Below are 72089 nucleotides of genomic sequence, written 5' to 3' on the forward strand. Positions count from 1 at the left end.
CGGCCCGTGGGGAGTTTTTTTTCGGGAAAAAAACGTCTCATTCTGGATCGGGGGGTCAGGTCCCCGTCGGACCGGTTTTAAATTGCCATCCCTTCTTAGTCTAATTTCTAAACAAGTGTTGTCAATTTGACTAAATTGCCACAATAAAAATAAATAAATAATAAAATTGATACAATTAAAATTATAATGATCAAATTGACATAATAAATAAACTATAATAACTACAAACGAAGGCTTTAACATTTTTTTATATTAGATAGATTATAACATAAAATTAAGACTTTTAATTCATAAGATTTACATTTTATTGTTATGTCACAATTTTTAGTATTTGGAGTAGATTTGGATTGATTTTCCAACTTAAACTTGAATCATTTTTATAATTGAGTTAACTTGAGTCCAAATCAATGTTGCAAGTTTTAGTAGTTGGAGTAGATTTGGATTGATTTTCCAACTTAAACTTGAATCATTTTTATAATTGAGTTAACTTGAGTCCAACTCAAGCTTGATTTTTAAAGATCAGTTTGAGCTGGACAATTTTCTAATAAGTCAAGCTTGAACTAAAATCCAGCTAAATTTGGCTCGTTTAAAGCCTTAATATGGACTGTAAGTCTCTAATCCACAAACTCAATTCGTTCCAAACTCTAGTTTGGTCCTGTTTGTGAATTGCAATTTGTGGCTCAATAATATTCAATATATATCCCCACAAAGAGACAATCAAACTAGTCTAGATATCTAATTATCAAAAAAAATAGACAGACAAATCAAAATAACTCATCATGAATAGATAAAGTTATAATCAACTATAGAGATAAGTCGACAAATATCAAGATAGGTATAACTAAAAAATATACATTTAGATTGTGTTGGTGATAATTACAAATATAATTAAAAATAAAATATCAGAAAATATAAATAATAAAAATTATAATAACTATTGAAAGGGCTGAGGCGCGGAAAATTCGCTCTCTTTAAGGAAATTCAAGGCCTCTGCGGTTAGGCAAAGTCTCACACCGGTGCGGCAGAAAAAACCTAGACTTGTCCCCCAGGATACAACAGTCTAACTAAGTCGTATGGTTCATCAATACTGCACAATTGGTTAAACTGAAAGTTTCATCACATACACCCTTTAGGCCAAGTTTGGCATGTCTTAAAAAAGATAAAAAATCAAAAAGTTACTCAAAAAATTAAAAAGTTATCACTATTCACAAAAACAAAATATTAAAAAAATAATTTTACACACAAAATTACAACTCATAAATCTAACCGGTTTAGATCCTGCGTTTTTTAAGAAAAGTTGCACAATTATGGTGCAATTTTAACACACTTTTGTTCGCCCCGTGGGGGCCATCACGGGTCCCGTTTTGATAATCTAAACTGTCAATGTGTAGAACTCGTCGGATACTACCTGTTTGTAAAAAATAACATTGATCGGATATTGATAACTACATGATCAAATCAATTTTGTATAAAAAAAATGGATGGTGTTACTATTAACGGTTGAAAAAAACAAATCTGATCACATAGCTATCGATATCTGATCAACGTAATTTTTTATAGGCATATATTACTCGACAATTTTTACACATTGAACGGTCCCGGTTATCAAAACGGGACTCGTGATGGCCTCCACGAGCCGAACAACACCGTCTAGTGCAATGCCTAAAAAGTAGATAATTACTTCTTAGCATCTATTTAACCTGCGCAGATAGCACAGCCGTACAACTCACACTCCTAATCTTCTCCTACACACTAATTTATACAATTTTTTAATATATATTTTTTCATAAAAAGTCAAAAAATTAACCAAAACAACCATATTTTTTTCTACAACTTCTTAGTTTAAAAAGTCAAAAAGTACACTTATTTAGGACACCCCAAACAACCTCTTTATTTCTTTGCCTGATAATCTCACACAAATTTAATAAAAAAACAAAATTTCTTTTATTTTTCAAGATAAGAGGTTAGCTCAATTTATAGCAGATGAAAGTTTGGTGGATAAGTTTCTTAGAGGATTCTTGGAAGTTTCTTGGAGGATAAGTATAAGAGAGGAAACTTGGTGAGAAAGTTCCTTGGAGGAAACTTGGAGACAAAGAAAAAGACTTCACTTAGGCAAAGACTTTGAGAGGAAAAAAAAAAAAAAGAAAACTTGGAGGAAAAAAAAAAATCAAACTTATAACACATAATATTAAAATATCTTCTAACAAATCTCTTATTATATAAAATTACAAAAGACCCACATAAATAAATAAACAGTCCATATATGACAAGAGGTTTGTGATGCCGGTTAGTTTAGCCTCCGTTTGGGAAGTGGGTTGACTTTTTGGCTTTTTGGCTTTTTTGGCTATTTTAGCCTGGGCTAAAAAGTTTGGTTTGGGAAGGACTTTTTGGCTTTTTGGCTTTTTTGATTTTTTTTGTGAGAGAAGAGTGTAATGATTATGGGTTGGATGTGATGTTTTGTTTGTTGTGGCTAAAATAGCCTGTTTTGTCTTTTGTGGCTATTTTAGCCCCAACCCAACTTGCCAAACACCACCTTAGTGTGTTGAGAGGATTCTTTATGTGGTGGAAAGCACTACTTGCAAAACTCAATTTGTTGTGTTGCTTATTGGGATTGTTGGTGAGAAGGTGGTTGTGGTCAAGCATGAGATTGAGAAGTAGTTGTGATTTCAAATATTTGGCGCCATTTTTTATTTTGTGATGAGTCATGCACAGCTGTCAGAGGTAGGTTCAAATGTATATGCACATGACATGGAAGACCAGTCCTCCTTTGTGCAGGGAGGTACCTACACTTACACAATAGGGGCCATGCCTTTATAAGAAGCCCTTAATACATTGTAGTGTTTTGGAAAAATTTTTAATTAAAAAAGTTACTTTTTTTTATTAAAAAATCAAAAAATTAACTTTTTAGCTTATTTCCAAAGTGCCCCAATATTACACTAAGGCTTGGTTTGGGAAGCGGATTGGCTTTTTGATTTTTTGGCTTTTTTGGTTATTTTAGCCTGGGCTAAAAAAGTTGATTTGGGAAGGACTTTTTGGCTTTTTGACTTTTTTGACTTTTTTTGTGAGAAAAGAGTGTAATGATTATGGGTTGGATGTGATGTTTTGTTTGTTGTGACTAAAATAACCTATTTTATTTTTTATGACTAAAATAACAAAAAAAATCTCAAATCTTGCTTCCCAAACGGTGTCTAATTAACATAGTTTCTCGTATGTATCACGTATGGCCCCTTTCTCAAGCCACAGATTATATAAACTGCTCACCAAAAATAAGGTCATTTCACTTCATTTGACCCCTATCCTCATTCTGTATACTTATATTTATATTAATATTATGTTATATTATTGTAGAAACAACCATTTCACTGCAATAAAGGGGGAAAAAATAAAAAACAACTCACCTATATGAATATTGCTAACATGGTCTCGTTTGGCAAGTGATTTTTTTAGTCAAAAAGTCATTAAAAAAATCAAAAAGTCAACAACCTATACCAAAATGTCAAAGATTATATTTTCTCTTTATTTTTTGCACATCTTTTTGTAAAAAGTCAAAAAATCATCTCAAACATACTAATTTTTTTTAGTTCATATTTTAGCCAAATAGCAAAAAAATTACTAAATTAATCTGTTGCCAAACGAGTTCAAAACAAAATAGAGAATAATTTTCCCACAAAGTATTTGTTTGTGTACATTGCAAAAGAAATTACTTAAAATTTTAATGTAGAGTCAATTACAAAAAAAAAAAACTTGATTTTTAAAAGAATATTAACTCCTGTTTTGATAAATGATTGAGTTGAAATGTAGCAAGAAAGAAACAATTATTTGTAATTTTTTGTTAAGGCCCAATACTAGTTTTATTTTTTTGTGTATTAAAAAAATATACTAATTTATATTTTGGATACACTAGATAGGAGAGATGAATCCAACTCCGACTTCTTGAGATTTACGACTCTATTAATTGGCTAACCATTATCCATGATAGTTTGTACCCAATAGCCAAAACTTTTTAATCTATATTTTGGACCCCTGAACATTAAATTTTGGTTCTGTCCCTGCCTTTGTGGCTATATTCACTGGTTTTGAATTTGTAGAGGGATTGATGGATACTTGTATTGATGTATTTTATCTTTGGAGAGGCTTCTTTCCCATTGGTTTTGTCACATGGAGGGGTGTGAGGCTCTCGTCTCATTACACAGTCATTTTAATAATCTAAATTGTTTATATTGTAAGATTCGTTAAAAAAATATATTTTTATAAAAAATCAAATTGATTGAATAATTAATGGTTGTCTTCGAAATAAAAATGATCTGTTTTTAAAATTACAATTGCTGCCATCCAAGATGCATTCTGTCGTTTCATTGCGCCCTCATTAATAGGAGAGATGAGAAAGCAGATAAACTTGTAAGATTTTATTTGTCTGTATTTTTGTTGTCGAAACTGATGTTAGTAAAGGGAGAAAAAAAAAAAATAGTTTCACTTGATTACACAAGGGCTTAACGCTTCTTTCGACTCTCTTCTTGAAGAGTTGATAATGAAGATTGTGTCACTTCACAGTAGATAAGTACTTTCGTTCCATTTGGTTACTCTATCAACTAGTTTGAAATGATATCTTTCTTCGATAAGTTTTTTGTGACGTTTCATTTGATATTGTTTTATGGTGCATAAATTTAACATCGTTTTATGGTGTGTGTTGAGCTATGAAGTTCGTTTATTTATTTTTAATATTTTTGTATTTTAGTAACTAGGAAATGTGTATAAATTGTGAAATTTTACAAATTTATTCATAAATTGAAATTTGATCAAAATTGAGAGATTTATTTTTTGGTTAATTGTTAAATTTATCAATTGAAAAATACAAAATTTTATAGTTATGAAAATTGAAAAAATTATAATTTTTTTACTAATTGAAAATTTTCTCAGTTGAAAATTACGATTTTTTTTTTAGTTTTTGTGTTTTACAAAGTATGAACTTTCACAGTTCACAATTGTCTACAAGAATTGTAGAAAAAATTATGTAACTAATAAATTTATCACTTAACAATGGCAAAATTCATCCACAATTTTTTATTCAAAATTTTGTATTGAATATAGATTGCATTTGATAGATTTTATCAAAAATGTTCCAAAAAAAATTGTTTGGTTTGAGTTTTTAGAAATTATTTTTGTTTGGATTTTCGTTTGTTTGTACTGATTTTTTTTTTCATATTTTAGTCATTTTATCTACATTTTAGATACACCAAGATTAGATGCATCTAAAAAGTAAAAAATACTTAAATAAAATATAAAATAAAAAAAAAAAATCACTAAAAACAAACGAAAACTCCCCAAAAAAAAAATGCACTCATTTTTTTTTTTGAATCTTCATTTGTTTTTAGTGTTTTTTTAAAAAACTATTTTAGTCAATTTATTTTACTTTTTAGATGCATATTAATTTGGTGCATCTAATAAGCACAAAAAATGATTAAAATATAAAAAAATACTAAAAATAAATAAAAACTTATTTTAGAATAATTTTTAAAAAATTAAACCAAACATATATTATTTTGTAAAAATAAAGTGGGTCTAATATTTAGGAGATTTTTTTTTAAGGTCCCTGATATTAAGACTTTATAGCATAAAAGACATCTAACATTTTCATAATGTCTAAGGTCCCTCAAGTCAAACTAGGGAAAATTCAATCCAGTGAAATTCTTTGGTCCAAACCCAGAGAAAATTCAATTTAATCTAGAGAAATTCTTTGGTCCAAACCAGAGAAAATTCAATCCAGTGAAATTCTTTGGTCCAAAACCAGAGAAAATTCAATTTAATCGAGAGAAATTCTCTGCTCCAAACCAGAGAAAATTCAATTCAGAGAAATTCACTCTAGTCGAATTTTCTCTGGACTTCATAGAGAATTCTGGTTTATAGAGAATTTCTCTAGTGACTTCATAGAGAAATTCTCTCCAAATCAGAGAAATTCCCAAATTTCTCTGTCTAAATCACATACTCACCCCAGTGATTTTCTTTAGCCATCATCTAAGTTTCTTCAAAAAAATTCTTTGATTTGCATGTCTATAATTTCATTAAAAAGTAGTGCACAAAATGTATTTGATACATTGAACCAAAACTTTTGATACAGTGGCACTAATAACACTATTTGAAGCACAAAAATTAAAAATTTGGCTATAGAGAATTCAGTGGTGAGTGACAGTATTCAAAACAAATATGATTACTATGCTACGGTGGAACTATACATATATCTGTTCTTGAAAAATTGATGGAAACTGATAATTTCTTTCACAACATCCTCTTCAACAAACCACTTAGTGTTATCACTACTTGTGACGATAACAAAAAAGACGATGAACATGTAGATCTATGGATCTAAGGTTGATCTACAAATCTCCTGCGATGGCTCGACAGCGATGAAGCATGGCGATAGATCCAAAAGGAGAGAGGAAGACGAAAGGGACGACGGTGATGGTAGAAGAGAGAGGGGCTAAACAACGCGGCAGAGAAGATTGAAGAGGCGGTAGTGGTTGGCGGTACCAAGAGAAAGGAAATAAGAGTGGTTGCAGAGAGAGAAGCGAGTAGAAGGTCTAGATATAAAAGAGATGAGGGAAAGAGTTTTAGAGAGAGACGATGTGTAGAGGTCGAGAACGAGAAGAAATAAGAGAGAAGAGAGAGAGCGGGAGTGAGGGGCTTTACACATTATAAAATAACATTGTGGATCTCTTTCATTACTGAAAATAGAATAGGAACCTTAGACTAATTGTAACAACTCTCGTCACTGTTTACCAAATAACCACTAATTACCGTTAAACTGAAATTGATTATGACTGATAAGTAAACTGAATAAAATACTGAACTGACTGACTGAAATGGCTGAGTATATCTGTTTAATTGTAATTCTATCTGTTTGGTTATTTGATTATCTGTTCGTGTCTTTGTGTTTAAACTGCTAATTGAAGGCCTTATTGGCGGCCGAACTGGAAACCGATTAGTGTTTTATGATCATCGTAATTTATGTGATTTTATGGTGTAATTATCTGAAAACTGATTAGGTACGATTAAATTAGATTAAAATGAGCTAAATTGCATAGTTGGCCTTATTTACCATTTTGCCACGTGAAGTGGCCCATACCATGATCAACATTTGAGCCTTGGTAAACACCTAGGCACACTTTTGCTCAGCTCATTCCTTGCCTTTGCCGACTAGAGAGAGGGAGATAAGGGAGAGAATTGGATTTCATCTCATTTTGCTTGGAAATTATGAGGATTAAAGTATATTAAGGAGTTCTTTGCAAAATTGAGCTTGTACATCTTGAACTACTAGACCTAAGGTAGATTCATTGCCTCTTGTGTATGTTTTGAATTGATTCTTGCATGGTTTTGAGCAAATTGAAGTCTAGAGCCAAGTTATGGCTCTTAATTGATGAATTTTAACTTAATTCATGCATGCATGCCTATACTATTGAATTTTGAGTTGATTCCATGGAGAATTGTCTCATGTATGCTCATGGTTATGTTAAGTCCATGTTTTCATCTTGTTTTTGGAACAATTGGCTCCTTAGAGCATCAAATTGAGCTTTGAAATGATTTCAATTCATGCATGTTTGCATGTTCTTCGTATTCATGGAAATTGGTTTGAATTGGATTTATTTGAAACACCCTTGGGCTTTGATTTTGCAAATTGAGCTTTGAATCATGTTAAAGTATGAGTTTTGATGTGTTTTCTAGAAAATTGGCCCAAGAGGATCGAAATTTATGGCTTAAAACTTGGTTTTGAGCTTGAGGTTCAAATATGGAATTTCCAGAATTTGGACTCACGCTCGAGCGGGGTGACTGGCGCTTGAGCGTGGAAATCGTGCTCCAGCATTTTGTTCTGTTTTGAAGTCCGCTCAAGCGGAATAATTGACGTTCGAGCGGGACATTGTGTCTCATGCTCGAGCGGGTGCCGAGCGCCCAATCGAGCGTGATTTTCGCCTATCCAGCACTTTTGACTGTTTTGCAGAACGCTCGAGCGGGTAAGTCTACGCTCGAGCGGAAACCTTTGTCTACATGTCAGCTCGAGCGGGGTAACCTACACTTGAGCGCGACTCCTGTTTTCTGAAAAGTCTGAAAATGCTTTTTCAAGTGCATCTTTGCATCCTTATCTCATTCTAAGCATTCTTAGGCCTAGTTTAAGACATCTTATTGAGGATATAGATGTAGAACCACACCAAGGTAAATTAGGGATTAAGTTATTATTTTCCCAACTGTGTAGCTTAGTGTGTGTTCAATCTGTAACTGTGTAGGGTTGGCGACTGGGGACGCGCTCTAGCTTTACTGTAGCCCAGAACTCTGTGAGTAACAACTATGTAAAGATATGTATGTCCTCTATTCTGAACTGTATTGTGGCATCCTTAGCAACTACTGTTACTGACTGTTACTGTTACAGAGATCTCTGTCGGTTCCCTTGTTAGAACCACTACTGTTACTGATTGACGGCCATCATTTACTGCTCGGTCTTTTAAGACCTACTGTTTACTGTACTGTTATGCTAATGGATGTATCACATATGACTGTATCGACTGAACGACTAAAATACTGATTTAATGAACTGTTTTCATTACTGTAAGGACATTCATTCTTAACCCCTTTACGCACTGTGTTATTCACTGGGCTTTGGCTCACTGCTTATATATATATATATATATATATGTAGGTATACAGGCACCAGACCGCAGCTAGAAGCGTCGGGGTAAACTCCAGTTTTGTCAAGCCAACCTATGTGCCTCAATGCGAGGTTCCGAGCCTGCCAAGTTATGGCTTAGGGGTGTTTTAGCTCCCCCTTCCGTCTCTGTAACCGTTTTGTTTACTGTACTATACTGTACTGTATTGTTTAATAGGGATTAGGTCTCTGACTGAATGATTGTATATATGTACATACTGTTTGGTCTGACTGTATATATATATATATATATATTTGAATGAAAAGTCTTTTACATACAGACTGTCACAGCTCATTGGACATTGTCTATTTACTGTTTTGGCTTCCGCCAGCCCTTGTACTCTGTATTACTGTATTACTGTTAAGCAGGCCTTTGATAATCTCGAATCACTGACCGGTTACGGTACTAAACCCATAAGGACAGGTTTGAATCGTGACACAAATTTTCCCTAATATGTACCTCTTAAAAAAGAGTCAACTCAAAATACAAAGGAAAGATTTGCTTTTTATTCATTGTTTTGATCTTTAATGACTTTTGTCTTCAAAATTATTACATTTTATCCTCTTTTTTTTTTTTTTAAACATTTTAAATCCAATTTTGTTTTTTTCCGTTGGCTAAAAAAATTATTAGTGACATTTGTTTCTAAAACTATTCACTCTATTGGGTTTCAGTTTTTTTAATTTATTTTCCAGAAAAATTTGCTTTGTCATTTTTTGTATTTTTTTTATTTATTGTTTTAATATTTTAAGCAATTTTAAAAAATTTTAGACACACTTAATATAAATGCACTTAAAAAATATAATATTTGTAATTTTTTTTAAAAATTAATTAAATACCAAAAATACAAAACAAAAAGAGAAAATTATAACATATTTTTCATATTTTGATGTATTTATTAATTTTTTTCATAAATATTTTACTATCTAGATATATCTAAATATCTAAAAAAGTAAAAAATTACTTAAAATTTTAAAAATATTTATTAAAAACAAAAAAATATAAAAAACAAAAACTTAATTTTCAAAAAACAGAAACCATTGCATTTTTTTGGTTTTAGAGTATTTTAGTTTAGAAATATATAAAATACAATTTTTTTTAAAAATCTGAAAAAAAAAAATGTAGGAGATAAAATAGTTGTTGACCGACCAACATCAGCCAATTGAAAACCTAACCAAAAAAAAAAAAAAAAGGTCAAAAATAAAAGGGAAAGAAATTTGTGAGGATAATTTGTGGGAGGCGTGGCAAATTGTAAAGACAATGGAGAAGGGAGAAGCAGCCTCGGAGAGAGAGAGAGAGAGAGAGCTTTGAACTTTTAGTAGTCGAGCAAGTGCGTATGCTCAGTGAGTCACTGATTCAAGAACACCCAAGAAAAGAAAAGAAACAATGAATCAGTCAATGAGTATGATAAGAACGCAAACCCCTTCTCCATTGTCACAGCCTCCTCCTCCTCCTTCTTTGTAAGTTGTTTATTTATTTATATTTTGTTGGAAACCCATTTATGGAAAGAACCAATCTATTACTATTATTAGCTATGACTTTAATCATCACTTTGTGCAGCGCTTGTGGGCATTCTGAGCTCAATTTTTTGATTATGCTATGTGTAGTTAGTGACTGAATACCCATTTTATTTTCTGATTCTTTTGGTAATCCTTGAAAATGTTTAATCAATATATATATATATATATATGTGTGTGTGTGTGTGTGTGTGTGTGTGTGTGTGTGTGTGTGTTTGTGTATATACATTTCCTAGCATATGCACTGGATCAAATCAGTTATCTAGAGATTGGCTGTGTTTGGTCCAGCTTAATGGAGCTGCTCATAGCTGTGTTTGGTGCAACTCTGCTTAGAGCTTATAATTCGAAAATAGTTTAAATAAGTTGAGAAAAAATTGATTATTGGGAAGCTTGAGAGATATGCTTTTAGCTTCTGCTATTTGATTATCAAATTTCGACTAACAAGAAACTTTACCAAACAGGCATGTATTGCTTATCCAGTATATGGAAGAAAATTGCACACATTACCATAATCCCTTTGTTGCCCATGTCCAATTTTTTTTTTTTTAAAAAAGGAAAGAAAAAAATAGTGAGGGGTCTTTTGTTGATTAACACTCTATTTTGTTGATTATAAAAGCCAAAAAAATAAATGTTATGCTATTGGTTAGCTCAATCAGTGATTGTCAGTCCTATCTATCATGTCCAAATGCCTTGGAAGTGTAATAATTGTTATAATGTTTGTTGCTGTTTCTGTGGGTTTTCCACCTCATCATAACAATGAATTTGTTCCTCTTTTCAAGTTTACCCATCGTGATTTGTTTTCATTAAGCTTCTTTCCTCACTATCTCTTGTCTATAATGGTTGCATTAATATAATGATGTCATCCTTTTTACGTTTTTGAAAACTATTATCAGCTTGTTATGTTCTATTTATTTAGCGTGCATTGTGCTGCAGTACAATGAGTCCATTAACATTGTCTCATAAAAAGTTGTACTAGTAAAATTTATATAGTCTTTGACTTCAGTGTTTCTATTAGATGACTGATTTACTGATTATCAGATATATTTCTATGTATATGATGTAGTTTACTATGACATGGAGCAGTTATACTCAAATGGATTTTCATGTGCTTTATTTTTTGTTTCCTAGGGTATTGCCACAGGCAATGTGTACCTCACAGAGGATATATTGTTGCTTTGGCCAAATGGAAGCCCGTGTTAATTCTAATATGTCAAAACCTTCCCTAGTTGCAAAATTTTCCTCAGGGTGGACTGAAACACAATCTTTATTTTTAAAGCAAACAGTCAACAATTATTCGTTGCCTTTGGGAGCATTATTGACTTCTAAAACTCAAGATGTATCTACTATGGCTTTTAATGGTGATGAGAAGATAGGAGTCTTGTTGCTAAACCTTGGAGGTCCAGAGACGCTGGATGATGTGCAGCCTTTTTTGTTTAACCTTTTTGCTGACCCGGTAAAGTGCTCTTTCGTGCTTTATGCATCTTGTGATCTTTGTCTGAGCCATTATCAGAGAATGTATTATTGCATTTTAATGCACCTCTTTTGTCTGGTTCCACCAATTTCATTTTAAAATATTTAAATAGTAGTGCCTTTTATTTTTACCAAATAAAATAAAATGTGTGTGTGTGTGTGTGTGTTTTTCTTCTTTCTTTTTCTTTGCTTATATCTGTTATGTCTAGTTGCATAGCAAGTTTTCATGTGTTAAAATTTATAAATGTTTTACGCATGGATGGTGGTGTGTGTGATTATGTTAATGTCTAATTGACTTTATACATTTGAACAGGATATTATTCGATTGCCAAGATTGTTTCGTTTCCTTCAAAAGCCATTAGCTCAACTTATATCTGTTCTAAGGGCACCCAAGAGTAAGGAAGGTTACGCTTCAATAGGTGGTGGCTCTCCCCTTCGACAGATAACCGATGCACAGGCATGATCATTAATAGGAATATACGTTCTTTTTCATAGGTTATCTCCAATCATATTTTCACTCAGAAGAATAACCCACTTGCAAAAATATCAGAATCTCCTCTCTGTGGATCTGATTAAAATCCTCAAGCAATGCCATCATCCTCTTTGGTTGATGGTTGGAGAAACTTCCTATGTTATGTAGCACTAGCATACATTGGGGGGTTTCTTAAAAATTGCTTACTTTGTGGGACTTTCTATTTAACACTTTTGCTTCATTGGCTTTTGTTTTCTTTGTTCAGGCAGAAGAGTTGAGGAAGGCCCTTTGCGAGAAGAATGTCCCAGCAAAGGTGTATGTTGGCATGCGTTATTGGCATCCTTTTACTGAAGAAGCTATTGAGCAGGTACCTGGATTGGATAGCTATAGTCCTAGTTTCTAGTGCTGCCTCAAATTATCTAATTATTAAGACACTACTTTTAATGGAGTTTCTTTTCTTTTCATGTTGTGTACTTAGTTTTACATAACATTCTTGTTTAGGGATAGCATTGCTGAAATATTGTGGGATACTGTGATATCGTTCTAAAATTTAATTTAAAACTAGATTTTATAGTTTCATTTTTTTTCTTTTTTACTTCACCCTTCTTTCTTTGTAATTTATATGTTACAAGTAAATATTATTCACTACTACTTTTAGTTATAACAAAAGAGATTCCTTTTTTATCTCGAAAAAAGAAATAATTTAGTTCAACGAATGGAAGATCAACTTCTATCTAACTCTACTAAAATTTAACACAAACCATATGGTTTTTCAAAGCTGGTCTAACTAGGCTGACAAGTAGTACTTGTAGATGATGATGTCGATATAGGGGTAAGGTATTTGTACTTATTCCCAAAAGTATTGGAGATATGACTTCCGTTTATTATATGGAAAAATTCATGCACACGACAAATTGTTGGAAGCACATATTGGAATGTCAACATGGGTGGCATAACATTCATACAAATCATAGAATCCTAAGTTCTGTATGCTTTATGTTGGAAGCACATATTGGAATGTCAACATGGGTAACATCACATTCATACAAATCACAGAATCCTAAGTTTTGTATGCTTTATTATGCTAACTTCATACATCATTAAGATAATGATATTAAATTTGGTTTGGTTTGATCCTAGTTCCAAATACTTCCTTTTGGTAAGTGAATTCAAATAAATATTGGAAGGGTAATTGTCATTCCCATTCACCATCATTTCCCTAATAATTCTTTTGACCTACTTAAGTTTTATTATTTATAATAAAACGTGTTGCTAGTTATTGTTTTATTGATCAAGTATCAATGATTCTACTTTCTCTACAGATGTATGGAAATACATTTTGTTTCAATAATACATAGCATAGAATACTTATTCTTTGGTGGAACTCCCCAACTTAACAATTGATACCAAATTTGTTGGCTTGCTAACAATTGCATTTTCTTTTGATTTATGCTTCTATAGATAAAAAGAGATGGAATTTCAAAGCTTGTAGTGCTTCCTTTATATCCACAATTTTCAATTTCTACTAGTGGTTCAAGCCTTCGATTGTTGGAGAGTATATTCCGGTAATTAATATGGATATATGCTTCTTTCTTATATTGACCTAAAATATTACTTGCTAATGATGGTGAAATTATTCATTGTTAGGGAGGATGAATATCTAGTAAACATGCAGCACACAGTAATTCCTTCTTGGTACCAGCGTGAAGGATATATAAAGGCCATGGCAGATTTGATTGAAAAGGAATTAAGAAATTTTGGCAACCCTGATAAGGTATGACATTTCTTGCAGCTGAATCATCTCGTTTAGTTCAATTATTTTGTGAATGTCTTGTACTTCAAATATTGTCTACACATCACAAGCTTATATGGTTGAGTGTTATACTACATGGTTATATCATTTCAAGCATGTGGCTCCTTTATGGACAGTCATGGATGCATTTTAACGTGCTTAAAACACTATATTCAACTTTTCATTGATTTTATAAAATGAAAAAAAAAAAGAAGTTGAAAAACTTATAGCTATTTATTTGAAAATTATAAATAATCAATCATTTTTTATTTATTTAAACCAAAGAAGTGGGCTGGTAGTGATTTTTCATTCTCTCCATGGAAGGTTGGAGGTGAGTAGGCTGGTTGTGGAAGCCTTTTGGGAAGTATGGTAGACATGTGGCCACCAACAATAGGTTGGTGAGAGGATATTAGGAGGAGAGACTGAGAGAGGAATGGAGACTGCCTATTACTTTTGAAGCATGATAATTTTGCTTCAACGTGGCATATACTTTGTGACAAGGTTTGAATTTTAATATTTCTATAGAATTCAGCAAGTGTCTCCTTTTCCATAGTGTTTTCATGTCATATAAGGTCAAGGTCTGGCCAAGGTGTTAGATCTCATATATTCTATGCACAAGTAAATTAAGGTCCTTATGTTTATGATGAATCTGCATTCATATAAACTTTCTGATATAATTGAGGATGGGGAATGAGTTGTTGAGTGTTGTGCCTTTGGGCACTTTCGATGACAATGGTTTTATGAATCATTTCTATTTCTCGTACCCCCTTAGAAGCTTTTATTTGTCTTGAAGTTGATAGCTTCAACATTTATCTTGTGGCATCATTCAATTTGGTGGTTAGTTGCCAACAATCTTATTTCAAAATACGAATTACAGGTGATGATATTTTTCAGTGCTCATGGGGTGCCACTTGCTTATGTGGAAGAGGCTGGTGATCCATACAAGGCTGAGATGGAGGAATGCGTGGATTTGATTATGGAAGAACTAGAAAAGAGAGGGATAACTAATGCATATACGCTTGCTTATCAGGTGCTTATTTTTGAAAGTTGTTTCAGCCTTGGGCAACTCTGTTTAACTTCAGAATTATCCATTGATAACATATAACTCAAAAGTTGACCATCAAAGGCATTTGAACTAGGTGGTTGTGCAAAAAAGTGGAATCCAATATCTGTTGACGGATTGTTTGGTCTAAAATTTTAAGATGTGAATTCAGTTAAAAAAGAAAGTACTGTTTAACTAATAATTGCTATTCCTTATGTTAGTGGTAGTTTTTTAAACTAAAGCGTAATAGGGTCAACAGTGAGTTCATGATTCAATGTTTTGTTCCATGGTGAGAGCAGGTTGTCATGAAACATTTTAGAATGCACCTTGGACGGAAGCTACTAGATTGACTGAACTCAATTTGCTAAGTGAAGTGATTTATTCATAAGAGTGAGCCAAACTTTGCAATGGGTTGATTAATCTCCTGAGCTACTCCTTCAGTCAAAACTTGTAATTTGGTTGTAACCCGTGGAGTAGCTTTGCTGGCTTCATATTATACATGAACCATGGCCATTCAAGGTCCTCATTTGGTTAATATTCCAAGATTCAATTATACTTGAACCTTAGCTTTGGTTCTTAGAAAGGTGAACCCTTTATATAAAACTCAGTGGTCTAAAATTGGCCACCGGTTCTAGCACCAGCACTTTTAGATGATTAGTATTGATGTATCCCGTGGAGAATCTTATCAGCTAAATTCTGAGTGATCTGCCTCATTATGTTTTATCATGTGCGATCTTCAAATTTTCTAATCTGATACTTATTGGAGCTTGTTTTAATTCTAAATTGCTATTGTTGTTCATTCACATTTGTGTTTTGTGTGAAGTACAAAAGTCATGTTCTCGATATCCCTGTTGAAGCAGATTATTTACAGAAATTTCTATTATTTTTAAAAGTAGATAAAAATGGAGACACTACCTGAATAGCGTGGTTCTTAGCATCTATATAACCCTTAAAGCACAGGGTTGTAACACTGATATCTGTATGTTGTGAGAACAGCCTGAGAAAATGCTTATGGATTAAGATCATCATCTGCAAGGCTACAGTGTGGATACTAAGAGAAGCAGCTAGAAGCCTGGAATAGATGGTCTTTGTTAAAATTGATGTATTATTGATTGATGTATGTTATGTTGAGCTCTCTCCTTTATAGAGGAGAGGGAGAACAATTACAACCGAAAGTAGAGGCACAAATATTAAAGGTACATTATTAAAGCATACTAATTATTATACTAACCTAATTATTAAAGCAGCACTTTACATATTATATTCTAACAGCCCCCCTCAAACTCAAGGAGGATAGGAACCAACCAACTTGAGTTTGGAGAAAGTAACAAAATAGGAAAGTAAACTGATAAATAAAATTGGATAGGAGACACTGTATGGTCGTGTCAGACCGTTGTAGAAGACTGTATGGTTATGGCAGACCGATGTAGAAGACAGTTTATGGGGTCATGTCGGACCGTTGTAGCAGATAATGTTGTGACAGTTGTTGTGACAGTTTACGGAGTCTTGCTGGACCCTTGTAGAAACTAACCGGAATCAATGTCGGAACAGTTTACAGAGTCTTGTCGGACCCATGAAGGAGCTAACCGGAATTAATGTCGGGACAGTTTACAGAGTCTTGTCGGACCCATGTAGAAACTAACCGGAATCAATGTCGGGACAGTTTACAGAGTCTTGTTGGACCCTTGGAAAAGCTAACCGGAATCAATGTCGGGACAGTTTACAGAGTCTTGTCGGACCCTTAAAAAGTCGCACCCTCAAAAGGTGTGCCCAATCTTTCAAAAGTCGTGCCATCAAAAGGCGTGCCCAATCCATAAAAAGGTGTGCCATCAAAAGGCGAGCCCAAGTCATAAAAAGATGTGCCGGACATGATGGCGAGGCGCGTCACCACATTGGCTTGCGCGCCCGTTTTGTCGTCTGGCGTCAAGTGGCGCGCGATGCGCGTGTCTGCCTTGGCTATTTAACTAAGGTTGAGGCGGAGGCTAAGGCAGAGGCTGAGACAAAAAACCTGCGAAAATCCTTTGAAAAAACTCTTCCGTTTCTGAGAAATTGTCGCTAAGAGCTGCAAATCTTGAAACACTCTGTAACCACTCTGTAACCACTCTGTAACCACTCTGTAACCAACCCTTCTCTGAAACACTCAGCAACCCATAACATGGCCTCGTCTTCCCGTTCAGCTATCCAGAATATGGCCTCTTCGTCCCGTGGTCTGCTCACTCTCTTTCCCGACCTCAACGAGTCAACAAGAGAGATAACTGGTGCGGTGGCCAGTGAACCTCAACCAAGCGCCTCTGGTTTTGCTCCGTTGAACTTTCCGATGCGGTCGGTGGAGCAAAAAATGGCGGTGCAAACTGATATTGAGGCCAATCAGTATACTTTGAAGTCATGTGTGGAGACCATGACGGCGGTCACAAACCTGTCGCACCGGCTGCAGAGTAGGACAAATGAGGTGCAGCAGTTAAACGCCCAACTGGCTCTGCTCCAGCTTATGTATAAGGATGCGCGAGCAGAGATAAGTGTGCTAAAGGCGGAAAATAAGGAGCTGAAGCGGAAGGCCACCGTTATGTTCCGATTTGGAGGTCCGCCATATGCTGCAGTGGAGGAGTATGGGGGAGTGAACGTGCTCGGCAGCGTAGGAAACACAGAGGCAACACCGTCAAGGGCCGTCCAGGACGGAGGCAAGAAGAAGAGACCGGCGGCAGAGTAGAGAAGAAAAATCCCGCCTGTGGATGTGGTTGTTTTGTTTTTTTTTTTTTGTTTTTGTTTTGTTTTTTTTTTTTTTGGTATGGTGATCGGGGTGAGCCCCAACATGAATAAAATGAGGTTGAGTTTGGTGTGCAGTTCATCTGCTTCATTTTTTTTTTTTTTTTTTAAGAAATAATAATGAAAAAAAAGATTAATAATAAGAATAATAATAATAAATAAAATGAAGTGTGGGATAAAGGTAAAGAAAAATTTCGGAAGGTTAAAGTAATAAAAAATAAAAACAAAAAAGAAAAAGGGGAGATTCAAAGGTGTTGGGGCGGGTCCTACCACTAAGGGAAAAAGAAGATGATGGGTGTGCAAAACAGTGTGTGGTTCGTGTCCGTGTCAAAAGGAGGAGTAAAATAATAAAAAAAATATGAGTGGGGAACAAGAGTGCGTGGAAAGAAGGAAAAAGAAAAAGTATGGGTTGGAGACTTGTGCTGTTTCTGTTTGTGCATGTCTCTTCTAGCCTGGTTCATTGATAAGTTACCTTCTTTATCCCTCCACTGCACTGCATATTGTCCATCTTTTCCATTTTTTTTTTTTGTTACAATTGACAGATTCAGAAGGTTTTCCTTGAAAAATTGCAGCACAGGAGTCTGCAGCTGTGCCTTCTTGAAATATGATCGAAGCAGACGCAATCCAGTTAGCAACTGGTCAGTCTCCACATCACGAATGGCTCTGCTTACAGCAATTCGACGTTCAATCTTGATTAGGGAGAGATGAGAGAGATAGAGAGAGCCCTCCCTGTTTTGTTTTCTCTTTTCTTCTTTATTCTCCTTAAGAGAGAGAGAGATGGTTACATGATGATGAGGGAGAGGGTTTGGATCGGACGGCGGAGGCGATGACATGCTGGATGGAGAAAACCAGACTATCCAACGCCGCCAAGCTTGCAAGAATGACAAGGACTTGGACAGTAGCTCGGGCAAATGGACTGCAACCCAGTCTGAGGCAGGTCTCCAGGAGGAATGGGATGATAGCTTGCTGACAAAAGAGGAAATAGAGGCAAGGATGCATAGAAAAATGGAAGCAATCTTCAAGAGAGAGAGTAATGGCTTATGCACATGCACACCAGTTACTGAAAGGCAATCCCAAATCAGCTCCAACATGGGCAATGGACATCCGATCTGGTGGGTTTCCCTGGTGGTGGAAATGGTTGGTATGTATACGGATGTGGTGGTGGTAAGTGGTGCACTGGTGGTAAGTGGTGCACTGGTGGTGAAGCAGAGTGAAGGTATGTGTAGCAAAATTCTAGCAGACTAGGTTGAGGCCCGGCGGGCGGCTAAGGTGAGGTTGCCGCCCGCCGGGGAAGCGAAAATACTAGGTTCTAAACCTGCTTTGATACCATGTTAAAATTGATGTATTATTGATTGATGTATGTTATGTTGAGCTCTCTCCTTTATAGAGGAGAGGGAGAACAATTACAACCGAAAGTAGAGGCACAAATATTAAAGGTACATTATTAAAGCATACTAATTATTATACTAACCTAATTATTAAAGCAGCACTTTACATATTATATTCTAACAGTCTTCACATAGCAAAAGGACAAGAGAAATACCTAAAAAGAGTCGAAAGACAGAAAGGGGATATTTTTTGAATAACAGAAAATTTATCTTGATTACTATGGTTATAAGTCAATGTCCTCAGTACCTCAGTGCTGAAGGTGTACTTTGCCATATTAATCTGAATCAAGACAGCTTGAATTACTTCATCTATTGTTCCTGTCAACTAATCCCATTTTATTGAAGAGTATGACCACCAGAAGTTAAAAGAATATTGCTGTTATTAGCACGTGTGATTCAACAAACTTAAAAGAAAAAATGATTGTGTCATGTGCATTATCTTCTAGTAACATATCTTGTCTAGTTGTTTTTTCAGTTTCCTTCCTTCAAAGATTGTATATAAATTTATTTTCATTGAGAAAGCTGAATTATTCTATTAAGAGCAAATATGGGCATCAATTATTTAAAATTTTGTTCCTTGCATAATTAAAATTTTGTTTCTTCCCCAGTTTATACTTTTTTTAATTGTGCACTGATTTCTTTTAACGGGTAATACTCCAATTTTTTTCATATTTTTCCTTGAGCATATTTTATGATTATTATACTGAATTTTGTATAACTTTGGTTCTAAATGTATATATAGAGCAGAGTTGGGCCAGTGGAATGGTTGAAACCGTACACCGATGACACTATCATTGAGCTAGGGCAGAAAGGAGTAAAAAATCTTCTAGCCGTCCCAATTAGGTATGTTGTACTGTCACTGCTAGTCTTGGTGTGATGTTTTCAGATACTTTACTGTCAATGAGCTGTATAGTGTGGCATGTTAATTTTCATAAATTTTCTTGGTTAGAGTTTTATGCTTTACACCCTTGTCCTTGATACAGCTTTGTCAGTGAGCATATTGAAACTTTAGAAGAAATTGATGTTGAGTACAAAGAGTTGGCTTTGAAATCTGGTATAGAGAAATGGGGACGTGTTCCTGCACTGGGTTGTGAACCCACTTTCATTTCAGATTTGGCGGATGCTGTGATTGAAAGTCTTCCATACGTTGGAGCGATGGCAGTCTCAAATCTTGAAGCTCGACAGGTCCGACTTTGGACATTTATATTTAAAACATGGAACTAATGTGGAATGCTAGTTATAATGTGGAACTATTAAGATCTTGGCTTTACTGATGTGCCATATTTTATTTATTTATTTTGTTCTGACTGGACGTTGTGGGTATGCCTTTTGCAGTCTCTAGTTCCTCTTGGAAGCGTTGAAGAACTATTGGCAGCGTATGATTCGCAGCGTCGGGAGCTTCCACCACTGGTCACGGTGTGGGAATGGGGATGGACAAAAAGTGCTGAAACTTGGAATGGGAGAGCAGCTATGTTGGCAGTGCTTGTTCTACTGGTCTTAGAAGTGACTACCGGCGAGGGGTTTCTGCATCAATGGGGTGTGTTGCCCCTATTTCACTGAAAGGAATCTATGCAACTCCCTCTCTCTCACCCTCTAATTCACTATTCTGTTTGGTTGCAGAGAAATGATACGAAAAGAAATTGAAAATATGACTTTTTGGTTTTAAATATATTAAAAAAAATGCAAGTATTTGAGCTTAGGACTGATCTGGTGGTCTGAGGGTAAGTAAATGGATTAGTCATTATTACTATCAAGCTGGACCTATGAGGGAACAGTTATTATGAAACTAATTATATAACCACACAAAACCATCTCACATGGGTGCGAGACTCACAAAAAAAGTAGGACTCATCTCATGTGAGAAGGTTATATCCAGTTCTATAATCTGTTTCTGTGTTCTTAAATTTATTCATGAGGGAATGGCGCTGCATCCTGCGTGACCCAGTTTGGGGGAGAGGGAGCAAGGTGGGGGGGATCACATTTATTGTGATTCATTCCCTTTTCTTTTTTCCTTTTTGTTTTTTGTTTTTGGGGCATAGTATGATGTTTGTATTCACAATATTAATTTCAATTTTGTACATGTCACACCAGATGGTAGTTACACCAGTACTCTTTTAATATGAGTACATTGTAAAATAGAGTAACATTTATTTTTTAAAATTTCTTTTTATTATGGTGATGTGGAATTTATTTATTTATTTGTATGGTATTCTTGTTCCATAATGTTGACACTCATTTTGAAGATAGAAAAACGCAGATGATATGTCCTTTTGATGCATGTTTTCTTTTTTAAAATTTCATAGCCTCAAGTTATTCGCATGTTACATGAGATAGTTCTCTACCTTAGTGTCATAAAATTCAATCTCAAATAATACCTTCATTTAAAATCTCAGCATTCAAATATATATCCTAATCAATCCTCCACTTTAGTGTTGTAAAATTCAGTGATATACACTTCTTGAGGCAGATCTCAGCCATTCAAACCATTAAAACCCTAAGAAACTATTTGATTTCACTCGGCAATACAAATTCGGCCTATTTGTTGTAACTTATTCCATGTTGAAAGCTGATAATCTACTACAGAATCTAATAGCAACCCTCTTGTAAATTCAGGATAAACTGTGTTTACCACAATGGCTGTAAAAACCCTAAAAAAAATAGCTGTAAATAAAAGTTACAATAAATGACCTAGCACAGAATTCCACAAAACAAAAAATCATAAGCCCACAAACAACACCAATAAACTACACTGTTTCAATCATTTTGTAGCTGCATGACCAAAAATAACATGAACAATCCATTTAAACTGTTAACAAACAATACCAATAAACTACAAAGTTTCAGCCATTTTGTTGGTGCATGACTATACTAAAGAATTGTGTATTATAAAGTAAGAGGCCAGAGAATGGCTGACAAATTTGCATTAGTTTAGAATTGGCAAAGCCTGAAACCACAAACTCTAGGATGTCACAAACTTATTATCATATATATATATATATCCAATTTCCACCAGTCAGAACTTTGGTAGATCATAGATTGCCCCAATACTCGTATCAAAGAGATATCACGGCAAATTGAGCAGCCACAGCAAATAGCAAATAAGTCATGTCCACATTTCACAGGAGAAGGGCACAATCAGTAAGGTCCGAAATTCAGAAACTGCAATGAAAAATGGGAGACATTTTTAGTGTGCTTGCTCAGTCACTGTCGATGCTTCCACTGTAAGAGGTACTTCCATTGCGACTGTGCAATGAGAGGCCTCTGACATGACCAGCCAGACCAGAACCATCCGCTTTGTTCTCCTGGAAGAATTTCTCTCGCTCAATATGTTTTGCAGGCGGAGGTGGAATTACGACGGCTGGACGAAGTGCATTGGATTCTTCAGATGGGTCAGAAATCAATGGTCGTATAAGTGGACGGTTCAGTCTTTCTGGAGGAATCTGAGATTCAAAGGGTCGCTCTATTTGACGCTCTTCATCTTCAGGCTGTGCACAAGCTTTCCCTTTTCTTATCCTTTCAATTCAAAAGTCAATTCACATTAGAAACTCGAGAATACAAATTGCAAATCGATATCAACAACCATATTCAAAGTTTTAACAGGCGTAACTGAGGCTCATCTTGAAGCAAGGCATCAAGATTTGGATTTTTAGGTAACACTTCCCAAAGGCTTGCGCATCACCGTCTAAGGCGTGCGCCTTGTATGCATACATAAACATACGAAGAGTAATGTATATGAAGAGCTTGTCTGGGTTGTTATTAAACTTCTATTACATGGTCTAAACATAAAAGTTAAAGTAAATGACCAATCAAGAAAAAACACAAAGCTAAAGCTCAAGTGAGAAGCTTGATAACTGAAGCTGAGAATGCCATTTTCACCTTTGATGAGGGCAAACTTTCTTCTTTGCAGTGAAATATTTGACACTGAGGAAAAAAAAGTATTTACACCTTTACATTTAATTTTTAATATATATTTTTATATTTTAAGTGATTTTATTTATTTATTCAATATAAAAATTCAAAATGTTTATGTCTCAACGTCTTTAGGCTTACACGTTGCCTCATGTTACGCATTCGCCTTTAAAAACCTCGACCATATTACAGACGAGTGATAGAGAGTCAACCCCTCTCAAATTATTGACAACTTATGACTTTACGAAGAACAGATCATTCATGCCCAACAGATAATGGTCAGGTAAATCTCATGTTTGAGGCAGAAACCTAGGGCAAATATGAACATGTATACCTTCGGAACAGCTGTTCAGCTTCCTCTTCCCCCTCGGCTTCTTCATGGACAAAATGAGTTGAAGTAGATGTTGGCCTACCAGAAATAAGAACATCATGTCTTGCAAGTTGTTTCTGGAGCTGCTCATTCAAGTCAATTGCTCGAGAAACGACTTTCTCATCTCTGGAAAATATAACAAGCACCACTTAAAATTACAAATACCAAGCTCCACTTCACATACTTCAATATCAAACTAATATCCGTTTTAAGTAATTATGTTCAAACTCCCTTCAGAGAAACACCCTCCCAAATTAAATTAAATTGAAATGAGAAAAGCAATGAAGGCAGGTGATTATAATAAAGTGAAGCACCCATATAAATAGATGATATTTACATGGACTCATGTATGAGTATCAGGTGCACGTCCAAGTATCAGACCTTAATAAACCTAAATCTTAGTATATTGAGATATGTATTCAAAAGTTGGATATAGGTATGGGGACTCATCATCAACACAATTTTATAATATTCTTAGATAGGTTATTGTGAAGAAAAATGATTCGTCCACCGAATTTGAGTTCGCCCAAATCGCCCGAATTTGTGCGTACCGGTCGACCGCCCGGACGACTAGTGCAATCTTTATCAACCGTGGTTGTCAACCACAACTGCCACCCTTGTTGCCGGATGACCGGCAGGACGACTGGCATGCACAAATTCGGGCAAGAAAAATTCGGTGGATGTAGCATTGCTCTATTGTAAATTAGGTAGAATTGTCCTTGAAATTAAATAGCATTAGAAAAATATGAAATTTCTCTCCCACATCTATATGAGAGATTAAAATCTGAGTTTCTTCTTCTTCAAACATCATAAAAAATTAAGGATCTAGGTGTTTAAATTGGGTACAGGTGTTAGACACATTCCATACCCTCACCCTTGTTGTATCCAATGCACAAGGTACTCCGGGAGAAATAGAAGAGTCCATGTAACGTGAATATCTCTCTTTTTTGGAGAGATTAACCAATGCATTTTCTTAATTTTGTTGCACTATTGTTACTTCATAACCAGATTTAGTATTAAATGGCATAACATGCAGAAGCCGAGGTAACACAAAAAGGGCATTCAGTCAAAGGGCATAAATGAATACATGAGGGCTTACCGAGAAGTCATTACAAGATGCATTAGTCGTTGCTTCTGAAACGAACATTGTTCCACAAGATCAAGTGTGAACTCATCCTTTGCTCCCTAAAATAATGATATTGTGAGAGTCAAAATGAATGAACAATGCATATGTTACATATCAGCACTACAAATTCATTGATGAAACAATCACACAAAGGCCAATCATTTGTGCTTTATATGGCTTCTTTGGATGAAGCGGAATAGGAACTTTCCAGTTAACGATAAGTTTTTTGGCCATTTTTGTACAGCTGGACCTCTAGGAGAACCATGCCTACCTTAAGAATTTGGTTGATTTTGTTGATTCTTTGAACTTGCAGATTGGACAGCCCCTCTTTTGTGTTTTTATGTGCAGAAAAAAATATGTTGAAACTGTGAGAATGTTATGTTACTTATGGAAATATATCAATTAGGTTGATTGCATATATTAGATTGATTATATAGGGTTATTTCCTATTCTAGATTAGGTTTAGAATTGCTATATATATCGGTTGTAATCTTTGTATGAAACACAATTGAATATACAAAAATATTCAAAAATCGTACATGGTATCAGAGCCGTGTGCGAAACCCTAGTCTTGTTGGTTGTCGTTTCTCAGTTTGAAGCTTAGTCTGGTTTGTGATTCGAATAACCCATCTCCTCTGTGATACATCTCTATTCTCCAAAGTCACAAGAGTACCAGCATCGTGATCAGCCTCTGTTCTCACCAAAATCGGGCCCTAGTTTTCTCTTACTGGATTCACTTGGTCGTGACCTCCCTCTCTCAGACTCGCAAGTGTGATCTCTCTGGTTCGCGAGATTAAAGAGGTGTCTGCCCTTGTTCTTCTCGATCGGCTTTGACTTCGACTTTTGCTCTGTGTCGGCTGCTGCAGTCCATTGTCGACTTTGGCTCTGGTTCTCTCTCTCTCTCTCTCTATGTGGTTCTGCTTGGGTCGTACTTGAGCATTTGATATTGCTCTTGGTTTATTATAGTCTCAAACCTCAGGTCTCCTTATTACTGTTTGACCCATTATTTCTGTTACCCTTCGACCTCTGTTTGGCTATTTAGGATTTATTCCACTTGAATCCCTTAGCTTTCTGGTTATTACAATGTCTTTGCCTTCTGATGAGTGTGCCTTTGCCATCAACGAGGGCATTAGAAGTATCACTGTCCTCAGAAGGGATGTTTGCCTGCCTCATCTTCTCAACAGTCTCAGACCCAATTCTGCGCCACCCCTTATACTGCATCTCCCTCGACTCTTGGCCCTAACTTAGTTTCCTTGAGTACTCAGATTAGTCAGCTTCAGCATATACTGTCTACCTCTTAACCATCTCCATCTGCCACTATTGTTTCCTCTCTTCATTCAAATTTGCTTGGGTCTTCTTCAGGTATCTCATCGTCTGTCTAGATTTTTTACTCTGGTGTCTCTTATCATATGACTCCTTATCTCTCCTTACTTCAAAATTGAACTCCTTCTCTCTTTCCTATTACTGTTAATGCTGCTAATGGATCTGGTATGTCTGTTATATCTGTTGGGTCTGTCTTATCATCTGTTATGTCTATTGTCTCTATTTCATCTGTCCTTTCTGTTCCTCAGTTATCTGTCAGTTTATTATCTATCAGTCAGCTTGATGTCTCCGGTTTTGATGTTATCTTTTCTTCTTCTATTTGTTCTGTGCAAGATCGGATGTCCAAGCAGCAGATTGGAACTGGACGTAGAGTTGGAGACCTCCATGTGGTGGAGAGCTTGCATCTACCTATGACCACCTCTCCTACTGTCTTTTCCTCTTTTTAGTTAGATTCTCTGTCCAGTCCTTTCTACTTATGGCATTCTAGCAATGAAGCACGGACACCTCTCCGAGGGCTCCATACCAGTGTCAGACACGCGGTGGACACGTGTCGAACACACGGTGGACACGTGTCCGACACGCAGCAAAGAGTGTCCCCTTTTTTTTAAAATTTTTTTACATCCGGACACGTTATAGACACTTTCAGGACACGTTCGAGGTAATTTCACAATTTACAAGACTTTTTTGGGGGCAATTTGTAAATAAGTAAAACAGAAATATATGCCCTAATTTGATTAGCACAGAATAGAAAGGGAGAACAAAAGAGAAAGGGAGAGAAAGAGAGGACTTGGTTGCTCGTCGTTCGTCTTCGCTCCTTGTCAGTCGTCGCTCCTCGTCGATCGTCTCTCCTCATTGGTCGTCACTCGTGTCTCGTCGTCGCCCGTCGTTAAGGTACACACTGCTCTTCGTCATCGATCTTCTTCGTCTTCTTCTTCTTCCTCTCCGATCTTCTCAGTCGATGTCTCTCTCTCTCTCTCTCTCGCACCCTCTGTCTGATTTCGTTTCTTTTATTTTTTATTTTTTCTTTTATATAATGAGTTATAGTTATTTTTTCTTTTATATAGGACTGATCCCTCTCTCTCTTCCTGTCTTTCATTTTTTTTCTTTTTTCTTTTTTCTCTTAGCTATGCCTCTATTATTTGAGTATATAAATTTTTTTTTTGGATTAATTTTGTTAATTTTAATAATGTATGTTTATTAATTTTATGTTATTTGTGAATGATACATATGATGTTAAATCAATTAAATGTTTATTTTTTATAATTTTAATAGTGTTATTTTGTATATTTTATACCTTTTAACGATTTTTTTTATAATTTTATGACATATAATAAATAAAATTAATTATATATATTGAACGTGTCCCCAGCGTGTCGTGTCCCCTATTTTTTGAAAATTTACGTGTCCGCGTGTCGCGTCTGTGTCGTGTGTCTGTGTCCGTGCTTCATAGGGCATTTGTCTGCTAACCGCTTACAGTCTTTAGTTCAATCAGGTATATTGGGTAAAATTTCTCCTAGCGAACTTACTAAATGTCGGGGGTATAAACTTACCAAAATGACAACCTTACCTTTTCGTTAAAGTGCTTCTATATCCGATACACCGTTTTCGTTAGTTCATACTGATGTTTGGGGCTCTTCTCCTGTTCTCACCAAAGGTTCTGCATACTATTGTGTCATTTGTTGACGACTGCACCCGTTATACTTGGGTTTATCTTATGACTCATAAGTCCGATTTTTATAAAATATACCGTACCTTCCAGTCTATGATTACTACTCAATTTGAGTCTACAATTAAAGTGTTACGGTCTGACTTGGGTGGGGAATATTTTAAAAATGAGTTTTGTGAGTATTTGGCCAATTTGGGTATCATTCACCAAATTTTCTGTACAGATACATCTGCCTAAAATGGTCGAGCCGAACATAAACATCGTCATCTCCTTGAGACAGCTAGGTTTTTTCTTCTCTCTGCCTCAGTTCCGGCTCCGTTTTGGGGGCAGGCATTTCTTACTGCTGCTTTTCTTCTCAACCACATGCCTATTTCCCTTCTTTCTGGTCCGTCTCCTTATGAGGCTTTGTTCTCCCAAATTCCTAATTACTTTCTCCTTCGTGTGTTTAGGTCTGCTTGTTTTGTCCTTTTTCCTTGCGAAGATTGAACCAGACTTAATGCCCGATCTGTCCTATGCATCGTTTTGGGTTATAGTCCTACTCAGAAAGACTATTGATGTTACGATCCTGTTTCTCGTCGTCTTTATGTCTCCTGTCATGTTTCTTTTCTCGAACATCAGCCTTACTTTTAGCTTCCTCCTATCACTGCTCCGGTTTTCAAAGAGGATTTGATTCATATTGATCCATTTCCTTCTGAGGTCATAATAAGTACATCTCTACTGTTCCCTATGACCTTGTTGCCTATTCTCCTCCTACCACACTCTTGCTGAGTCTTTCTCCACTGAACCCTATGAATCTGCTCCCTCTTCTCTTCCTTCTCCCCGGCTTACTCCTTCTCCTCCTCCATTGTTAGTTTATTCTTGTCGCCAGGTTCTCCCTCCACCAATTGTCTCTGCCCGTACTACTGATCCTCCTATTTCTGACGACTCTGATCCTGCTACACACCGATATCCCACTCGAGCGCATCATCCTCCAAACAAGTTGGGTTGGTCTAATAAATGTTTTTCTACTTTCTATTGTACTTTTTTGTTTGCTATTCATTGTTTTTCAAAACCTCAGTCTTATAAAGAGGCCTATCAGGATCCCAATTGGGTTCGAGCTATGGAGGATGAGTTGTTTGCCTTGCAGAAGACTAACACTTGGGCGTTGATTCCGTTGCCTGTTGGCAAGAATTTAATTGGTTGCAAATGGGTCTATAAAGTCAAGACTCATTTTGATGGTTCTCTCGAGTGATACAAAACTCGCCTGGTTACCAAGGGTTTCTTGCAGGAGTATGGTTTTGATTATGAGGAGACCTTTACCCCTGTTGCCAAGATGACTACTATCCGTACCTTGATTTCTATTGCCGCTATTCGCCATTGGCCTCTCTATTAGATGGAAGTTAAGAATACTTTTCTTAATGGTTATCTCATTGAGTAGGTCTACATGCGTCCACCCCTTGGCCTTCCCCACTCCTCTGGGCAAATTTGTTGTCTTCGGCATGCTCTGTGTAGTTTGAAGCAATCTCCTCATGCTTGGTATGATTGCTTTCAGACTGCTATTATTAAGCTTGGATTTCATCCTTCTGCTTCCGACTCTGCTTTATTTCTGAGACATACCTCAGCTGGTTTTGTTGCTCTCTTACTGTATATGGATGATATGATCATTACTAGCTCTGACACTTCTACTATCTCTGAGGTCAAGCAGCATCTCTTCCGCACTTTCGAAATGAAGGATCTGAGACCATTACGGTATTTTCTTAATATTGAGGTAGCTTCTTCTCCCAATGGCTACTTTCTGTCTCAAGCCACATACGCCAATGAGGTTATTCACTGTGCCAGTCTTACTGACACTAAAATTTCCGATACCCCCATTGAGCTTAATGTGAAGCTTAACATTACTGATAGTGTCCCACTGGATGATCCTACTTTGTATTGCGAGCTTGTGGGCCGCTTAGTCTATCTGACGGTTACTCGCCCTAATCTTGCCTATGCTGTTCATGTGGCTAGTTAGTTTGTTTTTGTTCCTTGTTCTACACATTAGGCTGCTTTGATTCAGATTCTTTGCTATCTCCGACGTACTATATTTCAGGGTTTACTGTTGTCTTCTACTTCCTCTTTGGACTTGCTGGCTTGTGCTGATTCTGATTGAGCTGGTGATGTCATTGATCGCAAGTCCACTTCTGGCCTCTGCATGTTTCTTGGTGATTCCTTGATTTCTTGAAAGAGCAAGAAACAGACTGTTGTTGCTCGTTCCACTGCCGAGATTGAGTACCGTGCTATGGCTCATGCCACTGCTGAGATTGTTTGGCTTCGTTGTCTCTTGACTGATTTGGGTGCTCCTCAATCTTCTCTGACCTCCCTTTACTGTGACAACCGCAGTGCTATTCAGATTGCCCATAACACTGTCTTTCATGAGCGGATGAAGCACATTGAGATTGATTGTCATTTTGTATGTCAGCATCTGCAGTCTGACTCCATCTCACTTCTTTTCGTCTCTTCGACATTGCAACTTGCTGATTTCTATACGAAGACTTACGCTACAGCTCGATTTCAGTTTCTTCTTGGCAAACTCTCAGTGTTTTCTACTAAAACACCTTACGTTTGAGCGGGGGTGTGAGAATATTATGTTACTTATGGAAATATATCAATTAGATTGATTGTATATATTAGATTGATTGTATAGGGTTATTTCCTATTTTAGATTAGGTTTAGGATTACTATATATATCGGTTGTAATCTTTGTATAAAACACAATTGAATATACAGAAACATTCAGAAATCATATAGAAACAATGCGTAGTGTAGGTAGGTAAACTAGTTGTATGCAACTTCAAAGCCTAGAATGTCTTCAAATGAACAAAATATGATAGTCAATCCATACTAAGTCGTATGCAACCTTAAATTCTATAATGATGTTTGTTGTTGTTGTTGTTGTATGTGTGTGTGTGTGTGTGAGAGAGAGAGAGAGAGAGAGAGAGAGAAGGCAGGTTGCAGCTGATATAGAAGAAAGTTTGCAAATTTTAGTATGATGATACAAAGCGTGTGGCTGGCCTTTGAAGATGTTATTAGGAGCTCATGAGAATTCTACCCATCAGGTATAATATATGAACTTAAGACAACAGTAGACCTTCCCACTAAACACAAACACAATCCATAATCAACCGCTCAGTTTTCTGACTTTCCAATTATTAAGTTAATTATGTTGACACACTTAACCTCTCCACAATGGCCTAAACCTCAGAAAGCATATCAGGTAAAATTGTTTAGGCAAAATATGTTAACCACATCACCTGAGCAATGCAGAGACATCAATACAGCTTATTTGTTTGTAAGGGGAAAGGATACTGTTAAGAATATTGACCCTTACGTAGAATTCTGAACATATTCAGTATCAACCATCAAGCACCTAGTCTTTTGTATTGCCAATACTTACTCAAACTGATCGGCTATAACATACTTCACCTCTCCAACATAATCTCAAGCCCAAAACAGAAAATCAGATAGACTCATTATGCCAGAAATGTCAAACATCTCAACCATGCATTTTCCAAGACCTCAATTTAAATCATTTGTTATAAACTGATATCATAATACAGAGTATCAATTCACCAACAAACCTCAGGATGTTGGGTATCAACAGCATCAAGGACTTCTCTTAAAACCCCCAATGCAGAAGCAGCCTTCTGAACAATACTGCACACATATTACGAGACTTGAGAATTTTTTCACAAAGAGAACCAAACACTTTTCAATTATTGTCTAGGGAAAATAATAATTAATATATATTATTAGGCTAACTAGCCATTAGTATGACTTTCAAATATTTGTAACAGATATGAGGTCGCCCTTGTGTTCTGAAAAATTAGCAACAGGAATAAGGTAACAAGTGACATTTATAAACAAAGATATAATACCATATGAAATTCAAACTTCCAACAACAAAAACATCCAAATGACTCTTTCTACTAACAAAAACATGCAAATGACTCTCTTTGAAACATTTGATAAAGCTCGCAAGCACCGTCTAGATATTAAGATATAGACATACTCCAGTCGTCTTAATTGAGAATTTTCACCTTCAAGCCTTTATAATGGAATGAATTAACACAGGCACTGAATATGGACAAGGTTGCTGTACAAAACTAATAAAGTTGATCTGGCTGTCAGTCTTCCAACAAAGGGGGATTTAAACAAATGCTTTCTAAAATATGTAATGGTACAAATGAATTACCAGCTGTAGTCACAGAGATTTGACTACAAACTTTTTATTGCATCTAATGATCTACTTGTAGTTTAATTATTAGTTAACCATGGTTAAATAGTTTTCAATATCTCTGCAAATTGCATGGTTGTTTTATTATCCAGTTTACCTTATTTTCCTCATTTTTTGAGGTATAATTGCTTGATTTGGAGGTGACTAAACTTATTTTCATATAGTCTTCAAACATTTGGCATGCATGTGCTGTAAACCTAGAGCTGCATTAGAAGACTAATTAATCTGCCAGACAAGTTTCACATTCGATTTGTTAATAATAATTTATGCCCACTGTTAACAAAATCACGATGAGCAAATTTCAAACAAAATCTTGAAAAAATCATTATTTAAAGACATTTAAATTGAATTATTAAATTCTGAAATGGAGTAATATGCAACCTTGTTTTTGAAAATTCATATTTTAAATATATTATAGTTATGATTTGAAATCTAATACAAGGGGCGGTAGCATGCATGCGCATCTTAAGTATTCCAAATAAACTTCAATGTACTTGATTTCCTTACATAAGAGAACAAGGTAGGCTTATTATATTTAAATGTGATAAGCTTTATGGGTGTCTTAAACCCAATCAAGCCTTAAAACAAAGATAATTAATCATGTTTTTAGCTGTCTTATTTAGCTAATTCAATTTCATTTCAAACAATCACATTATAAATCCAATTGAGTGTGCAAGGCAAAACAGTTGATTTACATATTAATTCTCAATGGAAGTAAGCAACCTTACAAGGATGCAGACACAACATAAACCCCTAGTTAATTCATGAAAGGGAAAAAGACAGCCTATGCAGGAGCGACAGAGTGGCAAAGATGCATTTGTGTTGGAAGAAGGATACCTAGATTCAGGAACAGTCTGAGGGTCTGCTTCTACTGCAGGTTTCTCATGTCTAGAAGAAGCAAGTTCCCCGCCAAGTGAATTATTTTTATTTGCATTTGAAGGAGGATGATTTGATGGAGTAACATGAGGCCTCTGAGGAAACTGTACCCCTGCACTCTGAAAATTCCAATATCAGTATAGCATCCAAAGTAGGGCTGCAAACAAACACTGTTCATGAACAGCTAGGGCTTGGCTCAAGTTTTAGCTTTTTCAAGCTTGTTTAGTAAGTCAATGAACCAAGCTCTAGACCAGTTTACAAGCTTGAATAATAAATGAGCTGAACTCGAACAAGGCCCAACTTGGCTTGATCAGCTCAAGAACAAAACAAGATTTATGCACCTCAAAGGTCATTTATTAAATTTAAAATTTATCACATGTAAACATATTGCAATAATAAAGCATTAACCACAAAGTTTACACGTGGGTCTCCATTTCAAGACATGTCTGTCAAAAGTCTTGTCCTTTCTTCTACTTTTTAAAAAATATATATATATATATTAAATTCCAGCAACTACAAAGCATTGACAGGTGGTTGAATGTGCCATTACAAGTTTATCAAGTCGAGCTGCTCACGAGCCCATGGATCAGCCTGTGAGCTACGCTTGAGCTATCCCTAAGCTTGATTTGATTCCAAAGTTTTTGTACTCACCACTAGATCATAATATGCAGAATAATATTGAGGGAACTTCCCAGAAGCTCCACCAAGGGATGTTTGTGTGGCATCAAGAAGAAGAAATATCTTCTCTCTTATGGGCAAGTCTGTCTATCAAAGGGAGATCAGTAAAATTAGCCTTTTGGCAAAATGAATTCAACCAACAAGTAGGAATTACAATTGGAGAAATCATATACCTTTTTCTTTACTATCTTCACAAGAATAGGGAGGAGCCCTGTATCAATCACCTGCTTATGAACATTCTCGCCAATATTATTCATCAACATCTCCAACAACTGCAAATACAGATCATTACTCAATGACTCTATGACCACAGACCAGCAGAAGAAGAAACACATTGGACCTGTACAGTTGCTTTGGAAGCTTACCTTGTCTATAAGCTAAGACTCCATTCCAAATAAAAAATTATACATAAATAGTACAAAAAGAAGGCCAAAAAAAAATTCACAATACAACGAATACACGTGTTTACATGTATATAAGTACAAAATATGTAGTTGGCCAAAGATAGATGACGAAATCTAGACGTTGGTATTCACTGTATAATAGCTCCAAGTGAAGCTAGGCCAAGGCAAAATAAAAGAATCTTTAATCCCTTGTTTTGCACCCTAAAATGCAGAAATATCCAAAACCAGTCTATACTCACCATAACTGCAAATAACTGAGTATTTGAGTTTTTACTACCCAGGCGTTTTTTAATAGCTTTGATGACATCTTTAGCTTGCCTGTACAAACATGTGAACATTGTAAGGAAATGATAAATGCAATAAATGGGATGGATTTGTTAATTGAAATATATATATATATATATAGAGAGAGAGAGAGAGAGAGAGAAAGATCAAGCCTGGCTTTGAATAAGTTTTATGAGCTGTATCAAGCCATAACTAGCTTTCAAAGCTCAATTCCTAACAAAACGGGCTTTGGTTCAACTGCAATGGCATGAACTGTTGGCAGATCCACCCAAAGGGAACATGCAATAAAGTTGTTGAGATATGATGTACAATTGTCAAAAGTTTGGTACTAGATTGCAATTATAACGAAGTCAACGAGTCATGATGGAATGAGTGTTGCAATATGCACTCACCTCCCTTGAGGTTTCTAACAAGTACAAGGTGCTCCACATGGTTTCTAAAATTACATTGACCTCTACCATCAGAGTTGTTAATTAACAGCCGTTGACAACAAATACACTCAACTGTTTTACCCCGCTATAAATTTACAGTTCCATGACATCAGATGTTCTTCCCCTCCTTTTACTTATACCTTTAACTAAATACTTACGAACTACCCACAGCATAACCAGTCATAGCCACTTCCACCTCTGTAATCAAACACAGCTCTAGGCCTCCACTTCCCCTCCACAATTCCACCTTTACCCTTTTTCTACCACTGGTCACCATCAAACCAAGCTCCTCATAGCCGATCACCCACCACACCAAACGCATTGCTATCAACACCACCACAATGTGCCAATATAATTGGCATCCCTCAAATGAACTTCATGCTGACAGGTAAGGAGCAACTCAAACTCCTAATTCAATCACCCAATTCGTGGATGGCAATCGCATTACTGATTAGTGCAATAGTTACATGTAGGCAATAATGACTATGTTAGTGAAGTCAAGTGAATGATCTATGTTACATGCACTCAGGTTGGCAATGGCAGGTAGTGATGGTTGTTGTAGGTGGTAGCACTCACTACTGTGAGAAGCAAATAGAGAAGGGAGGAAGAGAGCAGTTGCAGTTGTGGTGGTGGAATGCTCATAATTGCTACTTGTTTCAATAATGGTCCATAATGTGTAGGAGAAAGTCAAAAAAGTATTGATCATTTACTTCATTGTCATGTGGCCAAGGCATTATGGTACCATTCATTTCAATTGGCGGAGATTGATTGGGTAGTTTCAACCTCATGCATCCATATGTTTGTTGTGGATTATAGATGTTTTGCTTCTACTAAGAGGGCTCGATTTCTATAGAATGGCACTATGTGTTGTGGTCGATATTTGGATGGAAACAAATGCAATAACTTTTTGTGACAAGTTTGAAGATGTTGATGATCCACTGGACAAGATTTGTTCTATGTTATCATTTTGAGTTTCAGATCCTTCCCCCTTTAGGGTGTGCCTTTGTTTTTTGATCTCTAGAGATTGTAAGGTTGTTTGCCTGTATTACCTTTCTCTCTCTTTTCTTTTCTTGGTGGACCTCTTGTCTTCCTTGATGTACTTCTACTTTGTACCTTTTCCTATTTTTAAGTATTATTTTTCTATTGCTCCTCAAAAAAACAAAAAAAAAAACAGCAGAAGATATCTTCTCCAAACTGAAGTATTAAAATTTTGTTGAAGCATTATCCAACCAAGATAAAAAACTACAATGTGGATCACTAAAAACCACAAGCAAGATATACATAATTGTATTTGGAACATTTGAAAGTTATCACTAACATGTACCTTTGATCATGCGCTACTAATTCACAAATCTCAATGTTTTTGGTCCAATCCATTTCAGTCAGCTTCTCACTTGTTGCGGAATTGACAAGGTCAGCAGCCATATTTTGCTTACGTCTAGATCTGCCAAAAAAATAAAGAGGAAGAAAGTAAGGACACAGGTAACAACCGTGAGGAGCAACAAAAAATAAAAACTGGACCCAAGAAGTATATGCATTAATTAACTGTGTAATTGATTACTTATTTAATCCTCACTTTATCACATTGATAGGCAGCTAAGTTGCAGTGAAACTTATCCAAGTGGTTTCAGCTCAAATAGTTTTCTTGATGACACAACTTACACAAATTTGTAAACATTAAACACATATCTCAAACAAATATTACAAACATCAAGGAATTGCCTACCTCTAAGCCACACCAAGCCAAGAGACAGTAGTGAATAAAGTGAATCTCTTCAAGGTTCTATTATATTATTAAATTGAACTCAGCATAAAAGTGAGAACAAATAGGGGGAGACGCATGAATTGAGATTACCATCCAAATGTCAGCAGAGACAAGGATGATGAAGGATACAAAACAGAACCATGTGTATCCGAAAGTGAAGAGAACGCAAGCAAGGTAATAGGTGAGAAATGAATGGACGAAGAGCAACTCCAACACCACTAGCCATTTTGCCTATCAAAAGTAGGCACAAAAATACACTCCATTTTGCCTAAGCACCTTAGCCAGTGTGTATTCCAACAAGACTTTCTATTTTAACTAGACGTTCAAACTCACTTAACCAAACATAAAAAGAAAATTTCAACACAAAAATAAATTAAAAAAAAAAAATGGAATGCCATGTAGGCAGGCACCTAATCAAAGAATCACTATTTCTTATATATTACTGAGAAGCAAAAATAATGAACATGTGAAAGCCAAATCTATATTCTATCATTTGCAGCAAAAAATAGCAAGCACCAACAACAATTGAATTGGCAAGACAAAAAGTTTCTTCAATCTGAAGATTAATTTTTTGTGTCTGACAGAGGAATACTTAGGCCTCGTATGGCAAGTGAATTTTTTAGCCAAAAAGTCAAAAATCACAAAAAAACCAAAAAGCCAACACCCCATACCAAAAAGTCAAAATTCCCTTTTTTCTCTACTTTTTGCACATCTTTTCGTAAAAAGCCAAAAAGTCATCCTAAACATACTAATTTTTTTTACATCACATTTTAGCCAAAAAATTAAAAAGTTACCAAAAAAGTTTGTTACCAAACGAGGCCTTACTACTACCCTGACACCCCAAACAATACTGCGTTTGGAAACCTAGGAGAGAAAAGAAAAGAAATGATTACTTAAGTTATAAGAGAAAATAAAAGAAAAGAAATGATTGTGATTTCTCTCTTTTTTGTTTGGATAAGGAATAAATAAAAGAAAAGAAATGATTGTAATTTCTCTCATTCTTGTTTGGTTAAATTTCATTAAGAAAAAAAAAAAGAAATTATTTTATATTATATTACGAAAATAACCTTTTTATATTTTCAATCATTTTATTTCTTTTATTTTTATAGGGACAAAATTAGTATTATAAAAATAATATAGTTTCTTTTCTCTCATAATCTCTCTACTTTTGAAAATATTGAAAATGAGGGTGACAAGACAAATGAGTTTCTCTCTATTTCTCTCAATTTCTTCTCATTTCTATCCAAACATGTAAGAGAAATACATATCTCCCCATCTCTTTTCTTTTCTCTCCAAATCACTCAATCCAAACATAGCGCTCAACAGCATAAATTGGGAATATAGGATATCAAACAAACATCTTGATACTCAATTCAATCAGTAAATCGATTCATTGCAGACAAAGCAAATTTAATCAGCAAAACATAATTCATGTTAAAAGAAGAATCTTTCAAATTGGAAGCAAACCACAAGTGCAAATCCGCGAACCCATTACACTACCTTTCATACCACATCAAAGTAACATCAAATCGACAAAATCAGTATTAGGCCGAGAGAGAGAGAGAGAGAGAGAGATTTACATACCTGTGCTGGAGAGCTCAGATCGTTTGATAGATTGCAGATCGTTACAGAGCTTGAGAGAGTTCCATAGCTTGCAGATCACAGCCTCACAGATCGTTGAGGAAGAAGAAGATGAAGTAATCTATGAATCTGGGAGGCTTGAGTTTGGGTGGCTCTGTCTCTCTCTTTCTCTCTCAAGACGTACAACCCAGCAAGCACACAGCAAATCAAATGCTAACACTCTTTTTGAGCTGTCTTGGCTGGCCAAAAATGCCCAAATTTTTCAGAGCTGATGTTTTGTCAGTGAGCTGTTTGTAAAAATGCCACTTGGAGATTCTCTCTGTTGAATGATTTGTTAAATTTAATGGAGAAAATAAATAAAACAAATTGTACTGATTTATCCTTTGTTTTATTTTAAAATATTCTTATATATATCTAGATGGATAATTTTGATATGAGTAATCACTTTCATTTATATTTTCCATCAAATCAAATCTTTATATATATATATATATTGGAGAGATTTAAAAAGTTGATTTTATAATAAAAGTTTCTCTCAATTTCATTCTATTTTCTTTGGTTCTTCTAATTTTATTTTAAAATTTTTTGAGTTATTTTTTTGCAACTTATTACATGTATCAATTTAATTATATGCACTATCAAAATAAAATAAAATAAAATACTTTTGTTTGGCTTATAAATGGTTAAAATTCGTTTCACATTGATTTTCAAAGGACAAATATGCAAGACTTTCACGTTTTAAAATTTCAAAATTTTTGAAGTAGAATCAAACAATTTACTACTTTACTCAATTTCACTTGTTAATAAAAATTAATCACGTTGAATTTGTGTGCAGTACATTAATAAAATTTTGTTTAATATTGACTTGTTAAATAAATAAATTAAATTTTAACACTTATTCAATTATTAATTCAAACTTTAATAATTATTACTCAACTCTACTTGACTATATTATACGTTACGAAAAATTAAACTACTCAAATTTGATAGATGAATTACTTAATTAGAACTTATTTAAAATCATTCCATATATACTTAAAACTGATCTCATTATACAAATTTTCATATGAACTTTAACAATTTATTAATCCTCTCGACTTAATCCGGTTATGTGTAGGCATTCAAGATACTAGTGATATAGAGTATTTAAATTCATAATTTATTTTAAAAAATATTATATATATTTTTTATTTTTAGATACAAGTAAACGAATTTCATGTATATTTATTATTTACATAGACCTATTCCTACGTATAGAAATGAAAAAATAAGTACAAAATATGATTATGTATAATATTATTTTTTTTTTGTATTCATACAAAATAAATAAATAAAGTTTGTCAATAAAATAACATAACCGTGACATATTTGTAATTAACAGTCTATTTATTTAGTTATTTGTTTTGACTACAAAAAATTACATTATTTTGTACAAATTTGTTGTATATATAATTTTGTTTATTACTCTCTTGTAAATAAAAAATATTAGATGTATAAAAAAATATTAAATATTTTAGTTAATATTCTCATAAGTGTAGATCCTATGTGATATAAATCAACACCCATATAAAATATACAAAAAAATTAATAATTTTGTTACGTTGTGTTTGATTGGAGGTTTTGAATAGAGATTTGGAAAGAGAAAGAGAAAAATTAAGTGAAATGTAAATAAAATATACCTACATTTCACTTAATTTTACACACTTTTTTTCTTTTTCTTTTTAAATTTCTTTCCAAACCTCCCAACTAAACATAGTATTAAAGTAAATACTCAGCATAATTGTTTTACACGGCTCTACTTTAAAAAACAAAAAAGGAGGTGGACCGAAAGTAAACGAAAGAGAGAAAAAAGTGAGAACGAACAGGGAAACAACGTAGACCGATGTTCTAAAATTATATCAGAGCATTTTTCTACCAATATATATCGATGCTCAAGAATTCTAGTTACGGAGCATTTTTTATTTAATAATTGAATAAATTATAAGTACATATGTATTATTTTTTTGTAATTTATAAAATTATAAATATTCTTTTATAAGAATTTTTTATTTAAAATAATTAATTTAAAAAACAATTTTTTTAATTGTTTTTTTATATAATAATAAAATTAAATGAATTATTAATGAAAATATATTTTTGACATTATTAAAAATTATTAATTAACTTAATAATTTATTAATAAAATAAGTCATTTGTTATAAAATAATAAATTTCAAAGGATCGGATTATAATTTTTAAAATTATAAAAGATAATTCATACTATAAGTAAATTTCAAGAGTGTATAAAAATTATTTGAATAATGCTATATGCATTAATTATTGTACTAACTAATGTACCAATTGATGATGTGGTATAATTTAAGAGATTTTTGATATTTATAATTTATATAATGAGTAAGTTATAATATATATTGGTATACTAGGTAGTATACTAATTAATACATATAATACCACTGAAAATTATTTTTTTCAATATCATTATTGTGCGGGGAGCAAATATTCAGGCAAGCCTGCACTCCTTTCTTTCAAGTTCCTGGCTATCCGATCAACCTGCGAACACAACGGCGGTGAGCTACCCGGCAGTGTGTGGCCGAAAAACCGCTTCGACGATCAAGTTAGACACATACACCAGGGATAGAGAGAGAGAAAGGACTGAGTTGTGTTTAGTGTTTATCTCACCAAAAATGTGTCATGCTTAGTATGGGGGGCGCAGACTCGCTTATATACCTTCTGCGCCCCAAATCTACTCCCATTAGTCTCTCGACACGTAGTGCTGCTATCCCATCTGTCAGCACAGATCTTACTGAACATCACCTAATCCCAACTGCCAGCCCACTCTACTGGGAGCTCGGCAGCCGGATTGTAGTATCTCGGCTGCCAATGGCCATGCTGCACTTCAAGCCCAAGCGTTCTAATAACCAAGCTCATTGAGGACCGATCTCGGCTGCATCCCGACATAGCCGAGCTCGGGACAGCTCATACTAGTTTGCCACCGGCCTTCTTGCCGAGCTAAATTATGCATCGTGGAACCTCCACACCTTGCCTGGCGCCGGTCATCTCACTCGACCGGGTTTTATACCATGAAGCCAAACAGCTCGGCCGACCATGCCTTGCCTTAACTGAGCAAAACCTTTTAGGATAGGCCCGTTTCACCGTGGCCCAAACTTGTTCGGCCCAAATCTGCCCGGCCATTACCACGGCCCAAACCAAACCATAAATCTCCTTCTCAATTGCCCCTTAATTCCGTCCGCCAAAGCGTGACTGGGATTACCTGTTATGACCGAGGTAAACACTCCTCGGTTCTCAGTTTTGCAAGAAGTCGACCGGGCTAATTTCTGCGTTCGGTTCCTTGTCTTGCTCGGTCGATGCCTCGTCTGACCTTCCTGTGTCTTGACTTGCTCGGTCGACGCCTCGTCTGACTTTCCTGTCTCTTCAGCTCTGACGCTGCCATCAATAGGGACACGTGTCATGTGCTGATTGGCCTTGAGCCGCCAACAGTCACGTCCCTTCAATTCAAATTTTTGGCGGTCTTCCTTCCCTATATACGCCATTTCCTTCTTCATTTCGACTTTACTGATTTTTCTTCATTCTTGCTGATCTAGAGCTTCTGTCCTTCCTTTCTTGCCATTACTGAGTTCGTGTTCGAGGAAATAGCCACTGCTTTTAACTGGTAAGTTCGTCAACCCCTTTTGTTGTTATTTCACTTGGTATTTCGCAAAATAGGGCACTAAATCCGTAGGTTTTAGGACATAGGCACCCAAAACCGTCCCTAACCCTTCACTCTCCTTGCTGTTCTTCATTTTCTCTGATGAACACTGAAGATCTGGGGCGGGCCGGGCTCCAGGTCTTCCTTTGATCCAAAAAATCATTCAGACCGAGAAAATAAAGCAGTTTGTCCCAACCTTAGTAGAAACCGGGGTAACCAAATGACTTGGCCGTTTAACCGGGCTAAAATCTGGTCCGCTTGAGCGACCGGGCTCCTTGGTTAGCCTTAACAACCGAGGTAGTTTGGCACTCTTCATGACCGAGCTAAAGTCAAGCTCGTTTTGCGCGACCGCGCTCCCTCTTACACTTGCCATCCTTTTCCTGCAGAGTCCAAGGGGACCACAGACCATTACCGAGGCTCTCAAAGACCAAGCAACCATCAAGACACCAGTCTGCCAAATCATTTCAGCCGAGCTAATCCAGCCGGCTACACATAGGGCACTTCCGCTTCCTTGTTGACACTCCGGCTGCCTTGGCCGTGTTCCGGGAAGACTACGGTATCCCGGCAGACGTTCACCTAGAGCTCGCCGAAATTGAGACAACCCCTTGGGGCAGATTAGACCAGTGCCCCTTCACCGTGCTTTCCATCATTGAAGGAGGCCTCCGCTTCCCGATCAACCCTCTGCTGACCGAATTCCTACGCCGTACCGGGCTAACACCCACACAAGTATCAACCAACACCTACCGAATAATCAACAACATCCATGAGCTAAATAACCAGCTAGGGACCAACTTAGGTTTAGCCGAGATACTGAGACAGTACACCCTTGGGCACACCGGTGATGGCCTCGCCTATTACTTAAAGATTAGGCCGGGCAAAGAAAAAATAGTGACCGGCACCCCAGACAAAGACTTACACGACGACGACTTCTTCTAGGTGTCCGGCAATTATGAAACGGCCGACGTACCGGGCTGGTTCATTAGCAAAAATTTCGGCGAGACATGTAAGCCATGCTAATTGGCTCGGTTAATTGCCTTTGTTCTATATTCTATATTTTAACATTTTTCTTCTTTCCTTTGCAGCGATCCAAGCCCTACAAGCCAACTACCACTACCCTAACGAAGAAGCCATCCGGACCGTGCTCCGCTACCGCCACCGGGATTGTAACGAGCTACTCGGTTACGTCCCAACATAGAGATACTCAGCTCCGCGCCGGAGTAAGGTCACTGACTTCCTCCGTGCTCCGTCACCTCATCCCGACCCAACACTACCGGACGTGCCCCTAATCCGGTTAACGAAAGAAGAAGAGATGGCAAAACGAAGCCGTATCAAGAACCTCCTCACAACAACTTCTACCGAGATGCCGAGCGTAATCACCCGCTCTCCAACTGCCGGTCAATCCAACGGGGCCGTGGTTGCGCTAGCGTCACCTACTGTCGAGCAAGCCAGCCAAGATAACCGCCGGGCTGGGAAACGACCTCGCGCAGACCCTTCTGCCGAGCTAATTGAAGAGCTGACAACTGAGCAACTCGCCGTCACCGTCGACCCAACACCGGTATGACGACCGCAGCTCAAACACTAGGGTAAGGAGATCCCGGCAACAGCTTCAGTGAAGGGCGACAAAGAACATCTTCTCGCCTTTGACCTCTCCAAGGCCCTTCTCCTACCGAGCGACGTGGTCGGCAGCGACCATGTTCCAGACACCTGGTTGGTGAAGTCGACCGTGAAGTCCATGACCAGGGTAAGAGTCAAACTTCTATTCAAATTTTCACAAGTGTTTGCACGGTTTCCTCTTTGATCAATCATTCTTCTTGCAGGCCATCCAGAAGCAACACTTGGTCATGGAGCGCATTCATCGATTTCAACAGAAGGCGAATGACATAGCCAGCCAAGTTCAAAGCCTTCAGATCGAGCTAGGCCGAGCAAAATCTTCATTGGAGATAGCCAACGCGGACAACTCCCGGTTGCTCGGCCAACTTGGTGACGCCGAAAAAGAGAGGGATGCACTCCAGGGCGAGCTGGATGCACTCAAAAAGTCAAGGGAGAAGGAGTTGGATGACGCAAATAATGTCGGCTTCAAGGAGGCCGAGGAAAGCTACAAAAAACAAGTCTTTGCCACCCAAGATATATACTTCAAAGCGGGTTGGAAGTCTGCCTGCGATCAACTCGCCCAAGGCCTAAGGACCGACGTGTTTGCCTCTCCGCCGGCTGTCTTCTTACCGACCTATCTCGTGCCGTATGCCAACAACGTTTTCAGCGCATTGCAAGCTGTCACGACCCAAACCCGGCCCTATGGGTTTAGCACTGTAACCGGCCAGTAATCCGAGATTACCGAAGGCCTGCAGAACAGTAGTATAGTAAAACAGAGTACAGGGCCTGGCGGAAGCCAAAACAGTAAATAAATAATGTCCATTGAGTTGTGACAGTCTGTATGCCAAAAAGATTTTTCAAGCATTCACACAAAATTTACAGTCACACAGTACAGGGACCAAATCCCTTGATAACAGTACAGTTAGTAGCTGACAGTCTATACAGTAAACCAAACAGTACGGAGATAGACGGGGGAAAAACAAGACACCCCAAAGCCATAGCATGGCAATTCGGAACCTCGCAGTGAGGCACAAAGGCTGGCTTGACAAAACTGGAGTCTAACCCGCGCTCCTAGCTCCGATCTGGTGGCTGAGCACCTACATATATATATAAACAGTGAGCTAAAGCCCAGTGAATAACATAATGCGTAAAGGGGTTAAGAATGAAATGTCCTTACAGTATTGAAATCAGTTCATTAACAATACTTCAGTCTTTCAGTCAGAACAGTTATTCAATCATATGTGGTACATCCATTAGCATAGCAGTAAACAGTAGGTCTTAAAGACCGAACAACAATGATGGCCATCAATCAGTAAACAGTAGTGTTTCCACGAGGGAACCGACAGAGATCTCTGTAACAGTAACAGTCAGTAACAGTAGTTGCTAAGGATGCCACAATACAGTTCAGAATAGAGGACATACATTCATTCAATTAACAGTAACAGTTCAGAAAGTAGTACAGTTCAATTGTTCAGAAAATAATCATTTTGAACATATCTTTACACAGTTGTTACTCACAGAGTTTGGGCTACAGTATGCTAGAGCGCGCCTCCCCAGTCGCCAACCCTACACAGTTAACAGATTGAACACACACTAAGCTACACAGTTGGGAGATAACATAATTTAACCCCTAATGCCTCGGTGTGTTCTACATCTATCCTCAACAAGATGTCTAAAACTAGGCCTAAGAATGCCTATAATGGAATGAGGATGCAAAGATGTGATCAGAAGACTGTTTCAAGATTTGCAGAAAAACAGAGTCCCGCTCGAGCGCAGGTTTCCCCGCTCGAGCGGTTATGCAACAAAGGTACACGCTCGAGCGTCAACTTTCCCGCTCGAGCGTACTGTAAAAGTACTGGATGGGTGAAATCTCCGCTCGACGCCCGCTCGAGCTTGAGACATGACTCCGCTCGAGCGCCCAATCCTCCGCTCGAGCGGAATGTAAAACAGTGCAGAGATACTGGATGCTCGGATTCCACGCTCGAGCGGCACTTCCCCCGCTCGAGCGGAAGTGCAGAATCTGGGAATTCCAGATTGCACCTCCAAGCTCAAACTCACATTCAAATGCATCAAAACCAATCCTCTTGGGCCCATTTTCTGGAAAACATTTATAAACACATAGAATATCCTAGTTCAAAGCTCAATTTTGAGAAATTAAGGCCCAAGGGTGTTTAATTCAAACTTAATTTCAAACCAATTTCATGAACAATATGAACACGCAAACATGCATGAATTCAAATCATTTGGAAGTTCCAATCTGATGCTCTAAGGAGCCAATTGATCCAAAAACAAGTTGAAAACATGGACCATTACAAAATTATGAACATGCATGTTCCATTTCACCATGGATTCAACTCAAACTCATCAATTCAAACATGCATACATGAATTATGTTCTAATCCTATATGTATGAACTAAAACATGGCTTAACTCTACAAATGAAGCATGAATCATGCAAGAATCAAGTCTATGACAACAACAAGAAGATGAATGTCCTACCGTAGTCTTGTGTTCAAGGTTTAGGTGCCCAATTTGACAATTTGCACTTCAATTCCAAGCAATTCAAGCCAATTCACTAGAACAATTCAACTCTCTCCCTTCCTCTCTCTCTAAGGCCGGTTGAACAAGGAGAAGGAACTAATGAAATGTTTTGATTCATGATTCAAGCATGTAAGGGCTCTAATGTGTTATATTGAGTGGGCCACTAAGGGTGGCAATTTGGTAATAAGTCCAGTTCATGTAATTTAACACCATTAATCTAATTTAATCATACCTAATCAGTTTTCAGATAATTATACCATAAAATCACATCAATTATGAGGATCCTAAAACATCAATCAATTCTCGGTTCGGCCGCCGACAAGGCCTTCAATTAGCAGTTTAAATGTAAAACATGAACAGATCAAATAATCAATCAAACAGATAGATACACAATTACACAGATAGACTCAGTCAATTAATTCCAGATTCCAGTCAGTCAGTTCAGTACTTTAATCAGTCCAATTATCAGTCATAATCAGTCATTAATCGGTAAACAATATGAGGGTTGTTACAGTCTCCCCTCCTTATAAAGAGTTTAGTCCTCTAAACTCGAGTTACCTTCATTCTGGAAGAAAACAGGGTTCAGTGGGAATAGTTCAGGATATCTTTTAGCCATGTCGTCTTCCCTTTCCCAAGTGGCATACATGCCACCATGGTTCTGCCAGTCGACTTTCACCAACGGGATCTCTTTGTTTCTCAACTTCTTGATTCGTCTATTTACAATCTGTATAGGCTGTTCCTTGTAAGTGTAGTCATCACTCAACACTACTCGAGTAGGCTCAATCACATGGAAGGGATCCCGGAGATAATCTCTTAACATCAAAATGTGGAAAACATTATGCATGTGCTCCATTTTAGGAGAGAGCGCGACTTGATACGCCACCGGATTAATTTTCTCAATAATCTCATATGGTCCGACGTATCTTGGCGCTAACTTGCCTTTGACTCCAAAACGAGTCTGGCCCTTCATTGGTGTCACTTTCACAAAAACGTGATCACCCACTTCATACTCTCTGTCCCGTCTTCTGGCATCCGCATAACTTTTCTGACGGCTCTGTGCAATTTTCAATCTCTGTTGTATGAGTTTCACTTTCTCAGTTGTTTCATAAACAATCTTGGGCCCAAGCAAAGGCCCATCTCCAACTTCTGCCCAGCAAATCGGAGATCTACATTTTCTGCCATACAATGCCTCGAAAGGCGCCATACCAATACTCGAATGGTAGCTGTTGTTGTAGGCGAATTCAACTAATGGCAGATGACTTTCCCAATCTCCCTGAAAATCAAGGACGCACATTCTCAGTAAATCCTCCAGAGTTTGGATGGTCCTTTCTGATTGGCCATCTGTCTGAGGATGATAGGCACTACTCAGCCTCAAATCAGTACCCAATGCAGTCTGTAGACTTTGCCAAAACCTCGATGTAAACTTTGAATCCCTGTCAGAAACAATAGACACAGGCACTCCATGCAGTCTCACAATTTCATCAATATAGATAACAACCAATTTGTCCGCATTATAGATTGTCTTGACAAGAAGTGAGCAGATTTGGTTAGTCTATCAACAATAACCCAAATTGAATCCATACCTTTTCTGGAGCGAGGTAACCCAACGATAAAATCCATCGTGATATGCTCCCATTTCCACTCTGGTATGGGTAGGGGTTGCAATAATCCGGCAGGTCGTTGATGTTCAGCTTTGACCTGTTGGCAATGAAGACATTTGGACACAAAGTTGGCAATTTCTTTCTTCATCCCCGGCCACCAAAAATTCTGTTTCAGATCTTGGTACATTTTCGTATTCCCCGGGTGGATAGACAATTTCGAATTGTGGCCTTCTTGCAGAACTCGTCTTTTCAGTTCAATATCATTCGGTACACACAGTCTTTCCTGAAATTTCAGTACATTGTTCTCAAATTTGAATCCCGGTCTCGGTTTAGATTCTCTTTCTTAGATGATCTTCTTCAAGAAGTCATCCAGTTGCTGTTTCTCTTTAAGCTCTTCAATCAGTGCCGGTTGGGCAGAAATAGCAACTAAGGTTCCACCTTGGTCTCTCAAAACAATTTCAATTTCAGATTTTTCAAGGTCACAAAGCAACTCTTTCTGTCCGGTGAGCAAACAAGCTAAGTTGGCAATTGACTTTCGGCTCAATGCATCGGCCACAGTATTGGCTTTTCCCGGATGGTACAGTATCTGTAGATCGTAGTCTTTGATCAGTTTTAGCCATCTGCGCTGTCTCATATTTAGTTCTTTCTGTGTGAAGAAATATCTTAAACTCTTGTGGTCGGTGTATACTTCACATGTCACCCCGTACAGATAGTGACGCCAGATTTTCAGTGCAAATACTACTGCAGCAAGTTCCAGATTATGGGTCGGGTAGTTCTTTTCATGTGGTCTCAACTGTCGGGAAGCATAAGCAATGACTCTCCAATTCTGCATTAAAACACAGCCCAAACCCTTATGAGAAGCATCACTAAATACAGTATAACCATCCGTACCTGAAGGTAAGGTAAGAACCGGTGCAGTCACTAATCGAGTTTTCAACTCCTGGAAAGCAGATTCTCTTTGGTCAGTCCAGTCAAATGATGTCCCCTTCTGTGTCAGTTGAGTCAACGGTAAAGCAATATTGGAGAAATCTTTGACAAATCTTTTGTAATATCCAGCCAAACCCAAAAAGCTTCGGACTTCAGTCACGTTTGTCGGTCTAGGCCAGTTCACTACAACTTCAATTTTCTGCGGATCAACAGAAATCCCATCTTTGCTAACAACATGCCCCAAAAACATAACATGGTCAAGCCAAAATTCACATTTAGACAGTTTAGCATACAGTTTCTGTTCTCTTAAGGTTTGTAGGGCAAGTCTCAGATGATGTTCATGTTCTTCTATATTCTTGGAATAAATCAATATGTCATCAATAAATACAATAATAAAATTGTCAAGGTATGGTTTAAAAATTCTGTTCATAAGGTCCATAAATGCAGCAGGGGCATTCGTGACTCCGAATGGCATAACTAAAAATTCATAATGGCCATACCTTGTTCTAAAAGCAGTTTTATCAATGTCTTCCAGTTTAACCTTCAGTTGATGATATCCCGATCTGAGATCGATCTTAGAAAACACTTGAGCACCCTGTAACTGATCAAATAAGTCATTAATGCGCGGTAATGGGTATTTATTTTTCACAGTTACCTTGTTCAGTTCACGGTAATCTATACACAATCTCAATGAGCCATCTTTCTTCTTTACAAACAAAACAGGCGCACCCCATGGTGAGGTACTGGGTCTGATGAACTTTTTGTCTAACAGTTCTTGCAGTTGCACTTTCAGTTCTTTTAATTCAGTTGGAGCCATTCGGTACGGAGCTTTAGATACCGGCTGTGTTCCGGGAACCACATCAACAGTAAACTCGATCTCCCTGTCAATCAAATCTCCTGGCAAATTGTCTGGAAAGACATCTGGGAATTCTCTGACTATAGGAATACAGTTCACATTAGCATTATCATCAGTAGATACAGTCAGTACATAACACAGATATCCCTTACATCCCTTTCTAACTAATTTAACGGCTTTCACTGACGAAATCAAATACGGAGGAGGTACTACTCCACTCCCATTAAACACGAATTCAGGCAAACCAGGTGGACGGAAAACAACTTGCCTGGTCACACAATCAATAGTGGCATGATATTTTTGTAACCAATCCATCCCCAATATTACATCAAAATGATCAATGTTCAATGGTAGTAAATCAATAAACAGATGCATATCCCCAACAATGATTTCACATGCGGGGTACATATAAGCACATATCATGGATCCTCCTACGGGTGATGACACGGCTAGCAGATAGTTCATGGGTTCTAAGGGTCTATTCAATTTCCGTGAGAAAGCATGCGATACATAAGAATGTGTAGACCCCGAATCAATCAATACATATGCATTTTGTGTACAAATAGAGAGGATACCTGACACAACGGCCTCTGTATTTTGCACGTCTCCCGGTACTAGGGCGAACACTCGGCCCTGCCTCATGGGCTCTTTCCCGGTAGCTTTGGGGTTAGGCTTTGGTGCTACAGTTGATGCTGCCATGCTTGGTGCAGCTTTACTACTGGCTTGTGGGGCAGAGGGGCAGTCTTTAACCATGTGACCCACCTTCGGTTGAGAATCCCAAAGTTGAGCAAATCATCAACTCGATCAACCGGAGTAAATCATCTCGATTGAGAATCTTCAAAGTTGAGCAAATCATCAACTCGATCAACCGGAGTAAATCATCTCGGTTGAGAATCTTCAAAGTTGAGCAAATCATCAACTCGATCAACCGGAATAAATCATCTCGGTTGCAATCTCAATTAAAAAGCAACAATAATAAAGCTAAGGTAAAAATGTCACTTCTATATATTGATAAAAAGAATATTACATTCTGAAGTGTTGCGCAAAAAATTCCTTTATGCAAGAAGAAAACAAAAACTAGAAATAATACAGTTTGAGGTTGGCCGCATTCCATGGCCGGGGTATTCCTCTACCATTCAAGTCCTCTAAGTGGTATGCCCCCTTGCCCGCCAGACCGGTTATCTTGTAGGGTCCTTCCCAATTTGCCCCTAGTTTGCCCATGACTTTCCTCAAGACCCAATCACCTACTTTGAACAGTCTGGGGTGCACCGTTTTGTTGTATTTCCTTGAGAGCTCTTGTTGGTAGGCGGCCACATGGATGAGCGCCTTTTCTCGGCGTTCGTCCACGAGGTCCAATTCCTGGGCAATGGCTTCGGCGTTCAGCTCGGGCTCAAAACTTTCGCATCTGAGGGTGGGCATTCCAACTTCCAATGGTATGACCGCCTCCATGCCATATGCCAAAGCAAAAGGAGTTTCCTCGGTACATCACCGCGGGATTGTTCGGTATGCCCAAAGGACGTTGGGGAGTTCCTCAGCCCACTTTCCTTTTGCCTTCTCCAGCCTTTTCTTCAACTTATCAAGGATGGTCTTGTTTGACGCCTCGGCTTGACCATTAGACTGTGGGTAAGCCAGGGTAGAGTTGTAGAATTCTATCTTCAAGTCTTCACAAAATCCTCTGAAAAGGCGTCCGTCAAATTGGGTGCCGTTGTTAAAGATCAGAATTTTGGAGGCGCCAAACTGGGTTACCAAATTCTGCCAGACAAACCGCTTGACGTCTTTCTCCTTGATTGTTGCCAAAGGCTCTGTTTCAACCCATTTGATGAAGTAGTCTGTGGCCGCGATGAAGAACTTCCGGTTGCCTGGTGCGGTTGGGAGTGGCCCCACTATATCTAGCCTCCACATCGCAAAGGGCCAAGGGCTGGTGAGAGGAAGGAGTTCCCTGGCTGGTTAGTGGATCTGGTGGGCAAACTTCTGGCACTTCTCGCACTTGCGAACATACTTCTGCGCATCGGCTTGCATGCACGACCACCAGTAGCCTTGCGAAATAGCTCGGTATGCCAGAGATCTGCCCCCTATGTGACCAGCACAAATGCCTTCGTGAATTTCATACAGGAAGGCTTCCACGCTGCTCGGGTGCACACACTTCAGGTAGGGACCGGTGAAAGACTTCTTGTATAAAGCGCCAGATGGAGAGAGCCAAAACCGCTCTGACATCACCCGCACTTTATGTGCTTCCTTCTTGTCGACTGGAAGGATCCGGTCTTTGAGAAAAAGGATGATAGGGTCCATCCAAGAATGACCTAGCTCGGCGCAGAGTACTTCTGTCTGCCCGGTTTCCTCAATGCTGGGCCTCGGAAGGAATTCAATCAAAAGAGGGTTGGGGGATGCGCTGTCGACCATAGAAGCAAGGCCGGCCAACTCATCTGCTCGGCCGTTTTTTTCTCGGCCGATCTATTGGACCCTGATCACCTGAAATCACTTGATGTGGTCCCCTACCAGAGCTTGGTACTTCATCATTTGGTCATCCTTTGTTTCATAAACCCCAGAAACTTAGTTATCCACAATCTGGGAATCACTGTAAACCATCAACTCGGATGCTTACATCTGAAGCGCGCTCTTGAGCCCGGCCAAGAGCGCCTCGTACTCGGCCTCATTGTTGGATGCTGGAAAGCCAAGGGTGATAGAATGTTCAATAATCAGTCAGTCTGGCGAAATCAGAACTATGCCCAGCCCGGCACCATGACGGTTTGAGGCTCCATTAACAAAAAGTTTTCACATTTCGCCAACAAAGAGCTTCCAACACTCTGAGGGGTCCTAAGAGGCTTGAAGATTGATGGGATCACGGTTGCTCGGCTGTTCGGTTTCTAGTTCCGTGCTGAGCGGTTCCACTTTACCCCCCCTTGGTGATTCGGCGCCGGACTCAGCAAGTTGATCCACAATGTCTAAGTCCGTAAGCGAATTGCCAGGTTGCGGTATTATGCCGGCCGCAGGCTTTGTGCTGAGCGGTTCCATTTCTTTCCCCTGCAGTGATGCGGTACCGGACAGAGCAAGTTGGTCGGTGATACCCAACTCCGTCATCGCATCGCCGGGCTGTAGTATCGTGTCAACTGAAGGTGCCTCGGCGGGGAGCGCAAGTTTCGCATCGCCAACACCGCCAGGCTATGGTATTTCTGTCAAGCTTGCATTCACCTCTTCATCTGCCGCGGCAATATCGATCGGGCATACTGGATGAGTTCCGGGTGAGAATTCAGCAACGAAGTCGGCCAAAGTCTGGGCTATTATGGCTGTGCGCGGCTGGAACTTGACGTCAAACTGTCCCAACTCGATCGCCCACTTAAGAATTCGACCGGAGAAGTCCGCCCGCTCGAATAAAGCTTTGAGGGGGAACTCGGTCAGAACGGTTATTGTATGCGCATGGAAATAGTGCGCCAACTTCCTTGAGGCCATCATTAATGCCAACGCGAGTTTTTCCAATGGCAAGTATCTCGACTCTGCTGGTAGCAAGGTTTTACTGACGTAGAAGATAGGGAGGTGCTTGATTCCCTCCGACCGGATAAGCACTGCACTAACCGCATGCTGTGAAACGGCTAGATAAAGGTAAATTTCTTCGCCGGGCTTCGGTGTTACCAACAGTGGCGCCGAAGACAGATACTCCTTGAGCTGGGACAAAACCTGGTCACACTCTTCATCCCACGAGAACTTTGACTTCAATGCTTGAAAGAAAGGACGGCAACGATCTGATGACTGGCTTATAAATCGATTAAGCGCGGTGCCCATTCCGGCCAGATGATACACGTCCTTAGCCGAGCTAGGTTGCTTCATTTCTTGTACGGCTTTGATCTATGTGGGGTCTGCTTTGATGCCTCGGTTCGTGACTAGGAAGCCTAAGAATTTTCCGGATCCCATGCCAAAGGCACACTTAGACGCATTCAAGCGTAGCTTGTGTTTTTTTGAGAATGGGGAACATCTCGGCTAAGTCGGACAAGTGGTCTGCTTGATGCCGGCTTTTAACCACCATATCATCAATGTAAGCCTCCATTGTCCGGCCCAGCAAAGGAGCAAACATCTTAGTCACCATTCTTTGGAAAGTCGCCCCGGCGTTCTTCAAACCGAAAGGCATAACTCGATAGCAGAAGAGTCCCCATGTTGTAGTGAATGAGGTGATCTCTCGGTCTAAGTCATGCATGGCAATCTGATGGTATCCGCGATAGGCATCCAAGAAATTGAGCCTGTTATGTCCAGCCGTTAAATCCACAAGTTGGTCAATTTTGGGCAGAGGGAAGCTGTCTTTAGGGCAGGCTCGGTTGACAGTCTTGTAATCCACACAGACTCGCCACTTTCCATTTTTCTTGGGCACCACGACCGTGTTTGAAATCCACCGAGGGTAGTGCACTTCCTGAATTGTGCGTGCCTCCAGCAAGTTCTTTATTTCCTCGGCAACTACCTCGGCGTGATGCAGCGCCGATCTCCTTGTTCGCTGAATGACCGGCTTGGCTCCGGGGAAGATGTTGAGGCGATGGCAAATAAAACTCAGATCGAGGCCGGGCATGTTGTAAGGTGACCATGCGAAGACTTCGATATTAGCCATTAAAAACTCAACCATTTCGGCTCTTTCTCGGGCGGTAAGGCTTGAGCCGAGCAAGAAGAACTTCTCCGGATTCTCTGTATCAATTCGCATTTTCACCAATTCCTCAACGGCTTTGTCCTCGGCCTTAGTACCTGCATCATCAAAGACTCCCCGATCTTCCGGTCCTTCAATCTTTTGGACGAAGCCCTTGGCAGCCCGGCTCCCGTTCACTGCCACGAAGCATTGCTTTGACATGACTTGATCGCCCCATATCTCCTCAATTGCCCCCATAGCCGAAGGAAATCTCATTACCTGGTGGTAGGTTGACGCCATGGCTTGCATAGCGTGAAGCCATCCTCTTCCAAGGATCAGGTTATAAGTAGATGGCACCTACAACACTCAGAACTCCACCTACTTTACCACGGACCCCGCTTTGACCGGCAGGATAATCTTTCCCAAAGGCCACTTCAGTTGTGAGTTGAAACCAACCAATGGCGAGGTTGCCGGAGCCAAATCCGTATCTCGGAGCTTGAGCTGTTTGAATGCGTCATAATACATGATCTCGACCGAGCTTCCCTGATCGATCAAGATTTGTTTGACATCAAATTCTTTGATGCGGAGTGTAACCACTAGGGCATCGTTGTGCGTCGTCTGAATGTGCTCTAGGTCCCTTGAGGAGAAATTGATCACATCTTTTACTTCGGTCTTCCCTTTCTTGATCGCAGGCTGAACCGACAAAATTTCCCTCATGTGTTCTGCCTTCTTGATCATGCCGCGGAGCTCGCATACACGCGCCGGTTCCACTATCCCGTGGATGACATTAACAATCCCTTGAGGAGGCGCATCCCGGTCATCCGGTCCCCGCGGGTCAACCGGAGCTTGATTGGCCTTCACGCCTCCATCAATGTAAAGGTCCAGGTGTCCGGCTACGATTAGCTCTTCCAAGTGTTGCCTCAAAGGCAAACAGTCCTCCGTCCAGTGGCCGCTCTCCCGGTGAAACGTGCAACGGTACCGCGGATTGAAGCCCTTTTGTCCGTCGCCCAACTTAGCAGGAAACCGGACATACTTCTCTTCATGGATTTCACTAAGTATGTGATAGATTGGAATCTTAAAGACCGTGGTGAGACTTGTCCTGGCCTTCAATCTTCTGTTTGTATCGGCTACGTCATCCCGGGGGTAGTCATCCCGGTCATTCCGATGTCCCCTACCCCGGTTTTTGCGATTTGAGCCACGGTCCGATTCCTCAGCGCGGTCATTTGAACGGCTGGACTCTTGTCCGACCATGTGCACTTTGCCAGCCGACCTCTTGTCAGTTGCTACTGAAATTGCCTTCGTGGTAGATGCTGACGCATCCTCCTCCACTCGAATGTGCTCATTGATGTGCTGCATTAGCTGGCCCATAGATGTCAACTGGTGCATGGTAAGCGAGTCCTGCAGTCTATGTCCGACCAGGAGACTACGCTTGTACTGTGTGATTGCAAGGTTGACCGGGCAATCCAAGATCTCGTTGAAGGTCTCCCAATATCTGGAGTTGTATGCCTTTAATGTGTCGCTCGGTTCCATCTTGACACTCAGTAGATGATCAACTTCCTTTGGTGTTTTCGTGTTGGTTTTGAAGCGCATCACAAAGGCCTCGGCCAACTGCTGCCACCTTTCAATGCTCCCCTCCAGCAGCCTCTCGAACCATTTCAAACCCAGCTCGCCCAAACTCGACGGGAAGATCAAGCACACAAGAGCGTCATTCTGCATATGTCCGGCCATAACCTGTCAGAAATGACTTATATGCATATACGAGTCAGTTTTTCCGTCGTAGAACGTGAACTTTGGCTGGTGGAAGCCCGCCGGAAGTGGTGTTGTCTCTATATCCACAGAGAATGGAGTGGCACTGAGCCTCGCCAAGTCTGTGTCGATAGGGAGAGGCGCGGCTGGGCGGGGTGGAGGCATTCCGACCTCCTCGCTGGCGTGAATCCCATAGAATAGCCGCTGGAACGCCGGCACCCTCTGAGCCTCCCGCTGGCGAGCCCGTTCCTTCAAAACTGCCCGCAAATCCTTTGATTGAGCGGAATAAGAGTACCTCGACGTCGTCACCGGACGTGAGGGCTGGTAAGTGCTATCTTGTGCGCTGGATTTCTCTACATGCATGTCGGAATCTCCAACCTTGTAACTTCTGGTGATAGAAATGGAAGGAGTGTGCCGCTGACTCTGACTTCCTGAACGGCGGGGTTGGGTGCGCTCACTGTGGTCTCCCCCTCCAGCTACACTCTTCCCTTTGACATGCCGCTTCAGCTCCTCAATTTCCGCCGCCATTCACCAGATGACGGCGTCCTGGTCCCTTAGCTTGTGTTCCAGACGTCTGGTGTGCGATTTTCTCCGCCGCCGACGACCGTCTAGACTCCGTGAATGACCATAACTTCTTCCGCGCTTATCGCGCGCGTCTCTTGAGTGTCCTTCTAGAGAAGTCTCCAGGTCCGCCATCGGAGGAATGATGGAGGGATATCCTTCTCTCCTACTGCCTGACTCCGGGGTAACTCCGTCGACGGCGGACAGCGGAATCTCTTCGTTGTTCGCCATGGACGGCGATCAGATGAGCCTGGAAGACAAGGTTTTGTCTGCAATGTTCCCACAGATGGTGCCAATGGTGCAGGGAGCAAATATTCAGGCAAGCCCACACTCCTTTCTTCCAAGTTCCTGTCTGTCCGATCGACCTGCGAACACAACGGCGGTGAGCTACCCGGCGATGTGTGGCCAGAAAACCCCTCCGACGATCAAGTTAGACACACACACCAGGGATAGAAAGAGAGAGAGGATTGAGTTGTGTTTAGTGTCTATCTCACAAAAAATGTGTCATGCTCAGTATGAGGGACACTGACTCGCTTATATACCTTCTGCGCCCTAAATCTACGCCCATTAGTCTCTCGACACGTGGTACTGTTATCCCATCTGTCAGCACAGATCTTACTGAACATCACCTAATCCCAACTGCCAGCCCACTTTACTGGGATCTCGGCAGTCGGATTGCAGTATCTTGGCTGCCAACGGCCATACTGCACTTCAAGCCCAAATAACCAAGCTCATTGAGGACTGAGCTCGGCTGTATCCTAGCATAGCCGAGCTTGGGACAGCTCATACTAGTTTGCCACCGGCCTTCCTGCCGAGCTAAATCATGCACCGTGGAACCTTCACACCTTGCCTGGTGCCGGTCATCTCACTCGACCGACTTCTATACCATGAAGCAAAACAGCTCGGCCGACCACGCCTTGCCTTAACCGAGCAAAACCTTTCAGGATAAGCCCGTTTCACCGTGGCCCAAACTTGTTCGGCCCAAATCTGCCTAGCCATTACCACGGCCCAAACCAAACCATAAATCTCCCTCTCAAGTATATAAAGTCTAGAAAAAAGACGACGGTATATATATATATATATATAGAAAAATACCAAAGAGAGTGATAGCTAGTTATCGCATAACAATGCACCTTATTAATGAATGATTTATTTATAGGATTAAGGTGGTCTTCAATCCACTCTAGTGGATTTAATCTATACCATATATTAAGCAATAGGGATATTTTAACCCAAGGTTTGTGGGAGCTTTAATATCCCAATCTAAATTTTTTAAATTTCTTATTAAAAAAAAAAACTTAGCATTTATTGATTTGGTCAAAATCCCCTAATCAGCATTTATTAACTTTTTTCAATCCATATGTCTTTCCACACACCTGTATTTATTGATTTGGTCAAAATCCCTTGATTAGCATTTAAAATCCCCTCATACAAATAATTATAGATACAATCCGTGTATAGTTACTGCAGTACCCTTTTCAACTTCTCCCATACACTATGATTAGTGATAAGATTGTTAAATTTTTTTTTTTATAAAAAATCTAAAAAAACATAATTTATATATTAAAAAAAATCTAAAACAAATATAAATATCTATAATTATCTTGTGCATAGCATGGTATTATGATGTCTACGTGTATTCCACATGTAAAATATATATATATATATATATATGTCTTGGCCCATTAAAATGTAGTTTCCATTAATTAAAATTTTTATTTTAGCTCAGCATTTATTAAATTCTCCAAAGTCTTTTTGGCTTCTCCTATATACACATCCTTTTTAAGTTTTTTTTTTTTTGACAAATATAAATATCTAAAAAAATATCTAAAACAAATATAAATATCTATATTTATCTATCTATCTATCTATATTTACTATATATTAAGCAAAATGGGGTTTTTAACCCCCAAGCCCTGTGGGAGTTTCAATATCTCAATCTAAATTTTCTAAATTTTTTATTAAAAAAAAAAACTCAATATTTATTGATTTGGTCAAAATCCACTGATCAGCATTTATTAACTTTTTTCAATCCACTTGTCTTTCCACATGCCTGCATTTATTGATTTGGTCAAAATTTCCTAATCAACATTTAAAATCCTCTCATACAAATAATTATAAATATAATCTGTGTATAGTTACTGCAGTACCTTTTTCAACTTCTCTCATACACTATGGTTAGTGATAATATTGTTAAATTATTTTTTATAAAAAATCTTAAAAAACATAATTTATATATTAAAAAAATTCTAAAACAAATATAAATAACTATAATTATCCCGTGCATAGCACGGGTGACAGGCTAGTTTTAATAATTCAAACCGAAGTAATATGTAGGGCTCGTTGAGCATTTTATTTTTGTAAAAAATCATATTGATCCGATGTCGATAGTCACTTGATCGAAATATATTTATGTCAATAATTTATTTTTAAAATCATATTTACCATTGATAAAAATATGATATGATCACATGACAATCGATATCCGATCAACATGATTTTTTAAGGATGAAATATTCGATGAACTTTACACATTGAACGACTTAGATTATCAAAATTGGATCCATGGTGGCCCCAAATGCCTAACAATATACTCCAATCCAATTTCAGACAAAAGACAATCCTCATCCTTGTTTATATATATATATTTTTTTACCTACAATAAAAATACGAAAAATGCTTGAAATATTTAATTTATCACCCTAAAAATCATCACTAAGAGCATCTTTATCCCAACCTTCAAAATTTGATATGTCAATTTTATTTTTTTTTAAAGGGGTAGGTGACAAATAGATATATGTAAATTTGACATAAAAACTCTTTACCTGATATGTTAAATCTATTATTCTAAATTTTTTTTTAATTTGAACTATTTTATTTCACATGGAAACAATGTTATTTTCAAAAAATGCATAAAGTAGGAACATGGAAACAATGTTATTTTCAAAAAATGCATAAAGTAGGAACATGTTAAAATTGGCATAAAGGGGTGATACCAAATACCACATCAACTTTTGACACACCGGGTGAAGTTGATACTTGATGTCAAAATATAACTATTAGAGTGCCACATCATATTTGAAGTATCGGGTTGAGGTGCTCTAATGATGTGTCTGACAAGTGTAATATTTTGACTTATCAAACATTCCATCATGTGAGATTCAACCTCAATGCCACATTATTATTGGTCATTTAGGGGTGATAATTTAAGGGATTCAGTATTGTTGTAAGAACACATTCTTTTTTAGATGTATATCATATGCGACTTTTATGTTAGTTATGATTCAAAAAATCTTTAGTTATACGTGTTTGGTTGAAAACAATTTTAGAGTTGTTTTGGTAACAACTTAAAATAGTTAAAAAGTCATTACTAAAAAGTTAATTTTTTTTCCTACTTTTTTACACGTATCTTTATAAAAATAAAAAAATAAAAATAGTCACTTCCCCAAAAAAAAGTATTAGTTGGTCTAAGGGCGCTACGTGACCATACTCTTCACTAATCACAATTCATCGTGACTCCTCATGTTCTTCAATTATCTAACACAAATTTGTAGATCGCACATCTTCCACTAATCATAACACCATTGGGGCACCATGTGACAGTACCCCCAACCAATAACTTCTCATTTCCAAAATAACTCATTAATTATATAATATTTGTGATAATTAACATTACAAATATCATAATTTGCTATCTTAAAATTAAAAAAAGGAATTTTTGGTCATAACTCCTTTAGAGAGTCCGTTTTTCTTAAAAAAGATAAGCTATAATTTTTTGGCTTATAAACTCCTCTAAAATAAAGAAATCTTATAAGGACAAAAAAATTTAGATTTATATTTTATGTGACAAATTTACCCCTTCACACACACACTCTCTATCTTTCTCTTATTTCTCTCCATTAGTTTATCACCTCTCTCTTTCTTTATCTCTTTCTAAGAGCTATCTTTGCCATCACCACCGTCTACACCACTACCACCATCACTATCTCCACTACCACGACTACCATTATTTCCATTACCTCTATTGTCTCCACCAACACCGTCTTAACCACCGACGTCGTTCGTCACCGTCACCGCCACCGCCACTACCGTTTCACCACCACCATCTCAACCAGTAGTGCCATTCGATGCCATTGTACCACGGGCAACCACCATCGTCATCCTTAGCATCCAAGACCTTAGATCAAAGATTGACGGCCTCAGATTTGAGATCTATTATCTCTGATCTAAGATTGACGGCCTCAGATTTGAGAGCTATTATCTATGATCTATATTCTCTCCCTCTTTTTCTCTTTGTCTCCTCATCATGCTCTGTTTTTTAGACAGTAAAATTTTATTTTGGTTTGAACCAGATCTAAGACAATATATGTGCTCTCTCTGTCTTTCTGTTTCTTTATTTTTTTTTCTTTGGTATGTCCTTTGTTTTTATTTGACAGAATGAGAGTAAAATTTTATTCTAGTATGTGCTTTGATTTTGTTTGACAGAATGAGAGTAAAATTTTACTCTCGTATGTGCTATGTTTTTATTTGACAGAATGAGAGTAAAATTTTACTCTGATATGTGCTCTGTTTTTGTTTGATAAAATAAAATCTTACTCTGGTATTATGTGTTCTTTTTTTGTTGTTGGATACAATGACAATAAAATTTTACTCTGTTATTGTGCACTTCTGTTATTTATTTTTAAAGCAACGAGTTTAAGCGATGAAACAGAGTGAGAGAGACAAACAGTTCTATCGTTTGATATTTGCCCATTTATATGGAAGGGTATTTCAGTCTTTTCACCATATTTTTTTATTTGAGGGACTTTTAAAATCAGTATTTTATTACGTAATCTTCACACAAAAAAAGTCCAATAGGAGGAGCTTTTCACCAAAAATCCCATTAAAAGGCTTGCCAAGTGATATACCGTGGCAAATAATTGGGCTTACATGTCAAAGGCCCATAATATGGGCCTTCTGAATATTTGGGGCTGCTTCATAGAAATTGGGCTTAGCCTTCACAAAGTCCAACTCCAATGGATTAGTTTATAGTTTCATGGGCTCAACAATCATTTCCAAGGTTGTTTGGCAAGGACTAGTGTTTTAGTTGAAAAGTTATTAAAAATATCTCATTCATCATAAGTAAAAGATTTATTATCATTAATTTTATTTTTCACATGTTTTTATATATATATATTTTTAAACATATTTAATTTTTTTCATATTATATTTTCACTAAAAAATCACTCTCTAAATCAGGCCTAGTAATGCACTGTGCCGGTTAGGCGGCACTTCGTTTGACAAAGACTAAGTAATGAATATTTTTTTGTCATTATAATTTAATAAAAATTCTACCATTAGAGTAAGACATAGGGTATATGGATTTAAATTTTTTTTTTTCATCAAAATTTTATCATAGAAGTAAAATACGGGCTATAAATTTGAAGAGTAAATCAAATACACTCCATTAGATTTATTTAAATTGAAAAATACACTTTATTCAGTGAGTGGGGCTGTAAACAAGTCGAGCATAACTTTAGTATATTTGGACTTATTTATTAAAATTTTAATGAATTCGAGCTCGAACTTAATAAAAATTTAACAAACTGAGCTCGAACCGAATTGGCTTAGACTTGACTCGAGCTCGAACCAGTTTACGAGTCTTAACGAGCAAAAAAATTTATAAATTTATACTTACGTATGAGATTAAAGTTACAATTAAAATTTTGATTATATAATTATATATACGATATATATAAACATACTAAAAAAATGTCAATATTTACCAAAATAATAATATCTACTACCACTAGTATATAAATGAATTATGTATAGTCAAATATTATTTACATTTATATTTTTTTAAATATGTATATAACATATTTATCTTATTACAAGCCAAGTTTTAGAATATTTGGATTTATTTATTAAAAATTTAACGAGCTTGAGCTCGAATGAAAAAAAAAAAAAAAATTAACGAACCAAATTCGAATGAATTCTTATCGAGTCAAGCTCAAACCTATTCACAAACGACTTTGTTCATTTGTAGTCCTACCTTGAAGTTTCAAATTACATAACAAATACTCTCAGCCATTAATCAAATGTTAGATTGATTAATTGATTTTGTTGATGCCAACAAAAAAAAAAAAAAAAAAAAAAATCTATCTCTTTTGTGTCTCTACATTATGATCCACAAACTTATACCTCTTCATTCTTCACTATCTAGCTAGCTATCGTCTCTTTTTATCTCTCTTTTGTGTCTGTATTCTTCCTCATGTTTTCTTCATTTCATCAGTTCCTTTAAACGTGTTTGTATGAATGAATGAGTGTAAATAATTTTATACTGTTATTGGTATAACAATCTTCATAATCTAAAATTGTCAACTATCATAATTTTTACAAATAATAACGTAATGAGGAAAAATAATAACATATCAAGATCAGTTATGTGAAACCTTCAAGTGAATCAAAATTGATTGAACGTAGACCTAATAACAATATTAGTGGAAAAATGTTTCTCTCTCTGGACTCTCTTTAGAATACATTATATTTAAAATAATTGATGGGTGATCTAAAGATTCTTTTATAGGGAGAGAGAGGATTAGTTTCCTAATATAAATATGACTCCACTTGCCCATCAAAGTAGAAGACTTGGAAACTACTCCCAATTAGATAATAACTTGTGGTTCAAGATATAAAATTATAATCTTATTAAATCTATAATTCATATTGCCATATTATGGTGGTCACTATAACGACTAAATAATTAAATTTAGTCTTACATTCTCTCACTTGGCTCATATGATAACATACATCAAGATTTAATAATACAAACATTAAGTGCGCAATAAATTGAATCCAACATTACATTAATTTGGTCATCATCATAATACTATAATTAAATAGTTCACTAATGCGTGTCATGACGCTTCTACACTAATAGTGCGACATAGTCTCTTTCATATACTACAACACTAGCAACTAGTTTAATATAGTTCTTAAGTGCGGAGTGTATTTAAAAAGTCCAATAATGTCTTTTTATCAAAAACTATTCATGTTATTATTCATTCATTCTCATATATGTACGTACACCATTCATAATAAGGAATATATCAGAAACATATCAGAAACATAGTTAATGAGATCTCAATGTGTCAAATAATACAATCAATCATAAACAACTGTTATGGATTACATTCAAGACCCATTCAATTGGCAAGTTTCTTAATTGTCTTTAAGAGTAATCTCTTCATCAATAGATCTGCATTTAAAAGTTATGTATTTATATGTTTTATTGACACTTTCTATTTCTGAAACTCTTCTTTAACGACAAAGTATTTCAATTCTATGTGTTTAGTATCATTAGAATACTTGTCATTCAAAGAAAATAAAACAATTGTAAAATTATCACAACAAATTCTCAGCGACTAGATAACAAAGTCAACAATTCCAAGTCCTGAGATAAACTTCCGCAATAATAATTCATGAATTGTGGTCTTGAATCACACCACAAATTCAACTTTCATAAGAGATATTTATTATAGTTCATTTCACATTTTTCATGATATTTCTTCTTCACATAATAAGAATAAATAATCAAAAGTGAACTTTTTGCTATCAATACATCCTTTAAAGTTTGTATGTGAGTAGATTTCTGCCCACACTGCCAAATTAGTATTCAACTGGAGAGCACTGGCAGAATAGATGACGCCTGAATGACCTGTAACAGAAAGAAGAGATTCCGACGATGGTTCGCCCACCCGGGGGCACTCCAACGATTAAGTCAGTTATCTCTCAAAGATAGCAAAAGTGCTTAACTCACTATTCAAAATACAAAAAGCGTACTTTAGACCCATGGTGGTGCCTCTCTTTTTATAGCCAACACAATCCTAGTCCTATTAGAAGCCTAGCTCCAACAGATTTTGAATTATGACTTATCTTGGACTCCTAGTAGGATTGGGATAAACTCTCTAAGAGTCTTATCTTTATCCAAACTGAAGCCTTCTCTCGTTCTAGGACCCTTGTCTCTTATCCGCTTATCCCGGACTCCGATATCTTTGGAGATAACCTCGGCCTATCCAAGATCACCTCGGTGTCATGATCAAGACACGTGGCATCTCAGCTGACACTTTGGTGCCACCTCGTCCACATGTTGCCATTCAAAATTTATATTCCCACAACTGCCCCCTAGGTTCTATTACCTCGGCATACTAAGGTGATGGAACCTATATCATTCCCTTTAGCACGTCGGCTAAACTTGCTCTATCTTTCACTGCCGAGGTTGACACACATCGGCTTCCATATAATAAACACTTCTGTGTGTTTGCATTAACGCCTTTAAAACCACTAACCAAATCTGTTCAAGTTCATTGAGCCGAGATCGCCCATGTAGCCGAGGTATTTGCTTCATTAAATCAAGAACTTCAAGAGTTTTATCATGCGTGTGAGCTGTCACGCACAATATTTCAACCGTTTCTGCCACGCGTTTTTCTCCTACTAAGCCGTACCCGACATACGCCATCAAGTCGCATCACTTCGTGCGTGCGCCATCTGACAGGCACGTCGTCCTAGGTACATTGAGGGTATTTTGTCGCCATTCTCCACGTTTGATCAAAATCAATTTTCTCTCTCTGTCTCTTCACTTTTTCACCACCATCTTCGTGCAAACTCTCACTCCCAAATCTGCCATTGTTTCAAGCCTTCAAGCTCTATATCCACTCTCATTCTTCCCCTCCGGTGAAGCTTTCACTGATCTCTTCCGATCGCAACCATCACCTGACTCCGGTGTACTCAACACCAGCTTCACTCCTCTGGTAAGCTACTGTTTCCTCCTGGTTTTCAGTTCTTGGTTCTCTTTGATTTCTGTTACATTTGTGCTCTATCACTGTGGCTTCGTTCATATTTTTTGATTACAAATCTGTGTATGTGAACTCAATCATGCATTTGGGCATATTTACATCGTGATTTTATTTTTGGCCCAATCCACTCTTGATTATTCACACACTGCTTACATATCTGTTGATCTTTGCCACTGTTCTTGGCCTCACACACCTGCACAAACTTTGTCACTGTGCTCCTGACGATTCATCACTGTTCTTGATTTTGAATCACGTTCCTGTTTCTTTTTTCTGTGTTTTTTCCAGATTCTTGCCTTCAATCCTTGTTTGCCTAGTCCTAGGCTTGGGATTTGTCGTAGAACTCACGAATCTTAGGGAAAACTGAACTGAATTCCCCTTAGATCCACGAACATCCTTACCCCGACATATATTTAGGTTTTGTCTGAGGTCCCTCAAACCCTTACAAATACTTCCTTTTGAAATCCAACTTCTCTGATCAAGCCGACGTTATGGGTATGTAGAAGTATAGAGTGGACACCCCGACTAAGTTGGAATATTTCAGGCAGGAGTTTTCCATCCCTGCCGACATTCGTCTCAAGTTGGCAGGAGATGATGACTCTATTATGCCCATAGATGACTTCATGCCCTTCCCTGTTGTAGCTTTCATAGAGTGTGGACTTAGGCTCCCACTTGACATCATTTTCCGCAAAATCCTCCATTTCTACAAATTGAACCCAATGCAACTCGCCATTAATTCTTACCGAGTTATCAATGGCATAATAGCTTTAGCCAAATAGGAGAAAGCTAAGGTAACCTCAGTCGATATTCAATACTGCTACACCATGTGTGGCCTCAAGCTAGAAAAAGGTTACATCTCCTACCTAAAACTGAGGTCCACAGAATACAAAATTGTTGCCGACCTCCCAGACTCCAACAAAGAAGCCGGGGACGATAACTTCATTGTCTCAGGCAACTGAGAGTTTGCTTCGGATGAGGACCTTCATCTCTACCCTCTTAGCCGAACAGTATTTGTAGAGGGTAATGATAAGAACCAAGTGTTTACACTTACTTGTTTTTCTAGTTTTTAATACTTCGTTCTTACTAGTATGTTCTAACGTCTGTTTTTCTTGTAGCTCTTCCATAGCCAACAAAAGAATTCCGCAAGTCCTTCTTTCCCAACAAAGAAGCTATTGGATCTGCTCGTTCAGAAGCGGAGAGCTCCCTTATTACTTAACTATATCCCCACATACAAGTCAATCCTTCCTGACATCTCTAAGAAGAAGAGCAAGTCCCCTCCTTCCCACCAGCAACTTCATCATATCGGCCAAATCAGGACTCAACTTTTGATCTTGCTAAGTAACCATCAACCTCGGCTCCATATCTGATCCCCCCATCTCAACGCAAACGCCGACGTCGTAATGCAATCGCTACCGAGATAGGTCACCAGAAGGCAGTTGCAGAAGATCTTTTGGGCGACATCCCTACCACTGTTGACGCTCAACCAGCACCATCTCAGCCTCAACCAAAGTCGAAACAAAAAAGACTAAAGAAAACCCAACCCAAGGCAACAGTGACTCAAATTGATACTAAGGACACCTTGCCAATTTCAAAATTGGCTGAGAGTGAAAAGACCTCCTTTACTGCCGAGAAGAGGCCTGCCGAGGCCGAACCATTCTAATAAACTCGGTCAAAAAGGTCGAGATCCGAGTCGGCCACAACCTCGAGGCCTATGAAACCAGATGCCCACTGGGCTTCCCCGATCACTATCGAGGACAAGCCAGTAAGAGCTGGTGACAGCGCCGATGGCGTTGAAGTCGGCACTGCCTTCTCTACCGCCTTGCTCCTTCCAACGATCTCAATCGCAACGCCAGGATGAGTGAATACGAAAACTTTGCTTTGATGCTGCAGCATTCCGTTCAAGTAAGTCCCTTACACTTGATTTTTTTCTTTCTCTATTTTTCTATACTTAGAGAATTTTCATTAACTTTTGTTCTGTCCATTTTCTTTTAGGCGATTCAGCACGCGCCACTCCTTCTCTATGCAAGCTTTTGAAATGAGGAAAGAGTTGGCCGACAAGATCAGGGAGGTCGCCGCTTTACAGAAGTCCCTTAACAAGGCCAAGGACAAGATGATAACCTTGGCAGATCAGGCCGAGGTAGCTACAAAGCTCAGGACGCGGCTGAGGAAAAAGCAGACGCTATAGAGGTGTAACAAGCCCGCGGGGGACCTCGCTACAGCTCGGACTCGATTTTCTTGTCACGGTTCCTAATCTGAACCAAAGAGTCCAAATCCGGCAAATCGTTTTGAGAAACTGATTTTTTGAAAAAGTAGTGCCAAACATGGACTGCTTTGCCAGATACAGAGTCGCCACCTAAATATTTTATTTTTGGGAAATTTAGGAAACCCTGACTCGGTGCCAAAAGGCCACGTGTCCGTCATCACCAAAGTTGCTTCGGCTCGGGAACTTGGGTACGATTGGGGAAGGTCACTTCGTGAGCACCCCCGCTCGCCCGGTCATAGACCGGCCTCTACTAACCATGATATCTATTTTTGAAAACTTTGTGAGTTCTTATTCCGGTTTATTAGCCTAGGTTACTATATGATGCGCACAGCATGCAAGTATAGACCGGGTCGCCTAAATTGGAACGAAACATTTCATGCTTGTTTTTGAAAGTGATTTGCTACCCGTAGGTAGGCTTTAAAACATTTAATGATTTATTCCAATTTAAGTAACCCAACCTTCACCCACAGGCATTCAGGCAGATATATCATGTAAGCACATAGCCTCATGGTAAGCATGCTATTCATGGCAGTCACTCACACGCATGTAAGGATGCTAAAGCATAAAGCTTACCGAGTACTCCAAGCCAAAATAGGAATTCATTAGAAATCATGCATGATCCTAACTATACAGAAATGCCTAATGCAACACATGCAAAATGCTATTATAGCAGGCTCGGCTATTCTAAGATGGCATATGAAATGTTACAACTATCATGTATTCAACTTTGAAATTGAAATTACAATGCAGTTAGTATGATGCGCCGAGCCCGGTGCATGCAATACAGATGGATGAATGCAAACATGCTGTCATACTGTATGCTAATTTAAATATGCCCTAATCTAACCATCATAAGCGGATAAATAAAAGGGAGAAAGACGTGGGGTTGGAAGACATACATCACACTCACGCACACTTATTACAGTTGTGCCCTCACTCGGAGGGTCCAAATAAATATACAGTCCCGAATAAAAGAATATTACAGTCCAAAATATTACAAAATCCTAATTAATTAATGAATTAACTAAGAAAGCAAATAAAACTGGCATGCAAGCCAGTGACTGCCTTGCTTCTGATGGATGATGCATGTCCGGATTGTCTTGCGCGGAAATCCACCGGAATGCCCCAATTAGCCTCTGTTTACACCTGTTCTTGAAATGCGTGCCAAGCCCCAAAAGGTTGCTGATTCCTGGTTTTGCTGCAACAGAGAGCAGGAAAGGGGCATAGCAATGTATTTGCACAGATATATGCATGTCTCGATCCTCGTGCCACCAATCAAGCATACCGAGGCATGACGGCCGAGGAGTCGAAATGCACAGCTCAATATAGGATGAATGCACATGAAACTACAGCTAAAACCTAACTCCATCATGGATAATCCGGAGTGTCGGTGACTGGGGAATTGAGATACATTCCGTCACTCGGAGTACGAAATGCACCTCGTTTCCCGCACCCGGGCTAACTCCTATTCCGAACACGATGCAATATGCATGGTATGCATGAAATGCAACTAAGATATAATCCTAACATACTCAATGCTATGGAATGATATGCCTCGAAATACGTGCATGCAGGCACGCAAACCGAGAAAATGGCAGAATGCAATCTAAGATACAACCTAGTACACATAATGCTATAAAAATGATATGCCTCGAAATGCGTGCACACGGGCACGCAAACAGAGAAAATGGCAGAATGTAATGAAAATGAGGTGCCTCGAAATGCGTGCACACGGGTACGCAAACCGAGGCAATGACAAAATGCTGTGAAAATGAGGTGCCTCGAAATACGTGCACACGGGCACGCAAACCGAGGCGATGGTATGTGTAATGAAAATGAGGTGCGTCGAAATGCGTGTACACGGGCACGCAAACCGAGGCAATGGCGGAATGCTGTGAAAATGAGGTGCCTCGAAATGCATGCACACGGGCACGCAAACCGAGGCAATGACAAAATGCTGTGAAAATAAGGTGCCTCGAAATACGTTCACACGGGCACGCAAACCGAGGCGATGGTATGTGTAATAAAAATGAGGTGCCTCGAAATGCGTGTACACGGCACGTAAACCGAGGCAATGACGGAATGCTGTGAAAATGAGGTGCCTCGAAATGCGTGCACACGGGCACGCAAACCGAGGCAATGACAAAATGCTGAAGTAATGACATGAAAACACGATATGGGCTTATACCAATCATGAGTGAGCCTCAGCCACACTCACATAGGATGCCGGCGGATAAAAATGAAATGCCTCAAAATGCGTGCACACCGGTACGCAAACCGAGGCAATGACGGAATGCGATGAAATGGCATGGAAATGACAAATGGACTTATACCAACATGAGTGAGCCTCAGCCACACTCACATAGGATGCCGGCGGATAAAAATGAAGTGCCTCGAAATGCGTGCACACGGGCACGCAAACCGAGGCAATGACGGAATGCGATGAAATGGCATGGAAATGACAAATGGACTTATACCAACATGAATGAGCCTCAGCCACACTCACATAGGATGCCGGCGGATAAAAATGAAGTGCCTCGAAATGCGTGCACACGGGCACGCAAACCGAGGCGATGACAAAATATGATGAAATGACATGGAAATGACAAATGGGCTTATACCAACATGAGTGAGCCTCAGCCACACTCACATAGGATGCCGGCGGATAAAAATGAAGTGCCTCAAAATGCGTGCACACGGGTACGCAAACCGAGGCGATGACAAAATATGATGAAATGACATGGAAATGACAAATGGGCTTATACCAACATGAGTGAGCCTCAGCCACACTCACATAGGATGCCGGCGGATAAAAATGAAGTGTCTCGAAATGCGTGCACACGGGCACGCAAACCGAGGCGATGACAAAAAATGATGAAATGACATGGAAATGACAAATGGGCTTATACCAACATGAGTGAGCCTCAGCCACACTCACATAGGATGCCGGCGGATAAAAATGAAGTGCCTCGAAATGCATGCACACGGGCACGCAAACCGAGGCAATGACGGAATGCGATGAAATGGCATGGAAATGATAGCAATCATTCTAATGGAATTTCAGCAGTAAAATATGGGGGAAAACAACCCCGAAATGAGGCGAAATGACATGAAATGCATGGAATTGTCCCGAAATGCGAATCTAGGCACCCGAAATGGCCTATAGCTATGCCAAACATGCACAATATGGACATGCAATGCAAAGACAGAAGCTAGACAGTCCCAAAAGATGCACTTTCACAGTTATAAACATGGCCAAACAGCAAGCATAGGTATGGCAAAAATGGCATGCAAGAATAGGGGCCAAAAGAGGGGTAATGAAGCAAGTGGTATAAGCAAAACCCAAACTGAAAAATTTCCTTCTACAACATTGAAGAGGGACCAAAAATATGAATATTTACAGTATATGGCAGCCTCAAAATCAGTATACAAACATGATAGAAATGTGATGCAAAATAAGGCTCAAAAGTGGCTATAACATGAGGTATGCAAAATAATCACCAAACAGCCAAAGACCCTTAATAAAACATGTAGAATGGACCAAAATAAGCACTTTTCCAGAACTGTAAAATGGTCAAAAACAAAAGCATGGTAGGTTAACTAAACATGCAAGAATGGGGAATAAAAGAGAGATATAACATGAAGTGACCTATGGAGGCCCCAAACCATGAAAGGACCTAAATGAAACATGAAGTATGGACCAAAATAAGAACTTTTTCAGAACTGTAAAATGGCCAAAAACAAAATCATGGTAGGCTGCCATTGCATGCAAGAATGGGGAAGAAAAGGGGAGTATAAAGGTAGGTACAACATGGAAGTCCCAAATGGTGTTGAGCCCTTCTTCAATGTTGAAGAGGGGCTCAAAATAAGCCTAATATCAGTTTACAACATGCTCGAAAATAAATTTCTCATGGGTCAAAAATAGCATGCAAAACTATGACATACAAGAGGGTCAATGAAGCAAGTGTGTCATGGAGGGCTCAAACAGGGTTGAGCCCTTAATGGAAAGTGAAGATGAGCTCAAAAGAGGGCCCTTTTCAGTTAGGTCCGGAGCTTGAAACAAAAAGGAAGTGGGGCTTACAAATAGATCAAGAAAAAGGGTCAAAAGGGTAAAAGTATTACTTACCCTTGAAGACTCAAACTTTTGTTGCTTCTTGGATGAATTTGCAGCTTCTTTGGCCTTTGAGAAACCTTCCTTGTTGCTGGAAATGAGGTGGTGGTGGTAGAGCTTGGTGGTGTAGAAGGAATGATGGTTAGGGACTTAGGGTTTTTCAAAGAATTGAGAGCTATGGAGATGGAGTTGAGTATGGAGACTTGAAGGAGAGTTTTTCTAACCCCAAAATACTACAAGGCTTGCTTGCTATATAGGCCAACAAGGGGTTGTAAAGGTGGGGGAAAAGGAGAGCAAAATTCCCCCAAAAGGGTCCCCCCGGATGTAGATATTTTTGGGAGAAAACCAAGGCACAGCTGGAATGCACTCAACCTGAAGAAGCAGGCCGGCCAGGTACTTTTGCTGCAGGTGGCCGGCCGGCCACTTAACATAGCCGGCTGGCTAGGTCAAAGAAAAAAACGGCCGGCCGGCCATAAAAAGTGGCCGGCCACCCCCTAGGATGAAGCCCCAGAAGTTAGCTTTCCAATGGCGCAAACCTTGCATTAAAATTCCTCCTGTAGAAAAAGTTATGCCCCTTTCCGTGAAGCCGCGCAGATTCAGTCCAAGCGGACTTCAACCAACCACATCTCTCCCCCCCGGACTTGGACTTGGGAGATTCTTGAGTGCAAAATGAAGCCCCGGAAGTAAGCTTTACAATGGTGGTGGCCTCATATCTTAATTCCTCTTGTGCAAAGAGTTACGCCCGTTTCGGTGAAGCCGCGCAGCTTTTTCTCCTTCCCGGATTCATGCTGAACCACTTTTGACCAAAAAGAAGTTGGCTTTTCGGCAAAATTACTGGCCTCCCACCAACTTTTGGTGTCCTCCCATGTGTGTAGATCACATATATGTGGTTTGGGGTTGGCAACAGTGACTCCAGGGTGTTCAACATTGCATTTGAAGAGGAGGGGCAAAAATGG

At 38.3% G+C, this 72089-nt stretch overlaps 2 protein-coding genes across 2 annotated transcripts; one reads left to right on the top strand and one right to left on the bottom strand.

Annotated features, from left to right (window-relative positions):
* Positions 1-9910: 9910 nt before the first annotated feature.
* Positions 9911-21325, top strand: LOC114265204 (ferrochelatase-2, chloroplastic). The gene is given in 11 exon segments (XM_082923593.1): positions 9911-10147; positions 11333-11657; positions 11988-12131; positions 12412-12513; positions 13608-13711; positions 13794-13920; positions 14816-14968; positions 19874-19974; positions 20115-20316; positions 20467-20584; positions 20587-21325. Coding segments are annotated over 11 exon segments (1623 nt in total). The 5' UTR covers positions 9911-10073; the 3' UTR covers positions 20760-21325.
* A 546-nt stretch (positions 21326-21871) lies between these two features.
* On the bottom strand, positions 21872-38240 carry LOC145824010 (ENTH/VHS/GAT family protein). The gene is made up of 10 exons (XM_082923597.1): positions 37801-38240; positions 35776-35895; positions 33975-34053; positions 33505-33603; positions 33305-33418; positions 32615-32772; positions 31122-31197; positions 24510-24595; positions 23375-23536; positions 21872-22644 (listed from the first exon to the last, which is right to left on the bottom strand). The coding sequence occupies exons 2-10, from the start codon at positions 35874-35876 to the stop codon at positions 22329-22331; spliced, it is 1191 nt and encodes a 396-aa protein (XP_082779723.1). The 5' UTR covers positions 35877-35895; positions 37801-38240; the 3' UTR covers positions 21872-22328.
* Positions 38241-72089: the final 33849 nt, after the last annotated feature.

The sequence above is a fragment of the Camellia sinensis genome, chromosome 1 (genome assembly GCF_055761805.1).
Source record: "Camellia sinensis isolate YWXY chromosome 1, ASM5576180v1, whole genome shotgun sequence".
NCBI classification, from domain to species: Eukaryota; Viridiplantae; Streptophyta; class Magnoliopsida; order Ericales; family Theaceae; genus Camellia; species Camellia sinensis.

What these genes read in the sequence shown, in the direction of transcription:
- LOC145824010 (XM_082923597.1), bottom strand. Translation starts at nt 35,876, where the DNA reads ATGGCTGCTGACCTTGTCAATTCCGCAACAAGTGAGAAGCTGACTGAA. An exon ending in CTGCATATTATGATCTAGTG is followed by an intron (nt 32,773 to 33,304) that starts GTGAGTACAAAA and finishes TGGAATTTTCAG; the next exon opens with AGTGCAGGGGTACAGTTTCC. An exon ending in TTGATACCCAACATCCTGAG is followed by an intron (nt 24,596 to 31,121) that starts GTTTGTTGGTGA and finishes TCATTATTTTAG; the next exon opens with GGAGCAAAGGATGAGTTCAC.